Below are 72089 nucleotides of genomic sequence, written 5' to 3' on the forward strand. Positions count from 1 at the left end.
TAGCTGTCCCAAGCCTTCTTGCTTCTTCTTAAACCTCCTATGGACACCTTTACATCCACTTTCCATTTCACTGAAAAAAAATTGAAGTAATTCATCAAAAGTTTCCTCTTTCCTTTTGCTCCTCATTTTACATTATTTGGTATCATTCACCACTATCTCCTCTCCTTCCTTACTCTGGCCTAAGTGAAGAGGTAGCCTTTTCCTTGTCCTCTACACCATCCCTACCAACTCTTCCATCAGAATGTCCCCATTATCATCCCTATTCTTTATTATCTTCATTCTATATGAATGTATTGTGCCCTTCCTTGTTGCGTATAAACATGTACAAATTTCCCCTATCCTGATTTTTGCTATTGCTTCCCTCTTAAAGTCCAAATTCTTTGAGAAAACTATACACACCGGTTACTTCCACTTCTCCTCTCACTCTTTTTGTAATTTGTCTATCATTCATTCTGAGGCAATGTAAAGAACTCTGAATTAAGAGTGGGAATTCCAAGTCTTTGTTATGCTGTTTATTATATATATTAAGTAAAGTCACCAAACAATTTTAAAGTATTTACTTAGTGTTAGGCACTATGCTAAATACTGAGATTACAAATACAAGGAGAAAGAAAGATAGTGACTGCCCTAGAGTATCTTATATTCTAATGAGGGAAGCATACATGGAGAAGGAAACTGAAAGGAAGGTGAAAGGGATGGAGATAGCTTCATTTAATATGATGGACTGAGAAGCTTAGAGAGTCAAGAGTGGAGGTGGGAGAGGAGTGAGTTGAACATGATAGGCCTGGACATTTTCTTTCTTTTTTTTTTCTTTTATTTTTGGTCATTGATCCATTTTGATCTTATTTTGGTAAATGGCATAAGATGTTGGTATATACCCAGTTTATGCCAAATAGCTTTCTAGGTTTCCTAACAAGTTTTACCAAATAGTGAATCCTTAGGCCAGAATCTTGGGTCTTTACTTTTGTCAAACATAGATGTCTTCTTAAAACACAGGTTCCAGAAGGAAATGATCAATCAGAGGAAGTAGCTGCAAAGGTAGAGGTAATCATCCAGGATAAGAACAATACTGGGGAAAAGTTGAGAAAGAAGTTAGTGAATCAGGAATGGATCTGGGAGAGGAATGAAAGAGGGAAAATATGGAAAGCCTGAATATTTTCTTTAAAATGGAGGAAGCAGAGTAACCTTCCATGTTAAGAAGACCCTCAAAAAAAAGTGAGGTCATTGAGTCTTATTTGAAAAAAACAGTAGAATAAAGAGAAGATCCTGGAGAGACATAAATAAATAAACATATATTATTTCATTTTACTTGTTGGGGGTGTATTCATGTGCAGAATGAGAAACAGATTTTAGATTTAGATTTAGATTTTAGAGAACCAGAAGTGGCCAATATGTAATTTTTTTGTTTAATTGTTCTTATAGAATACAAGAGTTTTGAATTTCTTTCTTTCCATATTTTTATCAGTGAGTAGTAAAAGCATAAAGAAGAAAAAAGATAAATGCTTGAAAATTTAAAAATATTTTCCAATTATCATTGGGTTTTTAATTACCATTTATTTTTATTATTTATATATAACAACATAATATGTAGCATAACAATAACATGGTACAAAGTGTTATATTAATAAATTATGATACATACTGTAACATGGAAAATGGCAGGGTGGAATTCCTACAAGATACAGGGTCAAGCCTCACCCAGAATTCCAGGGGACCCCCTCCCCAGAGAACTCTGGGTGAGGGGACAGTTTGAAAGCAGTTAGACAGTTGGTTCTTGGGGGTTGAGGCAAGTAGATCTCTCTGCTTGCTGTTCCTGGTTTTGGATTTGCTTTGGAGGCCATTTTGGGGCAAAAGCCATTTTGGTTCTGCTCAGCAGTTTGCCTGTTTAGCTGAACTAGACCTTTCCAGCAACAGCACAATTGTTATTTAGTTTTTTAGATATTAGAAGTGATAATTATAAACTTTGAGGGCAAGCTAGATATAAAGTCTGCCACTCCCTTCTGAGGGGAGGAAGGGCTGTTTCTAACTAACAGTTCAGGGCTTCCCAGATCTTATCCTAATCCCTGAAAAACCTCCCTGCCTTCCCTTCCTCTTTTATCAGCAAAAATTCATCTTTTAGTACCTGTGCCTGGCTATTATTTTGGGCATACTCACAGCCTCCATAAAGCTTGGTTCCTTTCAGTTGCCAGCCCAAGAAGTCAGGTCTTCATTCTGTCCCTGATACCTATAAGACATCAAGCTTCTCCTATTATCCCTTAGTCAAACCTGTGGGGAAATAAATTGAGAAAGTGAACATCTTGAGGGGATTAGTTTTGTTCATCCAAGCCAGTGTATCTGACCATCTTCCATTTTCAACTGATTCCAACTGCTTGGTGGGAGGGGTGAGAGTAAGGAGTACCTACCCCTCCTTACTCACTCAAGCCCATGTGTGTGTGGGGAAGGAGTGAGTCCTCTAGGTTTCTAGTTTCAGGCCATCTCTTCAGCTTCCCAAATATCTCTGTTAAGATCAACATAACAATATGCTTGTTCAAAAGAAATAAATTCTTACATTAGCTATACCCAAAAATCTATTTCATTCTTTCCCCTGTCCCTTTCATCCTTCACCCTGTCCCTCCCACCCTCCCGATCCCCAAGAAATCAGGTAATATGATATAGACTGTACATATATTAAAATATAATACATATTTCCACATTAGTTATGTAACATGGCACATATTGCTTACACTAGAGAAAAATTCATGGAAGAAATAAAATAAAGAATTGTATGTTTCTATCTGCATTCAGACTCTGTTCCTTTTATGATAATCAATATCCTTTTTCATCAACAGCCCTTTGGAGTTGTCCTAGATCCTTGTCTTTTGTTAATAGTTAAGCCATTCACCATTGATCATCATACATTATTGTTCTTATTGTGCACAACATTTTCTGGGCTCTGTTGACTTTATGTTGTATCACTTTATATGTGTTTCTAGGAGGTTTTTTTGTGATCATCTTGTTTTTTTTATATCACAATAATATCCCATCACAATCATATACCACAAGTTTTTGAGCCATTCCCCAATTGATAGACATCTTTTCAACTTTCATTTCTTTGTCACCACAAAAAGAGATACTATCAATTCTTTAGAACATGTAGTTTATTTTCCTTTTTCCTTAATCACCTTAGGAAATAATTCTAATAGTAATATTACTGGATCAAAAGGTATACACAGTTTTGTAAATCTTTGAGAATGATTCCATATAGCTCTCTAAAATGGTTGGATGGACAGTTTACACTTCTACCAAAAATGTATTAATGTCTTTTTTATCCATATCCCCTCTAACATCTGTTTTGTGTGTATGTGTGAAAATTAATTTTTATTCCAAATTTTACAAAACCAAATAAAACAAGCATATTTATATACAATGAAAAAGGAGATAGTACACAAATTAAATCACAAATTTCCTATATGTACAGCTTAATTTTCTTTATATCTACATAATAAATCACATCCACAAGTATCCCAACCTCTACCCACCCTCTGCACATCACAGAGGATATTGTCAGGAAGACCAGCATGTACATATGAATTAAATCTTTCATGTTTTACCTTTATGTTCATTTCCTGGAGCTAATACTCACAGCTTATTCTTCCAGCAATATTTATGTGGCTGTGTATCGTGTTCTTCTGGTTCTACTTATTTCACTGTTCCTTATCTCATACAGTCCTTTCCAAGTATTTTAATCACTCTGTTCATCATTTCTTATGGCACAGTAGTAGTCCATCACAATCATAAACCACAATTTGTTTAGCCATTCCTCAATTTCTTTCAATTTCCAATTATCTGCCACCACAAAGAGAGATGTTATAAATATTTTGAACCACATGGGTTCAGAACTAGCAGTAGAATTGTGGGGGATAAGAGTACACATAGTTTTATAACTCTCTGAATGCAATATCAAATTGTTCTCTGAAATGGTTGGATCAGTTCACAGCTCTACCAATAGTGTATTAGTATCCCCCTCTACCAATAGTGTATTAGTATCCCCATTTTTCCACATCCCCTCCAACATTTATCATTTTGCCATTTTGTCATTTTATGGTATGGGGTGATATCTCAGAGTTGTTTTGATTTGTATTTCTCTAATCAGTAGTGATTTAGAGCTTTTTCATATATTTATATATGGTTTTCCTCTATTCATTCAAAAATTGTCTGATCATACCTTTTGCCTATTTATCAATTGGGGAGACCTCTATCTGAGAAGCTGTCATTAAAAATTTACTCCTGATTTTCTGCTTTCTTCTTAATCTTGGCAGCATTTGTTTTATTTGTACATTAAAATTTCAATTTAATATATTCAAAATTATCAATTTTACATTTCACAACCTTCTCCATCTTTTGGTAACTCATATATTACTCTCCTATCCATAAATCTGATAGTTAGAATCTTCCTTGTTCTTCTAATTTACTTATTATAATCCCGTTTTATGTCTAGAGCATGTATCCATTTTGATCTTATCTTAGTAAATGGTGTAAGATATTGGTCTGTACCTAGTTTCTGCCAAACTAGCTTCTAGTTGTCCCAGCAACATTTACCAAATAGTAAATTTTTTATCCCTAAAATTTGGATCTATGATTTTCTCAAATTAAAATTATTAGACTCTTTTCCTATTGTCATTATATGTCTGTTCTGTTCCACTGTTCTATTATTCTGTTTCTTAGCCAGTACCAGATAGTTCTGATTATTACTCCTTTATAATACAACTCAAAATATGGTATTGCTAGACTTCGTTCCTTTACATTTTTAAAATTATTTTTATATTCTTGATCTTTTATTCTTTCAATGAATTTTGTATTTTTTCTAACTCAACAAAATAATTTTTGGTCATTAATTGGGATGGAATTAAATAAGTCTATTAGTCTAGGTAGGATTGTCATTTTAATTATTTTTTGCTCTGTCTATCCATAAATAATCATTATATTTATCTAATTATTTCTATCTGATTTTATTTGCATAAAATATTTTATAATTATGTTCATATAGATTCAAAATTTGCCATTTAGCCTTTATTGTTTTAGCTAATTTCATAATTGTGAGATATATCAGTTGTTTTGATTCATATTTCTCTAATCAATAATGATTTAGAATGTTTTTTTCATAGTTGTATATAGCTTTGATTTCTTAATCTAAAAGCTGTCTATTCATAGCTGTTGAGAGGATTGAGTGAGATTATGTATTTGATTTTTTATGCAAACTAAAATATGCTAGATAGACCTTATTAATTATTACTATTAATCATTTCCTGGGGCTAATCTATCTGTCTAAATATTTAAAATATATCTCATTCTCATTATGGTTATTTTCAGTCTGGAGTTGGGAAAGCCTGGGTCTGCTACTATGAGAAGTAAGTACAATAGCAAATAACTTTTGGAATTTTGTTTTGTTTTCAAAAACTCTTACCTTACTGGAATCAATACTAAGTATAAGTTTTAAGGCAAAAGAAAGGTAATGACTAAATAACTGTTGTTAATTAACTTGCTCAGGGTCACATAGCTAGGAATTTTCTGGGATCAGATTTGAACCCAAGACCTCATGTGATGCTCATTATCCACTGAGCCACCTTGCTGCAGGTAGGAAATAGTCTCCAATTCCATCTATATCAGAGATCTATCCTTAGAACTACATTGCTTACTATGTTTTTATTTTTTTATTTTTTTTTTTTCTAAAACCCTTACCTTCCGTCTTGGAGTCAATACTGTGTATTGGCTCCAAGGCAGAAGAGACTATGTTTTTATAAATGAAATATCAATGGCAAACTTATAAACCTGAAGATGAAACAAATTTTGCAAAGGATATATGTTGCATAACTGATTTAGGATAGCAAAAGATCTCAATAAACTATAATGTTGGGCTGAATATAATGAAAAGCAATTCAGTGGAGATAAATGTCAAATCATACACCTGGGCTAAAATCAACCTACCAAGCACAAATACAATAGGCAAAACTGGCCAGAGAGAAGTTTGTCTGAAAAAAGAGCTGGGTTTATTGAAAGCTACTTCTGAGTGAGTGATATGATATACAACTCAGTCATTCATGTAGGATTTAAATTAATTTCTTACATTCCAAGAATTATATTTTTATGAAGTTTATTAACAAATACTTGAAGTAGAAGGAATAAAAGGAAATAGAAACAAAAAATGACTTAACAAAATTAAGTCCACGTGACTAAGTTCTCCTTGCCTGTTTAAAAAGCTCGCTCCACCAAAGGTGTGACAGGAAGAGAAGAGAATGAGAGGCAGGGCTACACCAAAGTTATATCCTCTTTAAGTCAGTATGTAAGGTGAGGAGAGTGAGTTGCTGGGAATTGTAGTTTTTAGGGTAACAGATTCTAATTACATACTCAGTCAATCACCATGCATCTTTAACATGCTTAAAATATGCCAGACACTGTGCTAAACATTGAGAATAAAAAGAAATGAAATACAAAGAAAAGAATACAAAGAAATACAAAAAAGCATGCAAAAAGTATGTATAAATAAGATGGAAAAAGGATAAATTGGAAATGGTTACTGAGGGAAGACAATAGTATTAAGAGATTCACAAAAATCTTCTTGTAGATGGTAGGTTTTTAGCTAGTACTTGAAAGAAAACAAGGAAGCCAGGAGCTAGAGTTTAGGAGGGAGAGAACTTCAGCCCAGGGAGGGGGGCAACTTGTAAAGAAAGTTAACGTGTAATATGGCCTTCAAGTCTGGACTTTGACCTGATAGGACCATATCTGGAGTATTATATTCAATTTCACATTTAGAAAGGACTAGTTGGATCAGTGGGCTGAGAAACAGGCTAGATATAGGAGGATCTACATTAAAATCTGACCTCAGACTACTACTAGCTGTGTGACTCAAGTTACTTAATCTTCATTGCCTAGCCTTTACCACTTCTTTGGAACTGATAGTACTGATTCTAAGACAAGAGAAAAGAAAAGAAAAGAAAAGAAAAGAAAAGAAAAGAAAAGAAAAGAAAAGAAAAGAAAAGATAAGATATTGGTAACATAGAAAATATACAGATCATAGATCACAGTGACCAAGATGGGGAAGGATCCTGAGATTTTGCCATAAGAAATGTTGAAGGAATTAAGGTTATTTAACATGGAAACAAGAAGAGCTAGAGGGTAGGAAGCTGGGGAAGGGTATTTGTTTTCAGATATTTGAAAGGTTAGTATGTACATGAGGTATCTGATTTATTTTTCTAGGCTTTAGAAGGCAGAATGAAAAGAAATGAGTATTAATTGAGGAGAGGCAGACTTAAGTTCTGTAGGACATCCTTTTTTTTATGGTGTCAATCATCTACCTTTATTTTTTTTATTTCTTTATTTCTTTTTTTTCTTTAGAATATTTCCCCAAAGTTACATGATTCATGACCCCCTCCCTTTAACTCCCCTCTCACAGAGCTGACAAGCCGTTCCATTGGGTTATACATGTATCATGGTTCAAAACTTATTTCCATGTTATTCATATTTGCAGTAGAGTGATCTTTTAACATCAAAACCCCAATATTATGCCTAACACACTACATGATCAATCATGTTTTTCTTCTGTGTTTTTGCTCCCACACTTCTTTCTCTGGATGTAGATAGTGTTCTTTCTCAAAAGTTCCTTAGAATTGTCCTGGGTCATTGCATTGCTGATAGTAGAAAAGTCTATTAAAATCAAATGTGCCACAATGTGTATCAGTCTCTGTGTACAGTGTTCTCCTGGCTCTGCTACTTTCCCTCTGCATCCTGGAGGTCTTTCCAGTTCACATGGAATTCATCCAGTTCATTATTTCTTTCAGCACAATAATATTCCATCACCATTAGATACCACAATTTGTTCAGCCATTCCCCAATCAAAGGGCATCCCCTCATTTTCCAATTTTTTGTCACCACAAAGAGCACAGCTATGAATATTTTTGAACAAGTCTTTTTCCATATTACCTCTTTTGGGTAAAAACCCAGCAGTGGTATGGCTAGATCAAAAGGCAGATAGTTTTTTAAAGCCCTTTGGGCATAGTTCCAAATTACCTTCCAGAATGGTTGAACCAATTCACAACTCTAGCAATTTTTGTGAAATAGAGAGTTCTTGTCCCAAAAAAATGGGGTCTTTGCGTTTATTGAATACTAGTTTGCTGAGGTCATTTACCCCAAGTCTATTCCATTGATCCACTCTTCTGTCTCTTAGCCAGTACCGTATTATTTTGATTCTTATTGCTTTATATTACAGTTAAGATCTGATACTGCTAGGCCACCTTCCTTCACATTTTTTTCATTAATTTCTTTGATACACTTGATCTTTTATTCTTCCAAATGAACTTTGTTATAATTTTTTTCTAATTCCATAAAAAAAGTTTTTTTTGATAGTTTGATAGATATGGCACTGATTAAGTAGATTAATTTGGGTAGGTTTGTCATTTTTATTATATTAGCTCATCCTACCCAGGAGCAATTAATGTTTTTCCAATTGGTTAGATCTAGTTTTAATTGTATGAAAAGTGTTTTATAGTTGTGTTCATATAATTCCTGTGTTTGTCTTTGCAGATAGATTCCTAAGTATTTTATATTGTCTAGGGAGATTTTAAATGGTATTTCTCTTTCTAACTCTTGCTGATGAGTTTTGTTGGAAATATTTAGAAATGCTAATGATTTATATGGGTTTATCTTATAACCTGCAACTTTACTAACATTGTTAATCATTTCCACTAGTCTTTTAGTTGATTTTCTGGGGTTCTCTAAGTAAACTATCATATCATCTGCAAAGAGTGATAGTTTAGTTTCCTCGCTGCCAACTTTAATCCCTTCAGAAGGACATCCTTCTTTTTTTGTAAAATATTTTATTTTTTTAGAAAAATTTTTCCATAGTTACATGATTCTTGTTTTTACTTTCCCCTTCGCACCCCTTCACCCCCCCATATCCAACGCGCATTCCCACTGGTTTTAACATGTGTGATCAATCAAGACTTATTTACATATTATTGATAGTTGCATTTGTGTGGTCGTTTAGTGTCACATCCCCAACTATGAGAAGGACATCTTTCTTAACAGAGCTAGCTAGGTAAAGGGAGATGTAGTAGGTTCCCCTACATTGAAGTTCTTTTTTAAAAAAAAAACCTTTCCTTCTGTCTTAGTATCAGTTCCAAGGCAGAAGAGCTTAAGGGCCATGCAATTGTGGTTAAGTGACTTGCCCAGGGTCACACAGTTAGGAAATATCAGAGGTCAAATTTGAACCCAAGTCCTCCTGTCTCTAGGCCTGGTGGAGACATCTGAGTCATCTAGTCACTCATATATTGAAATTCTTAAAGCAAATACTGGATCGCCACTTATCAGATATGAATTGGAAAAGACAATCTCGAAGGTCCTTTCTACCCTTCCAGTTGTGTAAAGCCATGGTTCATATGCAGACTCTTAATCTCCCAAACCAGGAAATCTAAGCCATCAATATGTATGGCAAAGTTTGCATAGCACTAACATGGTAATTAGTATATCTGGGCTCTTGGTTTCTATGCCTCCTCTATTCCTACACATCTCCTTGTATATAGTTCTTAGGAAATATGAGATTAAAATTAACTCCAAATATTATATTTTCTAAGATTTCTTAATAATCACTTGAAGTAGAGGAAATAGAAAAGAGTAAAGCCTGAGAAAAGAACAGTTTTTCCCTACTGAATTCCTGGGAGAAGAAAGTGAAGAGGAGTGGAGTTACAGAACATTTATCTCCAAAACATAAAGACATAATGTAAGGATGAAAGTCAGATTCTAGGAAATGGAGTCCTGGGGTATAAAATTCTAATTACACAATAATACTAAATTATATTAAACTGAATGAATGCATGAATCACAGAATCTCTCCAAAACTCAGTCACTTTGAAAGCAACCAAGAAATCAGAGGTTTGGTCTCAAAGCCCATCATACTCTAGGATTCTAATAAAATTATAAAAAATAATTCTGCCATTTTTCCCAATATGCAAGTTAGACCCTGAAAGTCAAATGGCTCTTTCAGGACACTAAGAAACAAGGCAACATTTTAAGGAGGAAAGGATAAAGGTCATTGATAGAGCTTTACTTAGTTAGGACTTTTTCAATCATTAATGTTAAAAATTAAAAGGGAAGATTAATTAAAACCATTTGTAGTTATTTGTGATGTTTTTTTCATCACTGTGGCATTTTTCATTAAAATGAAAAATAACTACATTAACATTCATCTCCCATCAAATGTTGAGGTTTGTCTTTTGTGGCTGTTGCTTACCTCAGTATTAAGACTACTTCATGATTAAGTTCCGAGACACATGACTTACAATCTGTGGGGTACAGTACATTAAGTTCTTCAGGTCCCTAATACCATCTAGCAATGGAATGATGAAAGTCCTAGGAGTAACATAAAATGAATTAATGAAAAATATTTCTTCAATATTTTGGTATGAAATGCTTTCTAAAGCAATAACTGAAATGTAATAGAAAGTGCCACATCGAATATGAGTGATATGCATAAAGATACAAAATTAGTCATCTTAAGAAATGTATTTGCTTGAAATATGCTAGGTCTTTCAAAAGGAGTATTAGAAAAATGTTTGCTCCTACTAATTAGCAATACATTTAATTTAATTTTTACTTTAGGTTGCGAAAGTCTCTGTGTGTTTTTATGTGTGTGTTTTAAGACATTGGAAAAGGGATATGGATGAATCAAGGTGTGATTGCTTAAGAATAATAGATTAATATAAGATTGTGCTATTTAGGCATGTAATATTAAGAGAGCCAGTACCCAAATGTTATGATTGAAGGGAGAGAGAGTAGTAGAACTTATACTAAGAGAAAAAACTACAATGGAGATGCAATAGTAGTTTGGTTTTCAGAGTTAAATTTGAAGCAGTTTCAAGATAGAAGGTTATTTAGGACCTTGGGCAGACTTATTTACAATGTAAAAGAAGGCCAGGTCATGCTGAGTAGTGTCCATAGAGCATAAACCCTTTGGGGTCAGGAACTCTTTCATTTTTGTCTTTATAACCCTAATACCTAATAGAATACCTTGAACATAGTAGGTGCTGGGGACAGGTAGGTGGCTACGTGGATTGAGAGCCAGGAGGCACTGGGTTCAAATTTGAATCAGACATTTCTTAGCTGTGTTACCCTGGGCAAGTCATTTAACCCCTCATTGTCTACCCTTTCCCATTCTTCTGCCTTGGAACCAATATACAGTACTGATTCTAAGGCAGAAGGTAAGGACTTTTAAACAAACTAGAAAGGAACCTTAATGAATGCCTATTGATTGATTGATCTTAGAACAAATTAGACATGATGTTATACCTTAAACCAAGAAAAATGAGAAAAAATAGCCCCAATAATCCATGAAGGCATTTACTGGATCAAAGGTCAGTGAACCTAAGTGCAGTGAGTGAAACAAAAAAAGTTTTAGAGTCTTGGAAAAAGAAATCATAATATAAGCTGTTTCTGATTGGTGCTGCACCTGCAAAGGGAGACTCTAGAAAAAAAGGAATGTTCTCCCCTGGTAAGGAGTCTGCAAAGGCAAATAGCATCTCCTGCATCTTAAGAGGGATATGTGCCCATTGTCCTCGGAGAGGAGCCTGAGTTACTTCAGTTCCTTTGCTTACCATGCTGTCAGTCTGGCTGGGGCAGAGAAGAGGGAGGGAGCACCTGTGTGCAATTCTGGAAACATCTTTCAGTAAAAGACTTGCCATTTCATCTCATCACAAGACTGGTATCCCACTGGCTGAGCTGTGGCTGAGATGCCTTTGTATGAGAAATATGAAAAGATTTTATTTTATTTACCCTGCTAAACTATGATTATACCATCATGCAGTATATTATCTCTGGTTTCTAAGGATCCATGATAAATGTATCCTACAATGAGGGTGATAAAAATAATAATTCTTCATAATAATGCCTTTTAATCTAAATGAACCAGAGTTAAAAGTCAAAATTCTTCAAGTTGTTGAAAGCTCTCAATAATTTGTCTCTAAATTACTTCATCAAACATTCTCCGGCCTCAGCCACTTCCCAGCTGTGTGACCCTGGGCAAGTCACTTGACTCCCATTGCCTACCCTTACCACTCTTCCCCCTAGGAGCCAATACACGGAAGTTAAGGGTTTAAAAAACAAAACAAACAAACAAAAAATGTTCTCCTATTCTCTTGTGAAAGCCTTACAATTCAACCAAGTCAGGTCAGGCTCTTTTCTTCCCTGGGACTTATCTTACTGATTCCCTTTTCTAGACCTTCATTTCTGCTGTTCCTTATTCCTGGAAGAGATCTTTCTTAGTCAATCAAGTGGGTAAGCAAGCAACAAACATTTTTTAACACTTACTATGTGCTAGGGATTGTGCTAAGCACTGGAGATTCAGAAATTGAAAGAAATATATACTTTTTTTTAGTAATATAATGAAACAAATAATCCCTCCTGACTTCTAGTAATTTACCTTTTAAAAGAGGAGATATGTATTAATAATAATAATAATAACAATAATACTACTACTACTAATAATAATAATGAAATGTAGCCCATCTTCCTTTATCCTTTTAAAAAATAAAAGTAACCCTTACCTTCTGCTTAGAATCAATATTAAGTATCCATTTTAAGGCAGAAGGGGGCTAAAAGCTGAACAATTGGGGTTAAATAACTTGCCCAAGGTCATATATTAGGAAGTGTCTGAAGCGCTATTTGAACCCAGAACCTCCTATCTCCAGGTCTCCAGGCCTGATTCTTTACCCTCTGTGCTCCCCTTTTTGCCTTTATCCTTGACCCTGTTGGGGAAGCTAAACATAAATATACATATATGCACATTTTGGTGTGTTTATATACTATATATATAGTTGTGTGTATACATGCAGGCATTGCATATATTACATATGTGTAAGTAAACATGTATATACATATGCACTTGGTATATTGGGTGCCTATACATATGCATGTGCACATGTATGTGTATTGCTAAAGTTAGCTCAAACCAGCTCATGAGAAGTAATTTTCAGCATGAGCATTTGTACTTAAGACATTGTCAACCACTCAAAATCAAGGTTTGATTTACTGAATTTTCTTGTCTAAGTCTTAAAAAAAGTGATGGAGAAAGTCTTCATAATGCAGATTGAACTTTAAAAAATGTCCTATTTATACTTTTTCAGAGAGTCAATTAAATATTTAATACCAGACACACACATGTGCATATGCATATGTACATACATACATACAGTTTCATGTGTGGCATGTGTGTACTACGCATATACATATGTGTAGGCATATTTACGCATGTGCACATGCATGAACATTCTGAATTTTCTACATGAATCTATGTCTGTACATTATAAATACATATATATTCTCTATTAATAATTGTCTGTCTATTCCTCATTCTTTCTACGTATCCAAATCTAGGGCTAAATACTTCATATCTCAAATACCATCTTCTTCTGAGAGTCTTCCCTGACTATATGGTATAGGTATGTCCCCACTTTAAATTCCTGTGGAACTTATAGTCTAACCAACCTATTTTGCCACTTATCTTATTGTAGTTGAGTGATTTGTCACATATAAGCCAAGTTGCCCTCATCATCTCCAAATAGCAAGAAATGTGCCAAATAAAACAACACTAAAGTAAGAGGAGAGGAAAGAAATCTCTAAAAGAAAAACTTCATAGAAAAATCAGTAGAAAAATGGAAGAACAGGGTAAACAATGAGATGAAAGAAGAAAATGGAAGCTATCAAGTACCATCTGAAAAAAAAACACTTCAAATCACTCATATGAGAAATTCACATTGAAATAACTATGAGGTTTCCTCTCACATCAATCAGATTGGCAATGATGATAAAAGCTGAAAATGTATGAAAGCTTTCGGAAGCTGGATTCACTAATAGACTACTGCTAGTAGGGTGCATACACTTTTACCCAGTGATATGACTACTACTTCAAAGACAAAGTATCCCATATATATCCATCACTTCAAAAAAGGAAAAAAAAAGCAGTATATATTTGTAGAAACAAAAACCTGGAAAGAAAGCAAATGCCCACTGGTTAAGTAATGATTGAAGAAATTGTGATATATGAATGTAGTGGAATTTTATGCCACAGAATGAAATAGCAAACATGAAGAAAACCCAACAAAATAAGGAAGGTCAGGAGAACTATTTGCATAGTGAGCACAGATACATAAAGGAAAACACTATTTGAATGACTTTAGAATTCCAGCCAAGCAATGAATATTGTAATTGCAAAGGGCTGAAGAAGTATTCTTCTTACCTCTTACATGTGGAAAATTAGGCATACATTTTAGCCATAGTCCAGTATTTATTTGTTTTATTCAAATGAATTTATTCGTTATTAGGGGATGGGAAGAGGAGGGAAGGAGTTCATGTCTTTCAGTATAAATACTCTGAAGGCTATTTATGGCCCAAATAACAATATTGTGTCTTCACTATTCAGCATGAATGGAGCCACAGTGAACAGGGATAAGCAGAGGGGATGAACATTTCCATAAGGTTCTCAACAGAGCATCATTGATCAATGCTGAACCATTGACCATTTATCTCAAGTTGAAGTCAGTCTCTCTCTCTAACAAAACTTCCAACTAAAGAAGTTTTGAATGTCATTTTACTTCTTTCATACATGCCAAACTACTTTATGTTGATGCCATTAGAGTAGAGATTTACAAGATAAGGGATCCCCAATTCATACAAAAGCTGACTGAAAATTTTCAGGTTAAAGGGCAAAAGAAGATTGTGGTACAGGAGTTCAAGGATGCCCCCATTGTCCACCTGGCCATTCTTAGGCACTTTATGAAGCCAGACTGGTCCATAGGCTAGTGACAATCTCCCAGGTTCTCCACCAGCCTGCACTGCACTATCCAAACATAGATCCATTAGTTACAGAAAAAGGAGAAATCTCCAATGCTGTGGATAATTTCACATACCATAGCAAGTATACTTTCCAGGAATGTCTGCATAGATCATGAAGTGAATGCATGCATTGCCAGAGGTAGCTCATTGTTTAGAAGGCTACAAGAAAAATGTAGTAGAGAAGAGGTATTGGGTTGTCTATAGAACTGAACATCTATAAATCCACTGTGCTGACCTTGTTGTATGCTTATGAAACCTGAACATTATGCCAGTTGCTATGTGTAACAGGGAAAAATTAGATATTATATAGATATATATTAAGGTGTGGTCGCCAGGAATCAATCAGATCTAGATTGATTCCATAATTAAAATAGACCCAAGTCAGGATGAGTTTTATGGCAGTTTATTTACAATTAGGAAGGTTGAAGGTAAGAAAAGAGAGAGAGAGAAACTCTTGTCTGGACCAGCAGAGGTCTGGACCAAGTGAGAATTAAAAGAATAATTAAATTAGGCTACTAGCCACAAGGCCTTAGAAATTAGAGAGGCAAGAAACCTACTTGAGGTAGAGAGTCTGGAAACACCAAGGTAGGCCAAGGAAGTCAGCCTAACTTACCCACGTGACAATTCAGAGTAGAAGCAGCCTGAGGTCTCAGCAGAGATCCTTCAGCACCAAGTTCAAAGCGCCAACTGCCTCCACAGGAAGTTACCATCATACTTGAAGGATAGCATCTTTTGTCATTTCCTGGAGGTCCATCTCTAATTCAAGTGGAAAAATGGCAGCCTCTACACTGTTTTGGACTGCCCAAAAGACAGTCCCTTGTTCTTGATTTGATACTTATTGTCACGTGTGGGTAACTCATCTCCCCTCCCCACTAAGGGGATGACATTATCTCTGGTGGCTAGAGTTTTAACTATGAATGGGGGTGAGCTAATTCGATTTACACATATGCTACTGATAGATAGGAATTTGGGAAGAAAATAATAAATCAGGGTGAAGATACAGAAGTTGATGGAATGAAAGAAACCAAGAAATACAGAGTAAGTTCTCAGAATCCTGGGTTAGGATTCTGGAGAAGGTAAATGTCATAGGGGAGTTGGGTTTGGACTCTGGAGAAGTAAACACCTCCTAAACCAAGTTCTCTCCTCTTATTGAACTTCAACCTGTTCCTGTGAGAAACCAGCGAGTTCCTGATATCCATCTTTGGTCCCAAACTCTGATATAACATCTATTGAAGTTTCAAGAGGAAATCACCAGCAACAGTCACCTGAACTGCTTAGTTGCCTTGGTGGGCATTGACTACACTTAGGTGACCAAGTCACGCCTGACACCAGCTTCCGACTCCACAACGATCTATGTCTTTCCTTAGAGACTATAATCAATGTGGGCTTAGTTTAGGAAAATTAGATTAGGACTGGGAATTGAGACAGAGAGGGAATAAGAATAGCCTCAGCTTTGCTGAGGGCTGAAGCAACCCTCTGCAGGGTCAGTGGTGGTAGTAAGATAGTATTTAATAATAATGGAGAATGCCTAGACCACATACCTTACATTACCTTAATTAACAACTTTTAATAAATATGTTACTATTTTAATAAGAGTCAAGAGTGCTTGTCTGCTGGCCTTGGACAGAGAGTAGCCATTTTGCTCTATGAGCCTGAGAAGATCATCACCAACCTAGAATGGGTTCAGTCAAACCCCCATCACCCAATTAAATGACCTTTTAACATTAGGAACTAAATTGCTTCTTCTTGAATTGTCTTAGGAAGATTCTGAAGATTACCTGGCAAGATAAGATATTAGACACTAAGGTCCTTTCACAAGCTGAATTGCCAAGCATTCAGATTCTATAGCAGAGAGCATAATTCCAATGAGCCATGTTATTCAAATGCCAAACATACATTTGCTCAAAAGACAATTTTATAGAGTATTCACACGAGGCAAGTACTCACATTGAGTCAAAAGAATCAATACAAGGGGACATTCAGAGTGTAGAGAACTTTAGTACTGATTATGGGACATGGAGATTATCACAGAACTGTTCTCTTTGGTGGGCCCACTTTAAAGAAGTCACTGTGCTCTATGAGCAAAGCAGAATTGTGATAGTTCAAAAGAAATGTGAGATGTGCTAATTCAGAGACATCTCTGTCCCAAATGTTCATATGGGCCTGATAAGTGGAAGTCTTCCAAGCTATTATTGGTCTGATTAGCCGCAGTCATTTTCATCCTCTTCAAGTACAAAGGACAACTAATAACCAACCATGTATATCAGTAATTAGGAAATGACAGTTATATTTTTAAAAAATAACTTCAATAAATGTTTTTTAAAAAGAATTCATGAACAATTTCCAAGGGACAGATATACCAAACCTATCCTTAATAGGTTATAATGTTAAAAGATTGTAATCAATAAAGAAAATTTACTAGCACACCACTGCTTATGTTTATATCCTTTCCATTCCCATAGTCACCATCCTACTTCAGAAGCACAACACCTTTCACTCTTACAATTAAATTATCCTACCACATGAACATTCAATGTCTCTCTCCTTCAATCCCATCTCTACTTAGCTGCCAAATTATTTTCTAGATTTTATAAAAGTTAGCCAAAACTTTCAGGATGTTTCATTGCTTTCACAGACCCTTCCCTGTGCCTGGAATGCATTTTTCCCCATATAGATAACTCTTGCATTCCTTAGCACCTCCAAAACTCAAAAAATATACCACCTCTAAAAAGCCCTTTCTTGATTCCCCTATTTTGTGCTCCCCATCTCCTCTCTGAAATGGCTTTTTTAACTTATTTTGCATATATCTTATATATATATATAATCTCCTCCTCCTCGTGGTAAAATGTAAATTCCTTAAGGATAGAGTCTGATTTATTTCTGTCATCATATGACCAGATTCTAGTTCTAACACATGATAAACACTTAAAAAAGACTTTTTTGAATGAATGTGGACTAACACTACCTTTAGAGGAAAATATATGTTTGTTATCACAAGAGGAAAAAATATAAAAAGCTAACAATTGGAGTATGTGATTGGAAAAGCCAGAAAACAAATAAATTAATGCTCCTAAAACAAGCACAAAAGAAAAGAATTTGAAAATCAGTGAAGAGAAAGAAAATTGAAATATGAAACTATTCAAGGACAGATTAAGCCTTGAAATAAACATAATTGACTAATGAGATCTATTAGTGTCTAGTTATTTTGATGAATCAAAATAACAGTATTTGACACTTTTTAGTACTTTCAGGTTTATAAATATTTCATATTATCTCATTTTATCCTCATAACTACTTTAGGAGGAAGGTGTGATCATTATACTGACTTTACAGGTAAGGAAGCAAAGCATGAGATGCTAAATAAAATGTGTGGGGTCACTTAGAAAGTGTCTAAAGTAGGATCAGGTCTTCTTGACTGTTAAACTATACTGATCACATTATTCACCTCAAAAATAAATAAATAAAAAGAGCCATTTATTACAAATGGAGGAGAAAGAAAGAAAAGTATCAATAACTACTATTCCTAACTATGGGGCTCAAGTCTTGAACACTTAAATGAAAGTAATAATATCTTCAAAAATACAAAACATTCACATGAACAAAACAGAATATGAGACTATTTAAATCTTAAAAGTAAAGCTATATGTCACAGACATATAAAAATAACCTTCCATCCATTTTCTTCTGCTTATCCTCCCACTCTCTCCATCTCAATTTTTTTAATATTATATTTTTTAGAAAAATTTCCCATGGTAACATGATTCATGTTGTTACTTTCCCCTTCACCCCCCTTTACCCTCCCCCAATAGCCAACACATATTTTGACTGGTTTTAACATGTGTCATCAACCAAAACTTATTTCCATATTATTGATAGTTGTATTGGTGTGGTCCTTTTGACTCTACATCCCCAATCATGTCTGCATCAAACTGTGTCTTCAAGCAGTTGTTTTTCTTCTGTGTTTCTATTCCTGTAGCTCTTCCTCTGAATGTGGGTAGCACTCTTTTCCATAAATCCCTCAGAATTGTCCTGAGTAATTGCATTGCTGCTAGTATAGAAGGCCATTACATTCAATTTTACCACAGTGTACCAGTCTCTGTGTACAATGTTCTTCTGAATCTGCTCTTTTCACTCTGAATCAATTCCTGGAGGTCAATCCCGTTCACATGGAATTCCTCCAGTTTATTATTCCTTTGAGGATAATAGTATTCCATCACCAGCAGATACCACAATTTGTTCAGCCATTCCCCAATCGAAGGGCATACCTTTGTTTTCTAGATTTTTGCCACCACAAAAAGTGCGGCTATAAATATTTTTGTACAAGTCTGTTTATCTATGATCTCTTCCGGGGGACAAACCCAGAAATGGTATGGCTGGATTGAAGGGCAGGCAGTCTTTTAGAGCTCTTTGGGCATAGTTCTAAATTTCTATTCAGAATGGTTGGAACAGTTCACAACTCCACCAGAAATGCATTAATATCCCAATTTTGCCACATTCCCTCCAACATTTATTGCTCTCCCCAGCTATCATTTTAGCCAATCTGCTAGGTGTGAGTTGGTATCTCAGAGTTGTTTTGATTTGCATTTCCATTATCTGAAAATTGTCCCTTGCCCATTTATCAATTGGGGAATGGCTTGATTTTTTTATACAATTGATTTAGCTCCTTGTATATTTGAGTAATTAGACCTCTGTCAGAGTTTTTGGTTATAAAGATTTTTTCCCAGTTTGTTGTTTCCCTTCTGATTTTGGTGTCATTGTTTTTGTATGTACAAAACATTTTTAATTTAATATAATCAAAATTATTTATTTTACATTTTGCAATTTTTTCTAACTCTTGCTCGGTTTCAAAATTTTCCCTTTCCCATAGATCTGACAAGTATACTATTCTGTGTTCACTTAATTTACTTATAGTTTCCTTCTTTATATTTAAGTCATTCACCCATTATGAATTTATCTTGGTGTAGGGTGTGAGATGTAGATCTAAACCTAATCTCTCCCATATTGTTTTCCAATTTTCCCAACAGTTTTTGTCAAGTAGTGGATTTTTGTCCCAAAAGTTTGGCTCTTTGGGTTTATCATACACTGTCTTGCTGATGTCACTTGCCCCAAATCTATTCGACTGATCCTCCCTTCTGTCTCTTAGCCAGTACCATATTGTTTTGATGACTGCTGCTTTATAGTATAGTTTAATATCTGGTACTGCTAGGCCACCTTACTTCAGGGTTTCTTTTTCATTATTTCCCTTGATATTCTTGATCATTTGTTATTCCAGAAGAACTTTGTTATAGTTTTTTTTTCTAATTCAGTAAAAAAGTTTCTTGGTAGTTCAATAGGTATGGCACTAAATAGGTAAATTTAATTTGAGTATAATGGCCATTTTTATTATGTTAGCTCATCCTACCCATGAATAATCCATGCTTTTCCAATTGTTTAGATGTAGTTTTAATTGTTTGGAAAGTCTTTTGTAGTTTTGTTCATATAATTCCTATGTTTGTTTTGGTGGATAGATTCCTAAGTAATTTATATTGTCTAAGATGATTTTAAATGGTGTTTCTCTTTCTACCTCTTGCTGCTGTGATGTGTTGGAAATATATAGAAATGCTGATCATTTATGTGTATTTATTTTGTATCCTGCAAGTTTGCTAAAGTTGTTGATTATTTCTACTAGCTTTTTAGTTGATTCGCTAGGATTTTTAAGTAGAGTATCATATCATCTGCAAAGAGTGATAGCTTAGTCTCCTCATTGCCTACTTTATTCCCTTCGGTTACTTTTTCTTCTCTAATTGCTACTGCTAGTGTTTCTAGTATAAAGGTAAATAATAGAAGTGATACTGGGCATCCTTGTTTCATTCCTGATCTTATTGGAAAGGCTTCTAATTTATCCCCATTGCATACAAAGCTTATTGATGGTTTTAGATATATACTGTTTATTATTTTTATGAAAGGTCCTTCTATTCCTATACATTCTATTGTTTTCAATATGAATGGGTGTTGTATTTTGTCAAAGACTTTTTCAGCATTTTTTGAGATAATCATATGGTTTTTGTTGGTTTGCTTGTTGATATGGTCAATTATGTGAATGGTTTTCCTGATGCTGAACCATCCTTGCATTGCTGGTATAAATCCCACCTGATCATAATGAATAACCCTTGTGATCATTTGCTGGAGTCTTTTTGCTAGTGTTCTGTTTAAGGTTTCTGCATCTATGTTCATTATGGAGATTGGTCTGTAGTTTTCTTTCTCTGTTTTTGATCTCCCTGGCTTTGGAATCAGTACCATATTTGTATCATAAAAGGAATTTGGTAGAACTCCTTCTTTGTTTATTATGTTAAATAGTTTGTATAGTATTGGAATTAGTTGTTCTTTGAAAGTTTGATAGAATTCACTTGTGAATACATCTGGTCCTGAGGATTTTTTCTTAGGGAGTTCTTTGATGCCTTGTTCAATTTTTTTTTCTGATATGGGATTATTTAGGTATTCTATTTCTTCTATTTTTAATCTAGGCAATTTATATATTTGTAAATATTCATCCATCTCCCCTAGGTTGCTATATTTATTGCCATATAATTGGGCAAAATAGTTTTTAATGATTGCTGTGATTTCCTCTTTGTTAGAGATGAGGTCTCCCTTTTCATCTTTAATACTGATGATTTGGTTTTCTTCCTTCCTTTTTTCAATTAGATTGACCAGTACTTTGTCAATTTTATTTGTTTTTTCAAAGTACCAGCTTCTAGTCTTATTTATTAATTCAATAGTCCTTTTACTTTCAATTTTGTTGATTTCTCCTTTAATTTTTATAATCTCTAATTTGGTCTTTAACTGGTGATTTTTAATTTTTTCCCTTTCTAGTTTTTTGATTTTCATGCCCAGTACATTGATCTTTGCCCCCTCTAATTTGTTAATACATGCACTAAAGGATATAAATTTCCCCTTGAGTACTGCCTTAGCTGCATCCCACAGAGTTTGGTAGGAAGTCTCATCATTGTCATTCTCTTCATTGAAATTAATGATTGTTTCTATGATTTCTTATTTAACTAACTACTTTTGGAGAATCATATTATTTAATTTCTAATTAGTTTTTGATTTGCCTGTCCATGTGCCCTTACTAATTATTATTTTTATTGCATTATGTTATGTAAAGATGGCTGCATGGAATCCCTGCAAAATTCAGGGACAGCCTCACCCAGACAGGGGACCCCCCTGGAGAACTTTGGGTGAGGGGGCATTTGAGAAGGGTTGAGGCAGTTGCTTTCTGGGGGTTGAGGTGAGCAGATCACTGCTTATTGCTCCTGACTTGGGGGGTTCATTTGAGTGTCCATTGTGGCATAAGCCATTGTGGTTTCTACTCAGGGGTTAGCTGGCTTTGTAGGGTTAATCCTTGTCAATATCAATATAACAATCATTTAGTGATTTAGTGATTAGATATATTCACTCTTAGCAAGAGAGCCAGTTTAGTTAAGTGCCCTTCACCTGCTCCTGTTGGAGGGGAAGGGCAGCTTCAACCTAACAGATCAGGGTCACCTTTTTTCCTTATTTAAACCCTTATTATTACCACCTCTAGCTTTCCTTTTACTTCTTAATATAAGTTTTACCTACAATATCTGTGCCTGGAAATTATTTGGGGGATACTCGCTGCTCAAGTCTGGTCATCTAGCTTGAATCCTGTCAGCTGCCAGATTTAAAAAGAGAATCTATCTCAGTCCTTCAGAATTTAGATAACTAGCTTCTATTTATTCCTCTTTCAGACCTGTGAGGAATATAAGTTAAAGAAAAGAGGAACATCATTAAAGTTTAGCCTCAACAGAAACTTACCAGAAGTACCTCAGTCAGTCTCCATTTTTTCCAACTGAAACCTCAACTGCTTGATGGGAGGGGTTTGAGAGCCAGGAGTGTCTAACCCCCTCCTTTCTCACTGAAACCTGTCAGTCAGTGTCTGTGAGAAGAAGTGACTTGAAGGTTACTGGCCCTGGCATAATTATCTGCTTCTCCAAAATATCTGTTATTTATGAACATAACAATTATGATCTGAAAAGGTTACATTTATTATTTCTACTCTTTTGCATTTGTTAGCAATGTTTCTATGCCCTATTACATAGTCAATCTTTGTGAATGTACCATGTGCAGCTGAAAAGAAGGTATATTCCTTTTTGTGCCCATTTATTTTTCTTCACATATCTATAAAATCTAATTTTCTAGGATTGTGTTCACCTCTCTTATCTCTTTCTTATTTATTTTTTTGGTTTCATTTATCTACATCTGAAAGAGAAATATTTAGATCTCCCTCTAGTATAGTTGTACTATCTATTTTCTTCTTGAGCTCTGCCAATTTATCCTTTAGGAATTTGGATTCTATACCATTTGGTGCATATATGTTGAACTGTTATTTCCTCATTGTCTATACTGCCTTTTATCAGGATGTAATTACTTTCCCTGTCTCTTTTAATCTGATCTATTTTTACTTTGCCTTTGTCAGAAATCATGATGGCCACTCCTGCCTTCTTTTTCTCAGTTGAAGCCCAAATGATTTTGCTCCAGCCCTTGACTTTAAACCTGTGTATGTCCACCCACTTCATATGTGTGTCTTGTAGACAACATATGTTAAGATTTTTGTTTTTAATCCACTCTGCTATTTGCTTTCATTTTATGGGCAAGTTCATCTCATTCACATTCAGAGTTATAATTATCAGTTGTGTATTTGCCAACATTTTGGTATCCTCTCCTAGTTTTACCCTTTCTTCTTAGGCTATTTCCTTTTAAACCAGAGGTTTCTTTTAAACCAATCCCCCTTGTCCCCTCCCTTGGTTTACTTCCCTTTCCACCCCCTCCCTTATTATTCCCCTCTTTATTTTTAAGACCTAATGAATTCCCTGCCCCCTCTCCTCTCCTCCCTTTTTATCCTCCCTCTCCCCTACTCCCTTGATTTATCCTTTCTGACTTTCTCAGTAGGGTTAGATAGAATTCTATATCCCAATGGATATATTACTCTTCCCTCTCAGGGTTAATTCCATTGAGAGTAAGGTTTAAATATTAATTCTATCTCTTAATTCTATCTTCCTCTCCTTCTTATAAAATATTCATCTCTTCCCCTTCCTATGCCCTCTTTGTGTGGTATAGAATATCCTATTTTTCTTATTCATTCAAGTTTCTCTTGGTGCCATCTACTATTCACCCCCACCCTTTTCCCCCCCATATCATCTCAGACCATTTAGTACTCCAACCTCTCCCTATGAATAAGTCTTCTTATTACTATAAGAGTGAATACAGTTTTTGAAAATTACACAACATTTCTCCATATAGGTATACAAATAATTTGATCTTATTGAAGCCCTTTATGAAGCAAATTTAAAAATAAGATTTTTCTTTCTTTCCCCTCTGTTTCTTATTTAACTTTTCATGTTTCTCTTGGTTTTTGTGGTTGGATGTCAAACTTTCCATTTAGTCCTGGTCTTTTCTGTGCAAATACTCAGAAATCTTCTATCTTTTTGAATGTCCATACTTTCCTCTGGAAGTATATAGTCAGTTGTGATGGGTAGGTTATCCTTCATTGTAGACCCAGTTCTCTTGCCTTTCTGAATATCATATTCCAAACTTTGAGGTCTTTTAGTGTGGAGGCTGCCATATCCTGTGTGATCCTGATTGGTGCTCCTTGATATCTGAATTGTCTCTTTCTGGCCTCTTGTAATTTTTCCCTTTTACTTGGAAGCTCTTGAATTTGGCTATTATATTCCTGGGGGTTGTCTTTTGCAGGTCTCTGACTACAGGTTCTGCTGGAGAACAATACATCTCATAAAGAATATTTAACAATGTCTTAATGAAATACTTTGACAGTGATGAGTCCTCTTTCATTTGCTAGGCTCAAGCATCATCTTTCTTCAAATCTGAATATCCACTGGTGTGAGTATTGACTAATTGGTTTGGTTTTCTCTGAATTTTACATGTAGTTCTGATGTCCTCATCTATTTGCTGCATAGAATTAAAATCAATGGTATAAACTTAACCTAAGATGGACAAATTTATCTCATTCTAACCAATCTGATCCAGCTATCAATCCTGCTCTAGGGATACCAAGACCCCTTTCATCTCATACTGCCAGATATCACTATCAGTGTTTTGGGCATTTCCCTTCTTTAGTATGGTATCAACAGCAAAAATTTCTTCTTTTGGTAAACAAGGTATTTAATTTTTTTTCTTTCATTGTGACCAGTATGAAGAAACAGTAACAGAAAAGGTTCTGCTTACTTTATATATATTTCAGAGAAATAGGCTGTTATAGAGTCTTCTATATGACAAATATCCATTGATAGATGGTTCTCAGAAGAGCCTTCTTGAATCATTAATGAAAGGTTAAGATGGACTTATTCTGGTTTGTCTCAAATCTGCTTTATTTCATTTTTGAATTTCTTTCAATTCTTTCTTTTCTTTCAACATTGGCAAGTGATGTGAAATATGTTTTTATTGATGTTATACTGGTATTATATTTTGACAAATTTTGAAACTGGTAGGTCCAGAGGACAGTTCAGAAGGCAGAATTATAAGTAATTGAAAGTTGATGAGAGATTGGTTTCGACTAAATAAAAAGATCTTTCCAACAGTTGGAGCTAGCTAACAATGTTAACTATTACTTCATGCCTTAGCATTGTCAGTCAATTAACATATAGAGAATACCTATTATGTGCTAAGAACTGGGCTAAGATCTTTATAAATATTATCTCCTTTGACCTTCACAACAACTGTGAGAAATAGGTGCTATTTTTATCCTCAATTTATAGTGAGAAACTGAGACAAATGGATTAAGTAAAGAGCTCAAAGTCACGTCTAGCAAATATCTGAGGTAAGATTCTAACTCAAATTTTTCTAATTCTAGGACCTTTGCTCTATCCACTGTACCACTGAACTGCAGGAAAATTGGTCCCTGCTCTCAAAACCAGCCCAATAGGGGAGAAAATATGCAAGCTATGTACAAAGAAAATATGTACAAGATAAACTGAAAATTATCTGGAATTATTTTTGTCTTTCCTTGAGTGTTTCATTTGTTTATTTGCTTGTTTTGGTAACTGTATGCATGATTGTTTAACAGATAGGAAGCCCCTAAAGTAGTCAGGAATAGTGACTTCCTCAAGGATGGTATGATTACTTAAAGACCAAAGAACTGATGAGATCTTGTTTTTCTGTGTTATGGTTAAGCCTCTGAAGAGTTTCTTCCAGATGCTGCCTGCCAGGATCTGGCCTGGCAGAGGGAAAAACGATCCATTTTCACTAGAGAGTTCTTTAAAAAGTCATCAAAATTTGGAACTCTACTGAAAACATCCTAATCCTTGAGACTATGAGACCAAAGTACTGGGAACAGGTGTTTATAACTTCTCTTATGATTCTGTTTTTGCTATAGAATGGTACCCAAATTACCTGATACACATTCATAAGGAAACATTTGTAAGGTTACAAAATCATACAGATGTTCAACAAAGATATTAAGCACATTTACTGCTGTATATTTTGGTGTTTTTCCCTCACATATAAATAATACCTTTAATTCTTTCCTGGGAAATATCAACAGATTAAAGACATTTAGATAGACAATACCTTGTCTATCTACAACAAAGATTCATTGAGTCCCCTGAGAAAAAGTGAAGATGCATCAGTCTCAAACTAATTCAACACTTTTATCTAAACACCCTGTTACTGACCAATGACTAACAACAAATGGTTTAAGTAAACTGAATGAGATAGTTACTCCACTTCATAGGGGAAACAAAGCCCTAATATTCAAACCGGAAATTCCATTTGTGTTTACAGAATTGATTTCAGTGTTTTTACATAATAAAACACAGCCAATGAACAAAGTCTATTAAAAGAGGGGGAAAATGAAATTGAAGTACTGAGATCACACTGCCTTCTTTATACAGCAATAGTTAATTAGTTAGATAGATAGATAGATAGATAGATAGATAGATAGATAGATAGATAGATAGATAGATAGATAGATAAAAAGATTGGAGGGGATGTGAATTGTGCCCCCACCCCAAAGTGTGAACTATGTCCTCATCCCAAGCCCAGACTTGGATTCCTGGCTTTGCTCTGGGCCCACATGGATCAGTCCATTTTAGCCCAGACTGCCCTGGGTTGGAACTCTGGACTTCTCGACAGATTTGAAATTTCAAGGGGCGTGGGTTGGCTTATAACACTCTTTGCCCAGGCAGGATCTTAGGGTATGAATGTTACTTGGACTTAGGTTCTGAACCTGGGACAGCAGACATGGGGAGGGGGTGTGTGGCTTGCTCTTGGCTTGCTCTCCATCCTTGCCATAGCCTCTTGAAAGAGATTGCTTCAGCAATTATTGTTTTTCCAATTGTTTAGATACAGTTTTCTTTTTGTGAAAAGTGTTTTGAAAATGTGTTCATATAATTCCTGTGTTTGTCTTGGCAGAAAGGATTCCCAAATGTTTTATGTTGTCTACTGTGATTTTAAAGGAAGTTTCTCTTTCTAACATGTTCTGCTGACTTTGGTTGGAAATATATATATGGAAATGTATGATTTATGTGAGTTTATTTTGTATCCAACAACTTTGCTAAGGTTATGAATTATTTCAACTAGTTTTTAATTGATTTTCTAGGATTCTCAACGTCTACCATCGTATCATCTGCAAAGAATGACAGTTTTGTTTCCTTATTCCCTAATTTGCTAAAGCTAGCATTTCTGGTACAATATTAAATAATAGTGGGGACTCAAGGCATCCTTGCTTCACTCCTGATCTTATTGGGAAGGCTTCTAACCATTGCAGATGAACTTGCTGGTGGTTTTAAATAAATACTAATTATTATTTTAAGGAAAGGCCCTTTTATTCCTTGCTTTCAAGTGTTTTCAGTATGAATTCGTGTTGTATTTTGTCAAAGGTTTTGTCAGCATCTATTGAAATAATCATATGATTTCTTTTATTTTGATTATTGATGTGGTCAACTATGCATATGATTTCCTGGTATTAAATCAGTCTTGCATTCCTATATAAATCCAATCTGGCCATACTTAATATGTGATATATTACTGTAGTCCCTTTGCTAGTATTTTATTTAAGATTTTAGCATCAATGTTCATTAAAGCAATTGGTCTGTAATTTTCTTTCTTTGTTTTTGGCCTACCTGGATTAAGTATCAGCACCATATTTGTGTCATAAAAAAATTGGTAAGACTTCTTGTTTGTTTATTTTGCCAAATACTATGTATAGTATTGGGATTAATCTTTAAAGGCCTGATAGAATTCACATGGAGAGTTCATTGATGGCTTGTTTATTTTCACTTTCTGAGATGGGATTATTTAAGTATTTTATTTTTTCTTTTGTTAATCTAGGCAATTTATATTTTTGTAAATATTTATCCATTTCACCTAGACTATCAGATTTATTTTTATATAATTGTTAAATACCTCCTAATAATTGCTTTAGTTTCCTCTTTACCAGAATTTTAAAAAAAGAAAACCTTTCATTTTTGATACTAGTAATTTGATTCTCTTCTTTCTTTTTTTAAGTCAAAATAACCAATGCTCTTTCTATTGTATTTGTTTTATTCAGAAAAAACAACTCCTAGTCTTATTTATTAGTTCAATGGTTCTTTCAATTCCAATTTTATTAATTTCTCCTTTGATTTTTAGTATTTCCAATTTAGTCTTTTTCTGGGGATATTTCATTTTTTCATTTTTCTAGTTGTTTTAGTTGCATGCCAAATTCATTGATGTATTTTTTCTATATTTTATTGATATAAGTACACAAGGATATAAATTTTCCCCTGAGTACTGCTTTGCCTCTATCCCATAAATTTTGATATGTTGTTTACTCATTGTCATTCTGTTCAATGAAATCAGTGACAGTTTATATGATTTGTTCTTTGACTCACCCATTTTGAAGAATTTAGATTATTTAGTTTCTAATTAATTTTTAATTTTCCTTTCCATGAACTCCTATTTATTATTATAATGGGGAAATGTTGCACTTATTATTTCTACTTTTCTTCATTTGGTTGGGAAGTCTTTATGCTCTAGTACAGTGATGGGTAAACTTTTTAAAGAGGGGGCCAAAGGAAAGGTCTGTTTCTAAGGCAACTCTTTTGAAGTTTCATCATATTGTATCCTACTCATTGTATTCATAAGATTAGGAATAATGTCACACAGCTGGATAAAACATTTTAGGGGGCCGCATCTGGCCCATGGGCCATAGTTTGCTCATCACTGCTCTAGTACATGGTCAATTTCTGTATATGTACAAAGTGTTGCTCAAAAGAAGGTATTTTCCCTTTTAACTTTTCAATTTTTGCCAGATATTTATTAAATCTAACTTTTTTAAAATTTTATTCACTTCCTTTACTTCTTTCTTATTTTTTTTTTGGTTAGGTTTATCTAGTTCTGACTGGAGAAGGTTGAGGTCCACCCTAGTACAGTTTTACTGTTTATTTCCTCCTGAAGTATCTTTAGTTTCTCCTTTAAAAATCAGGACACTATTCCATTTTGTGAACATATGTTAACTACTAATATTTCTTCATTGTCTATACTATATTTTATCAAGATGTAATTATATTCCTTTTCTCTTTTAATCAGATCTATTTTTGCTTTAGCTTCATCTGAGATCATGATTATTACTACTGTTTTCTGTCTCATTTGAAACTGAATAGATTCTGCTCCATCTTCTTACCTATACTCTGTGTCTACCTGCCTCAAATGTGTTTCTTGTAAACCACATATGGTAGGATTCTTGTTTTTAATTCAGTCCACTATCTGCCTCCATTTTATTGGTGAGTTCATCCCATTTATATTCCCAATTATAATTATTATCTGTGTATTTTCCTCCACTTGATTTCTTCTTTTATCCCTTTTCTTTCTCCTTTTACTCTTTCCCACCATACCAGTGTTTTGCTTTTAATCACTTCCCAACCTTTTCTGCTTTTATATTACTCCCTTCCCCACCACCACCCTTCTTATTCCACTCCTACTTCCTTATATGGTCTTTTAATCACACCCACGACTTCTCCCTCCCTTATATAGTTCCCTTCGCCACCTCCCTTTTTCTTCTTTCCCTTCTACTTCTGTATAGGGTAAATTAGAATTCAATACTTCAATGAATCTGGCTGTTCTTCCCTCTCTGAGCTATGTGAATATGTTTTAATATTATTACCATCCTCCCCTCAACTGTAATAGTTATTTCCCCCCCCCACTACACATCTTTATGTGATGTAATTTACCACATTTTACTTCTTTTTTTTCCATTTTTCTTAGTATAATACCTTTTCAGGGCAGCTGGGTAGCTCAGTGGATTGAGAGTCAGGCCTAGAGACGGGAGGTCCTAGGTTCAAAGCTGGCCTCAGACACTTCCCAGATGTGTGACCCTGGGCAACTCACTTGACCCCCATTGCCCACCCTTACCACTCTTCCACCTATGAGCCGAAATACAGAAGTTAAGGGATTAAAAAAATAAAATATAATACCTTTTCACCCCTAGATTTTTAAATTTATCATCCTACACCAATTACTTCCACATCCTCTCTTTATGTATACTCCTTCTGACTACTATCATAATGATAACTTTTAAGAGTTAAAGACATCATATTTCCATATAGGAATATAAACAATTTGACCTTAATTAAGCCCTTTGATTTTTTTCTCTTTCTTATTTACCTTTTATGCTTCTCTTAATTTTTATATTTGGACATCACATTTTCTGGTTGTCTGGTCTTTTCTTTAGGAATGTTTGGAAAACTTTACTTTATTACATGCCCATATTTCCCCCTAATAGAATATAGTCACTTTTGATGGGTAGGTGATTCTTGGTTGTAAACCAAGTTCCCTTGCCTTCATAAACCAAGCCTTCTATGCAGAATCTGCCAGATCCTGTGTAATCCTGATTGGGACTCCATGGTATCTGAATTGTTTCTTTTTGGATGTTTGTAGTATTTTTGCCTTGATCTGGGAAATCTTAAACTTGACTATAACATTCCTGGGAGTTGTCATTTGGGGATTTATTGCAGAAGGTGATTTGTGGATTCTTTAAATTTCTCTTACCCTCTTGTTTAAGATTATCAGAGCAGTTTTCTTGGATAATCTCTTGTAATATAAAGTCTAGGCATCTTTTTTGGTTATGACTTTCAGGTAGTCAGATAATTCTTAAGTTGTCTCTCCTGGATCTATTTTCCAGATCACTTTTTAAAAAATTTTTCCTTTTATTTTTCTGTCTTAGAAAGTTTATTGAGGAATAAATTCATAAACTATAAATCTTAAATGCTATATTATTCTCATTCACCTCATCCTTTGGGAAAATTGTCATTAGTTTGTGGATTTTAGAAAGTTTCTAGTATTTATTAATTTGTTTATTTATTTATTTTTAATGAGATATTTCACATTTTCTCCTATTTTTTTCACTTTTTGGATTTTTTTTTATTGTTTCTTGATATCTTATATAGCCATTAGCTTCTATTTGCCAATTCTAACTTTTAAAAGACTAAATTTTTTTCAATGATCTTTTCATCTTCCTTTTCCATTCTAATTTTCATGACACTTTTCTTCATTAAATTTTTTGCCTCTTTTTCCAATTGAATAATTTTGCTTTTTAAGTTCTTATTTTCTTTTCGTATTACTTTCATTTCTTTTTCCCATATTCCTTCAATTATTCTTATTTGATTTTTAAATTCTTTTTTGAATTCTTCCAGCACTTAAGACTGTTTTCCATTTTTCTTTTAAGTTTTACATATGGTTGCTTGGATCATATTGGCACCTATTGATTTTGTGCTTTGCTCTTTGTCATCATAGAAATTTTTTAGGATTAAGTGGAGTTGTTTTGCTGTTTTCTCATTTTCCCAGCCTTTTGTTTGCCTGTGGATTCTGAACCCTCTGATTCTGTCTCCTCTGCTGCTGCCTTGCAGGACTTGACACTGTGAACTATTTTCCCCTAGCTGCTGCTCTTCACCAGAGCAATGCAGGTTTGAAAGGGCTAAGAGCTATAGGCTTCTGTGTCTCTTTGTGGGCTGGTGCCAGGGCCTGGGATTTCAAGGAGTAGATCTGAGGTTCTCTTTTGTTTGTGTAGCACTGGTCACAAGATCCTAAATTTGGCCTATGACCAGGTTCTGAATCTGGAGCAGTGTGTGGGTGATGGTGGGGGTCGGGGTGGGGTCACCCAGTACTCCTATGGGTGGAGTTTTGTTTCTGGTTCCCTCTTATCCAATGAAAATCATTTCTCTCTGCCTACTTTTCAAGTTGTGTTTATCAAGAGAGCCCCTCACTGTCTTGCTGTTGGTTTGGAAGAATTATCAGAATGGTTTTAACTTCTGTTGCTGCTAAGCCACCAATTTGGCTCTGCCCCCTCTAAGCACTTTTAAATATAATTTCCCAAGCTGCATAAGCTAATGACTACAGAGTTTTCTGAAACTTGAAGATGAATATATATGTATATATATATATATGTATGTGTGTATATTTATATATATACATATGTATGTATGAATGAATGAAAAATCAGCAATTACAAACATTCTCATAAAAAATTGACTCCTCCATCATGATATGACTCATCATTTTAGGATCAATATCTTTCTACAGGCAATAGCAGTGTGGACACTTTAAAACTTTCTTGAATTTCAAAATTAAAGCCCTAGTTTTCATGTTGCACTCATAAATACCGTACTTGAAATCTGAGCTTGAAAAATAAATATTTATGAGCAAAATCCCTTCTGTCTTTTAAAATATGCTAAGAATATGTCTTTATTTTTTAATTTGGCTGAGTATTCTTTAATTCCAATCATATTGTAAACCTTGAGAGTTATTAAGAGGAAATTTAAATAAAGAAGTTTAACTGTACTATCCATTCTTAAAATGCAGTTTAATAATTTGAGTGCTTTTCAGAGCTAAAAATATAATGTTTTGAGATTAGCCAGTGCTAAATATTACGAAACTCTGGGATCAAGAGGACAAAGTTCAATGTAATTAGGACTTCAACCCTATCAAGTGAGGAGAGAAACAAACTGTTTACAGCCTTCCTGCTTGTGTCTAGTCACAGAGGGGATTCAGTTGAAAATTGTTAGCCAGATTTTATATGGTGTTAATCCCTTTCTCATGACCCCAATTAATAGCTAATTTAATATTTTCATGAAAGGGACAAAATTACCATTTGGTAAAGATGGTATCCCAAATATATCTCCCTCCTCTTATAAAAAAAAGGAGAGGTGAAATTTGGCTCTTGTATAGTACACTCACACACACACACACACACACACATACACAGTCATGGGTTCTAAGTAATTTTATGAAAGAAGAGACACTTTATCATATAGAGAAATAGATGATGAAGTGTCTAGGAATCAGAAATTTAGTTCTGTTCTAAATTAGATAGCTGTGTGATCATTAACAAGTCACTCAAATTTTCCAGCCTTGTTATTTCACTGATAAAATGAGGAGTTTGAAAAATATAATTTCTACTGATCTTTCCAAATACAACATTATATGAGTCTAAGATGATGGACTGATAGTTTTGGTGAAGTAATTTGAATACAGTCATATTGGCATAGGGAATTAAATAAGTGACCTTGGAACTATTTAAATTCCAAAGAAGGTTGAAAGTACAGAAGGGAGGGGACAGCAGAGCTATGTCCACTCCCTAGCATATCATTTTCCATTTTCAGCATTGCTTATCATATGGTAGTATCTGTCACTGTAGGTTTTCACTATATGTTAACATATGCTTTTAAAAATATATTTTAAATTTTTCCTCAATTACATGAAAAAAATTTTAATCTTCATTTTTTAAAGTTTGAGTCAAATTGTCCCCTACTTCCCTCGTGCCTCACCCCTGAGATGGTATATAATTTGATATATATTTTAATTATGCAATAATATAAAATATTTTCCATATTAATCATTTTATAGAAAAGAATTCATACAAACAAAAAATAAAGAAAGTGAAATGTATCTCAGATTGTATTCAAAATCCATTAGTTCTTTCTCTGGAGGTAGATGGCATTTTTTCATCATGAGTCCTTAAAGATTGTTTTGAATTATTGTACTACTAATAATAGCAAAGACATTCACAATTATTCCTCAGATAATATTGTTCTCCTGGTTCTCCCTCTATTCTGCATCAGTTCATGTAGGTGTTTCAAGGTTTTCTGAAATCTTCCTCATAATTTCTTTTTTTTTTTTTTAAACCCTTACCTTCCATCTTGGAGTCAATACTGCGTATTGGCTCCAAGGTAGAAGCGTGGTAACGGTAGGCAATGGGGGTCAGGTGACTTGCCCAGGGTCACACAGCTAGCCTCATAATTTCTTATTGCATAATAATATTCCTTTATAATCATATGCCACAGCTTTTCAGCTATTCCCCAAGACCTCTCTGTTTCTAATTCTTTGCCAACACAAAATAGCTGATATATATATATATATATATATATATATATATATATACATATATATATATATGTACAAATAGGTCTTCCACTCCTTTATCTCTTTGGGATACTGAACTAATTGTATTATTGTATCAAAGGGCATACACAGTTTTTTAAAGCCATTTGGGCATGGTTCCTTATCACTCTCCAAAATGGTTTGATCAATTCATAAATCCCCCAATATTGCATTAATGTACCAATTTTCAGATACTCCCTGCAATAATTATCTTCCTTTTTTGCCATATTAACCAATCTAATAGGTGTGAGATGCTACATGGTACCTCAGAGTTGTTTTAATTTGTATTTCTCTAATCAAGAGTGATTTAGAGCAGTTTTTCATGTGGTTATATATAGCTTTGATTTCTTCTTCTGAAAAATGAGTACCCATATCCTATGACCACTTACCATTTAGGAAATAACTTATATTCTCATAAATTTGACTCAATTCTCAATATATTTGAGAAATAAGGCCTTTATCAGAGGTACTTGCTGCAAGATTTCCCCCAGTTATTTGTTTCCCTTCTAATCTTGGTTGCATATTTGTGCACAATTAAAAATTTTAATATAATTAAAATTATTCATTTTGCATTCTATATTGCTCTCTGTCTCTTGTTGGGTCATAAATTCTTTCCCTAGACATAGATCTGATAGGCAAGAGGAGAATCTATTTGAGTTATGGAATTCAGGAGGTAAGAGCTTGAACCCAAATGATTTTGTAATCACTACACGCTTGTCTAAAAAGGGCTACGACAAATGGGAAAAAAAGATTAAGCAAAATAGTAAAATGGAGATATATCCCAAGGTTATTGTCTGCATAGACCTGAATGCACTCTGTAAATAACTACAATTAGGTTTTATTTTCTAATTTGCTCTTCCCTTATACTGAGACCTTTAAAGATAGGACACATTGTAAGTAGAATATTTAATTAATTCTATATTAAGTCAGGACAGAAATTTCTTTATTTAACAGAAAGAATACAGCCACAGGAACAGAAAGTTATGTGACTCGTTGGAATACAGAATTGAAGCTTCATGGAATTTTATTTTATTCATTAGGAACAAATATATTCCTGGACTTTCAGTATCTGTAGCACTGAACAAACAAATTTGGTGGCTGTTGTCAGTGTCCCTCAGGCCTTAGCCTTTTCAGAGGCCCTAACAGAGAATTATAGGATTTACAAAAGTAACTTTTTTTAAATGAACTCATGTTGAGAGAAATGGAATCAGAACTGAAGAAGGACATTTGGAAATATGTGAATGCATGCATAGCATCCAAGGAGATTGGAGATAAAGAGGAAGAAGTAGAAGCTAAGATTTATTTCTCTTCCTTTTCTTTTGGCTTCATGTAATTTTTTTACTGTCATTTATTACTCCTACCATCCAATTTTCTTCTTTTCTTTCTTTCAATTTTCATCAGGTTTGAACTCAGATCAAGGCTTCTTAAATAAGGAGCTGTGGATAATGATTATGATGATGATGATAGAGATAATAAATAAATATAATTTAAAGTTTGTAAAGCAGATAGATTTTGGGGGGGGTCTTGGACTTAGGGTGAAGTATATCTTCATCTTCACTAACATAATTGAAATTTAGCATTTCCTTTAATCATTAAAACATTCTAAGAACAGATAAATAGGCTTCATTGCACTATTAATAGTATCCATAACACAAAAAAAATATACCAATACAGGTGGGAATCTTCTCAGCAGCACAGATAGCAGGAGTAGTCCAATGGCCTATCCCTAGACTTTTGAGCTAGTGAACATACATTCTTCACTATATAATTGAACATTACATAATATATCATTATATATTGTCCTTATATTAGCCTTTGTTGTTCTTTTTTTTATGAAGTCACCTTACTCCACCAACTATAATCTAAGCCCAAAGGGCTATAAAACTGTTCATTACCTTTGATCTGATAATACTGTATCCCAGAAAATATTTTTAAAAAGAAGTAGAGGATCTATTTGTAGAAAAATATTTATAGCACTTCTTTCTGTGGTGGCAAAGAATTGGAAGTTAAAGGAATATCTATTAATTGGAGAATGTAGGAACAAGTTTTGGTATATAATGTTAATAGAATACTATTACACCATAAAAAATGATGAGCAGGAGGATTTCAGAAAAAAAAAACATGGAAAGACTTACATTAACTGATACAGAATAAAATGATCCCAGGAAACTATTGTATATAGAACAATAATATTATATGAGGAACAACTGTGAATGACTTAGAAATTCTCAGCAATACAATGATTCAAGACAATCCCAAAAGATTCTTGATGAGAAATTCCATTCACCTACAGATAAAGATGGAGTCTGAATGCAGATTAAAATTTAGCATATTTCACTTTTTCTACATTTTTTTCAGTTTCATTTTTCTTCCACAAAATGACTAATATGGGAAAATGTTTTGTATGATTTCACATGTAAAATCTATATCAAATTGCTTACTGTTTAAGGAGTGGGGGAGGACAGAATTTGAAACTCAAAATAAAAAATTATTTTACATTTAATTGAGGAAAAATAAAATATTTTCAAAACAAAGAAAGGGCCAGTATAATTTGCTTATGTCTTCTACTTCACTCAACACAGACCAGTGGTGGCCAGCAAACAAATGCTAAATAAAGAGTTGGAAAGGACTTTAAAGATGATCTAATGATAATTCTTTCATTGTAATAATTAGAAAACTAAGAAGCAGAAGATGTGAAGGGATGTGCTCAAAATATTACATGTTGATGGATAGATTGATATGAACTATCTCCCTACGTCCAGTATAAAAAACCAACAATAACTGTAATAGCAATCAATTTACGTAGCACTTTAAGGTTTTCAAAGAATTTTCAACCCAATAATCCTGTGAAATGATCAGTACAAGTATTTTACTTTGAAGGAAACCAAGGTTCTTTCACATATACCTACATAGATAATAAATGGCTAAAATACAAGCCCCAAACAGCCTCATTTCAAACTACTCATATTTGTATTTTAAAGATTATGGTAAAAAAAGAGATATATCAAACTATTGAATATTATCAGAAAATTAAGACATAACCTTCTGTTTGGGTAGATGAAAAGAGGACTTAAAAACAGAATCTGGGACTTGGATTTAGAAACTTGGTTTTCAATCTCCATAACTGAGAGAGTGTGGGGTGAGGCATGAGACCTGACATTATTCATTGTGGAGAAGAAGAGACATAAAGAGCATCATTGAAAGCGAGTAATCTGTCATAATGTTTCTCATCTGCCTTAGTTGCCCTCCTGAGCTAGGGCATAGATGGTATGTATAGTTAAGATGTTCTCTTCAACCAACGGGGGTTCTGATCTGAGGAAATGCTTTGGTTGCCATAGTAACCCACTGTAAATGTTGACTTCTGAGGATGATCATTAAAACCACAATCACAAAGTGGAAACGTGAGCCTCTGTGTTCTACTGACAAAGAATCTGGAATTTGTAATGGAAAATTGCCAAAACCATGAACAGTCCAGTGAATTTCATACTTCTTAAAGGTGCATTCATTTAATATTTTTACTCCACAGGATTATAATTTTATTTTAATGATTAATTTAATACATTAAATATCATCCTATCATTTCTTTTTCAAACTGAAAAAAGGGCAATTGGCTCACACTTTTGATTAGCTTAACTTCTAAGAGGTAAACAAGTTTCTTCTTTGGTATTTGTAGCATTGTGGTCATTGATATATTTTTGAGCTCTGATGGAATTCACCTTTTCACTTGATTGCCCCTAGAAATCTAATTAGAGTCCTTGATATAGAACTGTAAAGGTAATTCTAATAAGTTTCTGCAGAGCTATTGTTCTGCTTTGGGTCATTTCCATTTTTCACATGTAATTAGACAATATTTAATGAAGTGAAGGGTTTTTTTTTCCACTTGAGATACAGCCATCTCTGCTGTACAATCTGGATAATCAAGTCTCCTGCTTTTAGTTGATCGATGGGATCTATCTGTCTGGATATACTTGCATAGTCTCAGGTCAATGCTTCAGGCCAGATGAGCATAGAATTTAGAGGGGGAAGAGATCTTATACTTCATCTAGTATGAACCATTTATTTAACCAGCAGGAAAATTGAGGTCCAGAGAGATAAACTGACTTTGCCCAAGTTCACATCAGGAATTTGTATCAGAGTCTAGATTTAAATACAAGTTCTTTGATTTTAAAGATTCAGTTAATTTCCAATTGAAATTTTCTCACATGCTAATGCAATGAGTAGGTAAACAAAATAGCCATCAAAAAAACTAATAATAATAATAATAATAATAATAATAATAATAATAATAATAATAAACTCTTATCTTTAGAATAGTAGTAGAGTCTTCAAAGTCTGTAAGGAAGTCACAAGAATTTTGATGAAGGCTGCAAAGATCTCTAGAAACTAGAAAAGGTTATAACAATTGTGGTTCCAACAGGATCCTGGGAAATTCTGTTCCTTTTTTCATCTAAGGCTACTGGGGGGCTTACCTTACTGGCTTACTTTTGCTAGCCTAGTAAGGAAGGTAGTGTTTGAAAGTCCCTTGAGAGTGATTGACAAGAAAATTTCACTGCCATTTGTTCTTCTGGGAAGGGAAAGATAAGAAGATAATCTAAATGTTTTTGCAATCCAGGAGCTTCTCTTTATGATTGTTCTCCATTCCTAAAATCAACCAACATACTGATTAATAAATAATTATTAAGGCCTTGCTTCATGTCAGACACTGTTTTAAAGATTAAGGGTACAAAAAAAGACAAAATAAATCTTTGCTCTCTAGGAGTTTAATAAGGGACACACATTTATTTTCTACATATATATATATATGATATCAATAAAAAACATAGAAGGTAATCTGATAGAGGAAGGCACAAACTATTGGGGGAACAAGAAATGTCTCTTATAAAAGATGTTTGACTTGAGTCATAAAAGAAGCTGAGGAGACTAAAAGACAGAGGAGAGAAGGGAGTGCATCCTAGGTCTGGAAGTTAGCTAATGTAAAGACTTAGAAATACATGAAAAACAGCAAAAAGGCCAATGCAATTTGACTATAAAGAACAAGATATGGAGGAATACTGGAAAGTTAAGATGGGTTAAGTTGTGAAAAGACTTAAATACTAAAAAACAGAGTTAACATTTGATACTAGAGGTAATGGAGAACCACTAGAATTCATTGAGCAATACTGGGCCAGGAACATGTTACCACATTCAGACATTTGTGCTCTACAAAAATCATATTGACAGTTTTGTGGAAATTTGAAGACAGAAAAGAACTTGAGGCATGGAAGTGAATAAAGATGATTTTAAAATAGTCTGCCTCATAAAAACACTACAAAGTTCTGAAATAGTATGGTGGCTGTGTGAATGGAAAAAGAAGGAAAATATATGGAAATTGTTATAAATATGCAAATGATCTGGCAAGAGTTTTAACATATGAATTGAATGAGAATACACCAAAATTTCAAAAAGTGGTGACCAGAGGGACCGTGCTGCTTTTGACCATGATGGAAAAGTTTAGAAAAGGGATAAGTTAAAGTGGCATACATGAGTTCTGCTTTGGGTATATTAAAATTAACATTTTTATGAGATATAAAATTCAAAATACCCAAAAGAATGTTGATTACATAAACTGCAACATAAGAGACATTTTGGATTTTTTATATAGATATTGAGGTTGTCTACATAGAAAGGAATTCATGATTAGAAAGCCAAGAAAGAGTATAAAGGTAAAAAAGAGGAGGGCACAGGATAGGGCCTGATAGTAAACCTAGGTTTAGTGGATTTGACATGGATCAAGATCCAATAAAAAAGACTAAGAAGGACTGATCAGAGAGGTAGGAGGAGAATTAGAAAAGAAGAGTGTCATGAAAATTGAAAAGGAAAGAGTGTCCAGAAGAAGGTGGTCCTGAGTTCCATATACTGCAGAGAAGTGAAGAAGGATGAGGACTGAGAAAAGGTCATTAAATTTGGTATTTAAGTATATCATTGGTTTCTTTAGAGAACAATTTCAATTGAATGAGTGCAAAAGCCAGAAGACAGAGCTTAGAAGAAAGTGAAAGTGGAGGAACTGAGTGTAGATGTCTTTTAAGTATAGCAGAGATATAAAATTTTAGTAGGCCTGATAGGATCTAGTATATTTTATAATCAGATAGATAGATGTGTTGGTAGGTAGCAGTTAAGGAACCTGAGAGATGGAAGTTTAGAGAGAAAGAGAAAGAAGCATATTGGTAGTGGAGAAGAGGCAAGGGAATCAGAGTTATTGTGAGGATCAAATGAGATAAAATGTGTAAAGAAATTAGTAGAGTGCATGGCATATAGTAGGTGCTTAATAAATATATGTTTTATCCCCTCTCATGATTATGTCAAAAGCTTTATAGAAATGGCAGGATGAAAGGAAGCAGAAAAAAAAAGAGGAGAAATGGGAGGGGAAAGAATGGGTAAAAGTTAAGGGATTTGAATGACTAAAGAAAATCAAATGAAACTTCATGAAAGCCTAGCAGTTATATAAAGATACTAGAGTTAATTATAACTCTTACTTCTATTCATTTTTCATAAGTATTTGAGTTAGATTTTTTTTGTTTGTTTTATTTGGTGGGGTAAATTGAAACATGCTCATAGGATCCATGGTAATCTACTATATGCTCTATTACAGGGCCTCTAAAATGACCCTAATGACCTTCTAAAAATTCTTCTCTACTCACTGATTGATTATACATTTTATAATGAGAATTTTTGCATGGTCTGAATAGATTTTTGCCAGTATGATTATTTCTGAAAGTGGATGTAAGACTGCATTGTAATATATTTCTACTCTACTGACAACTACTATTCATAAACTTCTATTATTCTTGACAGGCAGATTTTCTTTTCTCATGGGTTCAAATTTAAGTTAGAAAAAACAAGCTTTTATTTCTTTTTGGGATCTACAAAAGTTTGCTTTACCTTAAAATATTTGAAATTAATACTTAAGGTGTTTAAATTTTTTATAAATCTTACATTTTTCCAGATTCCCTGTTAATATAATACAATTTCTTAATCATTTTCTGATATTTTGCATCCATGTCTTTCTCCCTATCACTCCTTCCCCCTCTTCAAGAAGGCAGGTAATATGATATATGTGGAATATATATTATCATACAGTACTCATTGCCATGTTCATCTTGTTGCAAAAGTTTAGAATGTTTACACCAGACAAAAATTAATGGCGGAAATTAAGCAAAGAATATGCTTCGATTTGCATTCAGACTCTATATGTTCCTTCTATGGTGATAAATATCCTTTTTTTTGGACATAAATCTCTTGGAGTTATCCTGGATCCTTGCCTTGTTGATAATAGTTAAGCCATTCACAGATGATTATTTTACATTATTGTTGTTACTGTGTACACTGCTCTCCAGGTTCTGCTCACTCTATTGTTAGGTTTGCAACAATTACCAATAAATATTTTAGATTAAACCATTAGAACTATTTAAAAATTCATGATAGTTAAACAAATAATTATATTGATTGAGTACTAATGAATTCTTGGCATTATGGAAATACAAAAAAAAACATGAAGATCCTTATCCCTATGGAAATACAACTGACTTAATTAATGCATGGATAAAAAATAATTTAAAAACTAGGAGCAGGGGCAGCTGGGCGGCTCAGTGGATTGAGAGCCAGGCCTAGAGATAGGAGGTTCTAGGTTCAAATCTAGTTTCAGACACGTCCTAGCTGTGTGACCCTGGAAAGTCACTTAACCCCCATTGCTTAGCCCTTACCATTCTTCTGCCTTAGAACCAGTAGACAGTATTGATTCTAAAGAGGGAGGTAAGGGTTAAAAAAACAAAAAAACAAGGAACTATAATATATGACAAAATATGACAAGAGACATACAAAAATCTGAAGGAATTCATTGGAGGAAGAAAATATTTCTTCTTTCAATGTTTGAGAAAAGCATTATAGAGGAAGAAGCTTGTGGGTTAGGTTCCAGAGAATTTCTAGATAGATTTCAAGAAGGAAGTCAATGTGATCCAGAGGAAAGTACTTGAAGAAGAGTTGGGAAAACATGGGTTTAAATTCTGCCTCTGACCTTTAGGAAGCTAAGTTTAGCAAATATGGTCAGTGATAAGACCTCTATATAGATACATAGCTGCAATGAACCTTTGAGGACAACTAGTCCAATTCCCCTCATTTTACAAATAAAGTAGGTCCAAAGAGAGACTAAGAGACTGGTCTGATATCACACACATAATGACAAAAGGATGGATTTTTAATTCGTAGGGTAGACAGGAGGAGGGAGAGCCTGAAAGGGAGAGAATTAATATATAGAGTTTGTTTGGGAGACTCTTATTTTATTCTACATGTGAATAATGATGAATCATATTAGAGTCATGGACATAGGGATAGAATATTATGGATTTCAAAGTAAAATAGATTCCTAGTGATAAATTTGCCTAATCCTCAATAAGTATTCAGAAAAAATTACTGTATTTAAGTGTAATTTGATTCCTCTTAACTGAATCAAGAAGCTGCTTACAATTCATCCAAATAATAATTATTTTCAGATTAAGTAGGTAAACAGAATTTTTAAAAAGATATTTCCCTTCAGATTCTTTCATACCGAGTAAGAACGTCTATTAAGACTTATTAAATAAAACATTTTGATCAAATATTGTTTTGTTGCCCATTTACATAGCAGCAAAAACAATACAAAAATTTTTCAAAACCCAATATATCCATTTTGGATGAAAGTCTATACTTTTAAATATGATTGTATGCTCCATCTTCTCTCTCTCTCTCTTCCATTTTCCATATTGAGTTAGTTTCTTTGTCTTATGGAGTCTATTCTACAATGTCTCTCCCATCTATCCATTCCTTTCTATTTATACAGGCACTAATCCAGTTCAGAATCCTATTACTTCTTATCTGTAGGTCAGGTGATGTCTTGTTCCTCCTTGCAATAACTTCCAATTGGACATGACTTCTCATCTCTGCCTTCACACATACCTTCTTTGATCAACTAACTCCCTGCAATCAACTCATACTTACAGTTATTCATTTTTAAGAAAATCAGTGACATCCACAGGATGATGTCTTGACTTGTACTTGATTTGGATTTGAGGAGAGTTGTACAAATTGTCAGGCTAACTGTCTCTTTCAGAGTTATTGGAGCCCAAGAGCAAACGTGGCTTTTTCCATGTCTGACCAAGCTTTAGGCACTTCATGCTTCAGTTGCCTTCATGGCCTTTGAAACAACTTATTCTCACCTGATCCCTCTTCCAGGGGAAGTCTTTACATGCTTGGGATAGATAAACCTCTAAATCGCTTGTCACTGTCTGATTTGAAACCTGTCATGCTGTGCATGCTACAGGTTCTTGGAGCCACAGGTGAGAGAAAGGAAGGCACCAAAGGTGGATGAACAGCCCTGAAAAAAGCTTAGCAAGGTCGCAAAGCAGGGGTGCTAGTCCTCCCTGAACACCCCATATTTCCTATACACCTCATCATACTATAACAGCCTCCTAATTCAGTTCTCAGATTTCTTACTCTTTCCAATTTATCCTCCAAACAGATGCAAAAAAAATCTTGCTAAAGCATGTGACCTTGTCATATTATGATGCTTAAAAATATTCAGTAGCTTCTTAATGACTCAAGGATAATATACAAACTCCTCAAGTTGGCCCTAAAAACCCTTTACAATCTGACTCCAACCTACCCTTATAGGCTTATTGCTCTGACTCCCCTTACCACACTCTACATTCTAGCCAAACAGGCTCATGAGAAGTTCTCTGAACTTGGTACTCCATTTCCTCCTTCAGTGTCTTCATGTACTTTGTTCATCATATGCTCCCTTTTTTTCTCCACCTCTTAGGATTGCTATTTTCCCTCAGAAGTGTAGCTCCTGTGTCATCTCCTTTGGAAGCCTTTCCTGATACCTTTAGTTGTTAATGCTTTTTCCTTCTTCATCAAATGATCATGTCCTCATTTTGTTACATAGCGAAGGCAAGATTCTATAAGTCAAGGTTTGCTTTGCATTTTTCCTTTGTACCCAGTACCTTGGCTCAGTACCTTGAACAGACACTTAAGAAATATTATTAGATGCTGAACATTAAAAAAAAAACTGAAAACATTAGTGTGTTTTTGTTTTTCTGCAAGGAAATAACCAGAGATGACAATTGAAGTATGAAATACCAATTTGCTCCAATTTTTGTTTTAGTTAAACATTAGAATTCATTTAACAGCCCACTGGGCTTTGATGAACTTGACCTCACTGGGAAATATTAGTGTGGGCACTCACTAACCTACTACAACAAAGGGCTAATCTGATACATCAAGGAGGTTGTAATACACTGATTTAAATCTGAATGTTTCAGAATTTTAGGCATTAGAGTCCATGGGCTACAGGAATGATACTAATTTCATGTCACTATCTCAATGTTGATAAGTCTTTGAAATATCTCTTCTTTCACCTTAAATTCCAATAAAGCCTTGGAAAGAGCATACACATAGCAATGTCTTTCTTCAAATAAGGATGAAATTTCTTTCTTCTTTAGAGGCAGCTAGATGGAACAGTAGCTAGATTGTTACTGGACCTAGAGTCAAGGAGACCTGAGTTTAAATCTGACTTCAGCCAACTGTGCTGACTTTGGGCAAAACACTTAATCTTTATTTCCCTCAGTTTCCTCATCTGTAAAATGGGAGGTAATAATAACACCTATGTGCCAGGGTTGTGGTGAAGATGGAATATGATAATATTTGCATAGTATTTTGCAAATCTTAAAGCAAGTATTAGTTAAAGGAACTAATTGTATTTTTGTTTTCTATAAAATTTTTTAGAGTGATAACAGGCCATAGTGGATGGAAAGCCCTTCTCAAGTCAGGAGAACCTACATTCAGTTCTCACCTCTAACTGGTGAACCTTATATGGATCTATGTGTTACCCTGGACAAGTCATTTACATACACAGTGGCCCCAGGCAATTATATAAGACCATTAGGTTGCAAAGCACTCATTGATCTGCATAAGTAGAGAGAGTTTCCTCACTGGGAATGTAAAGAAAATCATAATTCCGTTCCACATCAATTTTTCAGAGCTCCCAGACAAGTATATAGAATAAAACTGCATTTCCCCAGTAACTTTCTCCCTTTAGCTGTACTTCTGTCCACCTGTGTGATTTTTCTAACAGAGGCAAAGGATCTCTAAGTCCCTTCTAGAAAAGTAGAACATCTTTTTTCTGTCTCAGAATTCTCTGCATGATTCAAGGACTATAGCTCAATCAATCAGTTTTCCAGAACAAAAGAGCCAAGTACTACATTGTCAGCATCTTTTGTTCATCCTTTTCTCGCCCATAGTTCCCAATATTATTTTGCTGTAAGGAGGTGTCCAGAAAAAACATATCACCATCCTAGAAAATGGAACAAGACTCCAAGGGAAAATGAACGCAATGAATAATAGGTTCCAGACTCAAAAGGAACTTTGCAGGCAAGAATATTGAATAGAATCTAAGAGAATGAATTCCATTAGAGATAACTGTAAAGTCTTATACTTGGACTCTAGAAAGAGGCTTGAATGTTTATATATAACACCATCTTTAAAGCTCTACTGTCAAAAAGCTCTTAATACTATGTGGAAGATGACCAAAGATCTATTTGACTATAATAACAAGAGTCCAAGAGTCTTTTCTAAACATTTGACCTAGGAACAAAGAAGGTAACCTTGTAAATGTGTAAGTAAGTAGTTCTGATATATTTACTAGTGGGTTGAATTGTCCTTGTTTCCTAAGATATGGCAATAGTAAACTACATAATTGCTCCCACTTATTCAAATAATTCCATATTCATTAGAATATTTTCTCATTTTAGCCATTAGATGGCGAAAGTGAGCTCTCTCACCAGTTTCAGAAGCATCCCTTTAGCTTGATGGAACTACCTGGCACTGAAAACTCTTTTTATACTTAGACGGCTTCTTTAGAATGATCATATGACTTAATTTAAAGTTGATTCTTTCATTAGTGTGTACAAAGATGCAGAGGCTTCTCTTCTAATTAGAGAACTGAGCCTAAAAAAAGTGCAGTGTTTTCTCCTTATAGTCAAAAAGTTAAAAGGTTCCAGAAGTTGACTACAGAAATGGATCTCTCCTTTTTCCAAGTCTAGAACTTTCATTCCACCACAGATCTGGCTGCCAACTCCCTTCTCCCCTTTTCTATCTCTTTTGAAGGCTCAGCTCAAATGCCTTCTCCTACATGAAGTCTTTCCTGATTCCCTCCCACCAATTGTCAATTCTCTCTGTAAGAAATTTCTTGGTATTTGCTTTGAATATGTTTTAGATTTTTGAAATGGAGGACTGACTCAGTCCTTAGAGCATGCATTGTATTTTCTGTCTGGTTTTAATCTAATACATGGGACTTGGAAAGTCTTTGTTGGCCATGAGTTACAGAAGACTTGATGATTTGTGGTAACAAGGACTTTTCTTGTTGGTTTTGGAGCCAGAAGTAATGATGAAGAAGCCAGAAGTGAGTTGACATATAAAAAATTCTATGAATTTCTTTTACCTGATAGCTTTCATGTGAGAAAAAATTATAAACATCTAGAGTGATGGGAGAAGTGGCAGAAGCTGTCTTATCTCCTATCATTGTCCCCGAGTGCATGGTGTCTGCTTCTTTTGTGTTTTTTTTCCTTTCACAATCTTAGACAAATAAGTATCTGTTGACAGAACTGATCAGTGCACTAATTAATGTGCTTTAAAAAGTCAAAAGTATCAACAGCAGTCAATAACAGAGACCACCAGGACTAATAGCAACATTAGCTGAGCCTAGAAAGAAACCTGTGCTGAGAAGCAACCTGTTTGACCCTTCTCAGCAGTGGATTGATCCAGAGAACAGAAACATCAAGGAGATAGCCTAGTTTAACAAGGCATAGTGAAGTAAACCTGATGTGGTAAAAGGAGAAAAGGACTACCAAGGTTGGCAGCCAAAAGTTTCCCTTGGCCCAATGAGTTCACAGGATTTGTATCTTTATTCTTTAATTTTGAACTCCCTCTTCCTAGAAGAGTGTGTAGATAAGAAAGTATTCCTCACTGTAGGAGGTTTTGGTAACTTTTGTTCTTGGTATAACATTTAAGTAAATATCCCTTCATAAAAGCTAATTGATATCAACTAGTTAATTAATATTTGGAAAAGTATGCCAGGAGGCCTTATGAGCATCAGAAACTTCTGTCCTTCAGTGTAACCCCTAAAGCTCTGAGGGGAGGAGAAGTTAGCCACTTTCTGCTAGTCTAAGTTTAAACTGGAAGAGTGAGCCCAGAACAGTGAATATATTTATTTCTATATGTATATATTAGTATTTTTAATAAAATGTAAGTTTCTTAAGGGAAGGAATTGTTTATATTTTTTCCTTATATCTCTGGTACCTAGAAAATAATAATGCTTCTTGACTGAAGCTTTGAGAAACTCAGAAATATTCATTTTAATTGTACTTCTAAAAATTTTCACTACCAACAGATAATTATGTGAAAAATTATTCTGTAAGACTTTTTGATATAGCAGTTCATTAAAGAATTTCACTGAGAAGCCTTTTTCTTTTTATGTTGAATAGATCCTTAGACATGACATAGACCAATCTCACATCCTATAGACAAAAACAACACAAGACATAGGATATTAAATTAATTGCCTACTTTGGAACATTTAAAGTCAACTATGCATTGTAATGCAATAATAGATCTGACATCTTAATTCTTACCTCTTTTTGTTATAAACTCTTTTCAGGTAACACCAAAAGCATAAATTCAATGTGTAATGTTGGTTCCTGTGAGTTTTACTCTATGTAATGAATTATCTATTACTAATCCTTCTTCTCAGTTCCCTTGTCAGTGAAGTGTAAGGTTATCCCATCATCTCCCATGAATTATCTCTTACCTATATGAATGAATGCAAAATCTACCCAACCAACACTAATATCTCTCCAGAGCTACAGACCAACCTCACCAAATGTTTATTTGACATTCATAAGGGGAAGTCCCTTAACTTTTTCAAGCTCTACTTCTTCAAACCAAAATTCAATATTTTTCCTCTAAACCCTCCTCTTTTCCCACATTCCCAATTTCTGTCAAAGATACCACTGCCATTCCACTGACCCAGATTAACAGTGTCCTGCTCTCTGTGTTTGATGCTAGTGATAAAAAATTAAAACGAACCAGTTCTTGGCCTCAATGAAGTTAATAAATACTTGAATTGGTGTTTTATTTCAAGAAATAGGATCCTTGCTCTTTCCTCAGTACCTCTAAACTCAAATTATTCTACACTAAGTGAAATAGCTTTATTCTATGTTTAGTAAATCAGTGACTTCTTTATTTTTTCTACTGCTTCAAACTTTAACAGACATCAAGGCTACTCAAAGAATCTCTCTCTCTCTCTCTCTCTCTCTCTCTCTCTCTCTCTCTCTCTTTCTCTCTTTCTCTCTCTCTCTCTCTGTCTATCTCTCTGTCTGTCATCAGAGAGCTCTGGGAAAAAGTTGTCTGAGGAGACAAAAGTCTAAGGATGTATAATTATAAGTACAAACAAATATAGATAGGATAAATTAGAGATAATCAATAGAGAGAAGACATTAGCATTAAGGGAAGATCGTGAAAAGCTTCTTGTCAAAGATGAGATTTTATTTGGGACCTGAACAAAGTCAGAAAAACCATGAGACAAAAAAAAAAGAGGTAGAGAATTCTATAACGGGATACAGGCAGTAAAAATGGTCTGGTTTGGGAGATGAGGTGTCACATGCAGGAACAGAAGAAGGCCAGTGTCACTGGATCACAGAGAGCATGAAGGAAAATGAAAGTATAAGAAGAAAACTAAAAAAACATGAAGGGACCAAGTTAGGAAGAGTATTAAATAACAGAGGATTTTGTATTTGATCCTGGAGATAATATGAAGTCACTGTAGATTATTAAGTGGGAAACTGATAAGGTCAGATCTTGATTTATGAAAATAAATTTGATTACTGAGGACTGCAGTGGCCTTTAGCAAGGAGATCAACCCAATGATCAGATAAATGCTACCGTCCAGTTGTAAAGTGATGAGGGCTTGTACCAGAGTGGCAGTAGTGTTTTAGGAGAATAGGGTATGCATATGAGAGACATGTTAAAAATAGAATCAATTGACAATTGATGAATATATATGTAGGGAATAAGAGAGAGGAAGGAGTCAAAGTTGTCATCTAGATTGTGAGCCTGGGTGTCTGAGAGGATGGTAGGACCCTCAAGAAAGTGGAGAAGAAGGAAAATTGGAAGGGGTGATGATTCCATTTTTGTATACATTAAGTTTAATTTGACAGTGGGATATCTAACTCAAGATATTTAATAAGAAATTGAATATACAGGATTAGAGGTGAAGCATGCAGTGAGTGATGGACAAATAAATCTGAGAATCATAATTATATTATAAATGAAAGAAGAAAACCTAGGAAAGAGACTTGGGTCACACTTAACATGTGGAAAAGAGAGCTCTCAAGGATACTTTATTGGTTTGAATAAGTCACTTTCTTTAAATACATATATATATATATATATATATATATATATACTTACATACACCATTATTTATTTTATTATTCCCTAATTGCATATACATTTTTTTTTACCCCTTGTACTTTCGGTGTATTGTCTCATAGGCGGAAGAGTGGTAAGGGTGGGCAATGGGGGTCAAGTGACTTGCCCAGGGTCACACAGCTGGGAAGTGGTTGAGGCCGGGTTTGAACCTAGGACCTCCTGTCTCTAGGCCTGACTCTCACTCCACTGAGCTACCCAGCTGCCCATTGCATATACATTTTAATATTCATTTTCTAGATTTTTTAATTCAAAATTCTCTCACTTCTTCCCCTTCAGTATGTGAAGATATGCAAAATACTTCTATATCAGCCATGTTACAAAAGAAAACACACAAATACTCTTCAAAAAACCTCAAGAAAAATAAAATTAAAAAACATCTTCAATCAGAATTCTCTTTCTGAAGGCAGACAGCATTTTTCATTATGGATCCTTTGGAACTGTCTTGGATCATTATCTTGATCAGAGCATCAGTCTTTCACAATCGACAATATTGCTCTTACTTACAGGACAAGTTGTCCTGGTACTGCTCACTTCACTTTGCATGAGTTCCTACATCATCCAATGTTTTGCTTAATATATCATCCTTTCATAATGTTTTTCTTAAAAATTAATTTGTTTATTTATTATATTAAAATACCCAGTTCACTCCATTTCTCCACTCCCGCCATTAGAGAAGGCAACATTTGACATTTTTGGACAAAAAGACATTTGGGATGGGGGGCAGCTTGTTGGCTGAGAGGATTGAGAGCCAGGCTTGGAGTCAGAAGGTCCTGGTTTCAAATCTGGTCTCAGATAATTAGTAGATATGTAACCCTGGGCAAGGCATTTAACCCTCATTTTCTAGCCCTTACCACTTTTCAGCCTTGGAAATAATGTGCAATATTGATTCTAAAACAAGGTAAAGGTTTTAAAAATATATATACGTATGTATAAAACTATGCCTTATTTATATTTATCAATTCTATCTCCGGAGGTGGACATACACAAGTCATTCTTCAACTGATATTTCTGTTGCTGTATATAATGATCTCTTGGTTCTATTTGTTTCACTCTTCATAATTTCATGAAAGTCTTTCTGTTTCCCCAAAATTAACCTGTTCATCATTTCCTGTGGTGCAGTAGTATTCCATTACAATCTTATGCCACATTTTTTCTAGCCATTCATCAATTGATGGTAATCCCTACTATTGCTAATTCTTTGCCACCCCAAAGAGATCTGCTATAAATATTTTAGAAGATATAGGTTCTTTTTGTTTTTTTCTGATCATTTTAGGAAACAAACCCAATAGTGTTATTTTATACACCATTTTATAACTCTTTGCTGGGCATCATGTCTTATAGCATTATAATATTCCATCACAATCCTATGCCACAATATTTTTAGGCATTCCCCAATTAATGCACTCTCTTCAATTTCTTTTTTGTCATGACAAAAAAGCTACACTTTTGTACAAATATTTTATACAAATAGGTCCTTTTCCCTTTTTTTGAAGGTAATGGGTCTCCTTTGCACCATATGGAAATGAACCTTGTCAAATCAATGTTTTAACTTGTATAGAAGTAGGATCTGGTCCATCATGAGGGGCCTCTACTTTTCAAGGGCTAGATTTTTATGCCCTACATAATCAGGAAAGCCTAATTCCCTTAAACAATCATATCTCAAATACAACTTCCCTGATTTCTTCATGAAAACAAGCCTGATATATGTGTCAGAAACACTAGTAGATGCTATTCTAATCACAGTAACACTATACTAAGATGAAACAGAAAAAAGGTGGTGGATTTGCTATTCTGTACCTTATCAGGCAGCTAGGTAGCACTGTGGATAGAACACTGGGCTTGGAATCAGAAAGACTCATTTTCATGAGTTCAAATCTGTCCTCAGATACATATTAGCTATGTGACCCTGGGCAACTTACTTAGCTCTGTTTGCCTCAGTTTCTCATCTGTAAAATGAGTTGCAGGAAGAAATGGCAAACTCCTCCAACAGTTCTGCCAAGAAAACCCATATGGGATCAAGAAGAGATGGACATGCCTGAACAATAACAACACACATCACCAAGTAATGGTGGATCCCAACTCCAAGCAATTCTAGCAATCTATGTAAAAAAACACATTCACATTGTCTGAAAGAAAACTCCAAATGGGGTCACAAAGAATTGGACATGACTGAAAAATACTGAACACTCTTTGTCTGACCTAATGATCTAACCAGAAGTGCCTTTGTAAGGTCTCAGTTTTGCCTCTAGTATTTAAAGAGTACAACATCTTTGGTGAGTATGAATTCATCTTCAAACTGCCTCTCTGTTTTCTTCTCTTTCAAAGGAAAAAAAATCCCTATAACAGGTTTTAATTAAGGACTATTCCCAAGTGAATATCTGTGGCTTAGAAACAGAATAATTCCTCTGGAGGGAAATAACTGTACGTAACTTAGAGTTGAGACAAACTGGTTATTCATTTTTAATGGAATATTAATAAGACTTCTTTCAAAGGGAGATTGGGGTAGTTGAGCTCAATGAGCCTTTCTGTACCTTTTTTCCCCAGAGTGTCCTTGTTCCTAGCACCCAGTTATTTGGAGAAACAGAGAGGAGGTTAAGAGAAGGAGAGAACTCTATTGTGAGAAGCACCAACAAGATCTGCCATGAGACTCAATTCTAAAAAAAACATTCTGCCATAGCCTCTATCCCCAGAGGCCATATCTGTCGATCATTTCCAGCCTAGCTCAATTAAATCCTGTTACAGAGAAGTCAGTCATGACAACCTTTTACAAAATGAAATAGAGCCTCTTCTGTCCCCCCATCTTTTCTTCTTTCTACTCTTCTTATTTCTCCTGTTCCATATTCTCATCCTACTCTTTCCATATTTTTTAACCTTTCTGCCTTCACATTTTTTTAGCATATAACCCCACAAAAAGGGAAGGAGGAAAGATAAACCAAGAAAACAAGGAAGGTGGCAGCTCTTTCCACTAAACCTAATGAGAACATCAACTCCTTCCTTCTCTGAAGTTGTCCATAGACATTACATGAAGACAATAGAGGAGAGCACAGGTCTCTGCACTGATAAAACTAAACTCGTCCTCATAGTATGGCTATACAACAGGTCTCTGCACTGATAAAACTAAACTCGTCCTCATAGTATGGCTATACAATTGGTTGTATTTAGATGAGAGGTAAAAAGAACAAGTAGGATCTACTTTGTATGATGCAATGATTCTCTGGCAAGTCTGGTTACTTAAGTGGCTTTTCCTCCGTGTCTGCGTTTGTCCTCCTTTGCGCATTGTATGTTCTTGGGGTAGAAAAAGTCTTATGCATTTGGTTATGCTAGAAACTTTTAAAGTTAAGCAAAGTATCTCAAAACACTGAGCAGTAATGATTGTATCCCAAAGTGATCCACAAGTACAGCTCTTCTTGCCCTAGGGCCATGCTGATTCATAAGAGAGTTCAATATCTAGCAATCCCTTAGCCATCTGACCTTGTTTTATTACTTGTTTCAACATCCTGCCGTCACGTCCTTCCTACCTTCCCTCTTCCAACCTCAATCCCACTGGAAAGGAGATGTCCATCAATTATCCTATGGCTCCATTCACTTTCCCTGACATTCCTCCATTCACTTGCCACTATTACTCTATATGAGTTGTTTCCCCTTTTAAAAAGTAAATTCTTGAAGACTAAGGACTATCTCTCTTTCATAATTGTATATTCAGATTGGTTTTTGGTTCATTGTAAGTTATATTCTCAAGCTTAAAGATTACTTCAGATGGCAACTACTACCATGAAAGTAAATGATGCATGTTTCTTAGAAGGAAAGCTATGGAAAATCTGGGCAGCATATTAAAAAGGCAAGACATCACTTTGCTAATAAAAGATCCATTTAGGCAAAGCTATAGTTTTTCCAATAACAATGAGTTGCTTTGAGAATTAAGGAAATTTGAGAATTTGAGAAATAAGGAAATCTGAGCACTACAGAATCCACACTTTTGATTTCTGGTTCTTGAGAAGACTTTTGAGAGTCGCTTGTACAGCAAGAAGATCAAATCAGTCAATAACTAAAGAAATTAATTCAACTCTTCACTGGAAGGTCAAATACTGAAACTGAAATTTAAATAATTTGGCTACATAATAAGATGAAACGTATTGGGAAAAAGCCTGATGTGAAAGATTAAAGGAAAAAGAAAAGAGGATGGCAGAGGATGAGATGGATAGATGGTATCATGGAAGCAACCAAAATGAATTTGGACAAACTTCAAGAGATACTAGAGGATAGAAGGGCCTGGCATGCTATGGTCCATATGGTTACAAATAATTAGACACAACTGAATAATTGAACAATTACCACCACCACCACAACAACAATCACAACAACAAGCCCTTAGTGAATTTTTTTTCATATATGTGGGTAAACATGCATTCATTTATCTCTGAAAGTGGTCTTCCCCTTCCATCTTGAAAACCATTCCTAGGGCATGGAAGAGGTGAGCAGCACTGGACTGAGAATTGGGAAGACCTGGGCTCAAATCTAGCCACAGACACTTACTAGATGGGCAAGTCAATCAATTAGTGCCTCAGTTTCCTCATATGTAATAAAGGAATTCTATTTAGCCTCTAAGGTAACATCAATATCTTCAGCCTATTATAACCACCACTGAGTCTTTTTATCTCAGACATGCCTATGTCACAGATTATGAGATCAGGACAGCCAGGCACAAACACATCTAGGTTTTCATTAGCATTCTCACAGCACTTTCTATGCAAACAAGCAAAACAAAACAAACAAAAAAAAAAAACATTTGGGGACCTTTTTAACTCAGGTATGTCATAGAAAATAGGCAACTATAGATATCTCAGAAACATCAAGGTTGTGAAGTAGTGACATTACAGTGCAGGAAGCTTGTTTCTTCACTGCCTTCTCACATCTCTCTATCCCCTTCCTCTTGAAAAAGAACACAGATATATTTAATTCAACTCATGTTTATTAAGAACCCACTGTGGACCAGGAACTATCCTAGACCCTTGGGATAGAAAGGTAAAATAATAAAAACTACTCTATTGTATAGTAGTTGAAAATGTAATGGCAGGTATGATGTTCATGAGGGAGGAAAAGAAGGGTTGGGAACAAGGTGAGTTAGATTTAATATATCTCTCATTTAAATTTTATTTTCTTCCTTGACCATCTCAATCTGGAGCATTCTCTTCTTCTGAAATCCTATTTGTTGTTGATCAGTCATTTTCAGTCATGTCTGACTCTTCATGACCCCATTTTTCTTGGCAAAGATATTGGAGTGGTTTGCCATCTCCTTCTCCAGCTCATTTTACAGATAATGAAACCAAACAAATATAGTTAAGTGACTTTCCCAGAGTCACACAACAAAGAAGTTGTCTGAAGTCAGACTTGAATTCCTGGAAATAAGTTTTCCTGCTTTCAAGCCCCAAGCTCTATCTACTGTACCACCTGTATGAATCCTATACAAATGATTGATTTTATGATTAATTTGACTGTCACACACATACTATTTAATTATGTAATATTGATTTTTCTAATTATCTAATTCTTTTATAATTATTTAGCCTTTCACAGGTTTGGACTTTATTTTTCTAAGGAAAAAAATTATATTTATGTAGTACCTTTTGGCTTCCTATTTTTTTAATAGTATCTCTGTGAGATTCAGGCTTAGAGAAGCTTGGCAAAGTTGCTGGAGTCTTGAATTCTGAAATCAGAAGTCTCAAGTTCAAATTCTTATTCTAATTCTAAATGTGCCACCAAGCAACTTATATAATCTCTCTGAGCTTTAGTTTTCTCATCTATAAAAGTAGAGGGATGAATGAAATAAGCTCTAAGTTCCCTTTTAACTCTAAATTTAAATGTAGCTTCTGTCTCACCACCTCAAATGAGATAATATGATTAAAGTACTTTGAAAACTTAAAAACTCTATTTAATGCCAGCTAATATGTGTATTTAAATTGCTAATAAATGTCAGAGCAGGAACTCTAGCCTAGCTCTGATGTCAATCTTACACTTTTGTAACCATCACAATATGTTGCTTTCAGTAGGCACAAAATAATTACTTGTTGACTTATTTTGATGTTTTGATCTTAATTTTCATATAATTAGATACCACATATTCCAATCATTTTGTACCATAAAATGTTTATAGGGCAAACTTTTGTATGTATGGAAGATCAAGTTTGATGTTGCTTTAGCTTAGCCATGTCTGACTCTATAACCCTGTTTGTTTTTTAAAATGATACTGGAGTGGTTTGCTATTTCTTCCTCCGGGTCATTTTATAGATGATGAAATTCAGGTAAATAAGGTTAAGTGAATTGCCCAGGGTCACACAGGTAGTAAGTGTCTGAGGGCAGATTTGAACTCAGATTATCCTGTTTCCAGGACCAACACTCTATCTACTGCTCAATGCTCTACTACTATTCATTTCAAGATCATTAGTCTTCAGGTCAAGTCCAAGGCCACCTGCTAGCAGACAGCTTTCTGGACCCCTGACATTCATGACCAAACTTACCTGGATCCATCCCAAGAGGGTGACATGACTAATAGCAACTATTGTATATTTAAAAGAGTGATGTAATGCAGATATGCCCCCTATTCTAGGCAGGAAAGGCTTCCCTTTGGCTAATGATGTCAGCCTTTCTCTGAAGAGCCCGCCTTTGTTTGATCACTCTGGTCCCTAGGAACATAAGGCCACCATTCTGGAAGAGAACAATCAATGTCCTCTTTAGCTCTGTATGCCATCCCTGGCAATAGTATCCACTGATGTCTTACATTAAATCAAGCATGGTCATCCTACATGAAATTGTTTTTAAAAGACTCAAAGGGAGCTTTCTAGTTGCAGGATCATGGGATTTCAAAGGACGATAGAATTTTTATAATAGATTGTGCATTGACTTTGAAGTGAAAAGGGCTGATTTGACCCCTGCTCCTGCCAATACTTCCTTTATTTTTTTAACCTCAGAAAAATTAATTCTCTTCTCTGGGTCCTAGCTTCCTCATTTATAAAATGAAAGGTTTGTATTAGATATAGTCTATGGTCTTTCTCAGTGTTAAGTCTGAATAAAGGGGAAAAAAAACCTCTTTGTCTTAGATCTGACAAACTTTAGTAAAAAAAATACAAACAAACCTTGGAGTTTCTCCTGCCTGAAATAGACTAAACCTGCTAAACTCTCTCTAGCATGGGATTGGTCCAATTCAAGACCAATCCCACATCAGGAAGTAAGGGGGATGGACCCCTAGGGCACCTGGGGGATGTAGTTTCCCTGGCCACAATATTTTAAAACCCATAAGTCTATGAACCTATGATTTCTGATTTCATTTACATATAAGAAAATTGAAATTCAAAGAGGGCAAGTAATTTATTCAAGGCCAGTAAGTAGCTTGGCTGGGTTCTGACCAAGTTGATTGCAAACATCAGTTTTATTCACTCAGATAGTAGCTATTAAGTATCCACTGTGTATTAGGGAACAGATATACAAAGAAAAAAATGAAATAGTATCTGCCCTCAAGGAGCTTACATTATATTGCTGCACAGGGGGAGGCTGGATAACAATATAAATATATATACTTATATTAAAGATATATACAAAATAGATTTAAAGTAGTTTCCAAGGTGTAAAGCATTATCACTTACTTGATGCAGAATAAGTATCCTGTAGGAGATAGCACTTCAACTGATTTGGGGGATTTTATAAGACAGAGATAAGTAGCAAGTACGCTCTAGGGATGGGGAGAACAACCTGTGCAACATAATAGAAATTTAAGATGAAATATAGGGCACAGGGAATAAATAGAGAAGGTTGGCTGGAAAGCAGAAAATGTGAGGGAGAGTAATATACAAGTAATCAAGGAAAGTTGCCTGGAGAATTGTAAAGGATTTTAAAAGTGAATTAGGGGGCAGCTAGGTGGCTCAGTGGAAAGAGAGTGAAGCCTAGAGATATGTGGTCCTAGGTTCAAATTTGAACTCCAGGCACTTCTGGCTATGTGACCCTGGGCAAGTCACTTAACACCAGTTGCCTATCCCTTACCATTCTTATACCTGAGAATAGACACTTAGTATTGATTCTAAGACAGAAGGTAAGGTTTGTTTTTTGTTGTTGTTGTTGATTTTTAGTATGCTAGAAGTTTCAGTTTTATCCTGTAGAGAAGAGGGAGGCACAGGATTTTTTTCAGCAGAAGAGTGCCATGGTCAGGCTTGTATTTTAGGAATATACTTTTGATAGCTATATGAAGGATAAAGTGTAAAGAGCAAGATTATAGGTACCAATCAAGATAGATCCATTAGGAGATCTTTGCAGTTGTCTAAGCAATAAGAGGTGATAACCATGTGAGTGAAGAGGAAAGAGATGCTAGGGATATTGTAGAGGTTGAAATGACAAATCATAGGAACTGATTTCTTCATGTGAGGTGGAGGACAAGGAAAAATAGAAGCTGCAAAAAAGAAATAGGTAAGTTAACAAGATAAGCGATGGTGGGGCAGGAATTTAGAGAAATAATGAGTTCTGTTCTGGATATAGTGAAAGTGAGATGGATGTGGGACATCTATTTAGAAATGTCCAAAAGAAGCAGCTGATGATGTGGAACTAATGTCTTAAGGAGAGAGAAACACAGTCCAACATGAAAGTGTGAAATGGAGTGAATTAGTCTATATCCTTCCTATCCATATTTATCATGATTTCATAGACATTAGCCACATCTCCTCTCCAACTTCATTTTACTAAACGAAGGGCTCCAGAAGTTTTAACCCATTCTTAAATAATTCTTTTTATTCCTTTGGTCTCTTTCATTGCCTTTTTCTAGCTTCATTATGTCATTCTCAAGATACAGCTCCTATACTATAGATTTCTAGTATTGCTTTCTTTCCCATACTGTTTTGCTGACATCTAGATGACTATCCATGCTAGCATGGATGATGCAAGAATTTTGGGGTCAGGGGACACCTGGATGGCTCAGTGGATTGAGAGCCAGGCCTAGAGACAGGAGGTCCTAGTTTCAAATCTGGCCTCAGATAATTCCTAGCTGTGTGACCCTGGGCAAGTCACTTAACCCCCCTTGCCTAGCCCTGTAACAAATATAATTAATATAGAAGGATATATATAAAAGATATTATGGTTTAAAAAAACAAGAATTTTGGGGTCTTTAGAATGCCTATGGAACATCTTAAGACACAAGAAAACAAATATAGAACAAATTAAGGTACATAATTTGATATCGTAATGAAACTAGTGGGAGGGGCACCACCAAAAATGCTTGTTTCATTGATTTTTCAACATTATTTGAAACTTCTTTTCCCTCTCAGGCTGTTTCCCTTTTGTTCTTTCATTTCTGTCCAAAGGCTTGCTTCAAGCTACATAGGACCTCACAGATCATCTATTTCTATTCTTGTTTCTTACAAATGGGAAAATCAAGGCCCTGACATTTGCACAAAAGGACACATAGGGAGAACGAGTATCAATTTTTAGATTTGAACCCAATTTTTTAAAAATCTAGAACCAGTATTTTTTCCCATCTACCAAACTAATTTCTCATGCCTGTAACACTCCATCTCAGAGACTACTACCTAAGACTGCCTATGAACTTCTGGTTTGTGTAAATCCTGGCTCTGGGCCACAATATACTATTTGTGCTGAGTTGTAATGTTCTTGCCCACAGCAAGAGAACCTCTAACTAAGCAGGTCACTGGTAAAGAATGAACAGATCAAAATATGCTAAAGGAGCCTGAACCCATTTCTAGCATCCAAATCATTCCTGGGTCAGGTGTTTTCAGAGTCAATAAATAGACTATTATGTAAATTTAAAAATTTGTTCTAATCCAGGATCCCAAATAACAGCACTTATTGCTTTCAAGAATACAATAGTAAAAAGTTAGGGAATTTAGTGAATTCTTTCATTAATAGGATAAGGAAAGAATGCAACATCCTATATTCTAGAAGCCTATCATGATAAGATGAATGACCTCATTTTAATCATAGTAATTTCATTTCCATTTCTTTCTATCTAATTCTGTTAGAAGACTAAATGCTGATTAGCTGTTATTATTCCTCATCTTGTCATTCAGGTCTTTATGATTTTGAAGGGCTATGGTAAGTTGTGAGACCTCTTTAGTCCTTTCTTTCCCTATTCAATGCAGTTTTTTACATCTCTCAACAAAGATTAATTAACCAAAAATGACAATGAAGGAGAGACAATGACAGGTCATTGGTAGTAGGATTGTTCCAAATTCTGGCAGTTGGGAGCTCCAGCTATAATAGAGCTCAGTCATACAAGTCGTATAGGGAGCTCCTTTTGTCATTAGCATTGGTTGCTATTTCATGTACCATGTTAACCATAGTATAGCTCTGAAGAAATTAGGCTGTTTATTCTACTAATTACTCCAATGGAGCACTTTGTCACATTCAGCCAAAAAGTAAATGAGTGTAAGGAAAAAGGAACTGCAGCTCAGTCTCTAACAAATAAAAAATAAGTTTTTGACAAGTCATCTAGACTCCTTGGCTCCAAGTAGAACAGATGGTTAATTCCCAGTTTGCCCAGGTAATAATTTTATCCTTCAGAAAGAAGGAGAAATTAGAAGAAGAAAAGATTCTAGACTTTGACATCATACTTTTTGGTTCTTTGAAAAAATATAGATATCTTTTGTGTACTTTTATTTTTGCATGTAACATTTTAATGCATTATCCTAAGTTTATTTCCTATAAAGATGTACTTAAAAATATAATATTGTTATACAAATTAAGGTTGAAAATTTTGACCATTAATTAACAACTGATTGCAAAAGTAGGAATTTAGGAATCTTGGGAAGATCTAGTCTTGTATCTTACCAATCATAATAAATAGGGAAGCAATAGGCAGAAAACATCTGTTGCATATCATAGGTTTTAGGAGATAAAAGATTTCCAAGAATTTGGGGAAAAGACAGCATTTTATGACCTGGTATTCTGAAAGAAGTCTGTTCAAGAGAGATGAAAGGCTTGCATGGACAAAATTCAGACAAAGAAGAAAAAAGTGGTTAGGAAAAATCTAAAGAGACTGATTTAACTGCACGGAGGGTTTATTGATCAGCATGGAAATAGAAAGGACATGTAAAAAATGTGAATGCAGCAGTAGGTATCTAAGAGCAAATTTTTAAAAAAAAAGATAATATGGTTCTATGAAAATAGTGTCAAGAAGACAAACTGAGGCTCTTGATAAATATTGAAGACAATAAAAAAGAACTTTAGAAAATGAAATTCTGATGAATATAACAGGTGAAACATGGAAAGTAAAATTTACTTAGTGCTGATGAAAAATAATAATATGATCAGGGGAAGGCAATATTATTACTCAACTTTATTTTGTCTCAGATGAAAATAAATATAAAAAAATGGTTAATGGTAAACTGAATAACAATATAATGAAATTAAAATAAGATAGCTGTTTTCAAAGAGTCCTAATGAATGAAAGAGATTGGAATGATTTGGGTATGTGATTAGCAAACTACCATATATGATCTTTAAAGAGTGGTGGAGAGTGAGAAATATGCTGTATTAACTACATACCACAAACATGCCAACTGAGGAAAAAAAAACATAATGTGAAAACTTCAAAATATATCAAATGAAATTGTTATTGATTCACAGGAGAATTCTAGAACCAATTATCAAAGGGATTTTTTCACATAAAAGAAAAATCATGACCACTGCAAGCCAACAGAGGTAGATTAAGAAAAAGTTTCTCAATATTTCTCAAACTCAACATATCCAAAGCTAAATGTTTCATCTTCATTTTCAAAATATACATATTCTCTCTAACTTTTCTTCTTCTACTTGATGGTAAAACCATTCTCTAATTACTCAGTTCAGAAGTATAATCACATCATTCCTATGTCCAGAAATAATTGAAGCATTCTTGTGTAATGGAAAAGGATAGAAGCTACTTTTCTCGATTTGAAGGACTTTGACAATCTAGTTCAAAATTAACTTTCCAGCTTTATGTCTCAACACATTCTTTTAATAAACTCTTATCTATATCCAGAAAAATTGCATTACTCACTTTCCCTCATTCTTTCTCTGTCCTCTTCACATCTCTGTGCCTTTTCTTTTGCCATTCACCATGACTGAAGTGACCCTCCTTTCCACCGCAATCTTCTTATTGAAATCCTTCCATAACTTCAGTGCCAATCTTCAGCACTACCTCTGAAGATTTCCTTTATCTTCTCTTCCTCATCAAGGCAAATCAGCAAGTCTCATTAAGTTTAAATTTCTACTGTGTTCCAGATAATATGCTAATACTAGGGATATTTAAAAAAAAAGAAAAAAAGAAAAAAAGTAATTCCTGACTTTAAAAAGGGAGACAACAACAAACAACTACATACAAACAAGATAAACAGCATAACAAACATAGGAAAGGGTTCTTACAGAAGTGAGTTTTGTTTTTGTTTTTGTTTTTGCTATGATTTGAAGGAAGCCAAGTATGCCAGGAGCCAAAGATGAAAAGAGAGAAGTTTTGGTAAACAAAACAAGAGATTTGTAAGAGAAAGGAAGGGAAATTTTGCTTAGTCACAAACTCTCATGTTACCTCAGGTCTTGATGAAAATGTTTTTGTCCTCCTGTAATTTTTACGGCACTATCTGAACCTTTTATTTGCAGTCACTATCTTCTCCTTTGTAGTATGTGCATGAGAAGTTAGGTGTTACAGTAGATAAAGTGCCCAGTCTCATCTTCCTGAGTTCAAATCTGTCCTCTGATCCTTACCAGCTGTTTAACCCTGAGCAAGTCACTTAATCCCATTTGCTTCAGTTTCCTCATCTGTAAAATGAACTAGAGGAGAAAATAGCAAACCATTCCAGTATCCTTTGCCAAGAAAACTCCAAATGTGATCATGAAGAGCCAGGCACAACTGAAAATGACTGAACAACAAATGTGCATAGCTTAACCCTATTAGATTGTGAACAGGAACTAGATTTTATTTCCTTATTATGTCTCTAGCACCTGGCATATTGTCTTGCTCAATGTATATATTAAAGAGTCTTGGAATTGAATTGAAATCATGTTGGATTATTATACATTCCCTTCTTTAAAACATTACTAAACTAAAATATCAGGAAAAACATATCTAAGAAGGCAGAATGGTTTAGCAGAAAAGACACCAAATTTGTAAGTAATGGTTGTGATTTTAAATCCTGGCTCTGCCACTAACTGTGTAGCCTTGGGCAAATCATATAGTCTCTCTGGGCCTCAGGGTTCCTATTTATAAAATAAGCAAGTAGAACCAGATACCATCTAATTTCCATTTGACCTCTAACTCTCTGAGCCTATGAATAGGGTTATAGTTCTGACCTCTAAAAAAACATTGCAAGGTAAACAGGATTTAGAGAAGGAGAAAGATTTGAATTGATAAGAAGAAGGAAACTATAAAATCAAAAGTAGTTTCAAAAAGGACAGAAATTGAATTTGTTAAAGGGAGAAGATATTTAAGTGGACTTGAAGAAAAGTTGAATGAGGAAAAAGGGTGAAGAGAAGAAGTAGGACTAGAGAGGAAGGAGATGGCTGTTAGTCTGGCACATTAAGTAAACAATAGTAAATAAGACAATTTAGTAAATAATAAAAAGTGAGAGAGGAAAAGGAAAATTGGGTTTGGTCATCAAGCTACTAAAAGGAAGTTGGGTGTATTTTCAAACTGTTAAAATGATAAAACATTGTAAAGTTATTAAGGAGGTGCATAGGTGAATTATAGACACATAATCAGTTTGAATAGCTAAGATGAGAATCTCAATGAATATGAAAATCAAGAAGACATTTTCCAGGTTGTGCACATTTTGCCACAGCTAAGTTACCAATATAAATGCTCCAAATACAGACTGATAATTGTAAGGAATAAAATTTAGGTATTATAGATATATATTAAAATATGTGGCCGCCAGGAATCAACAATTAAGGTTGATTCCGTAATTAAATCAGACCCAAGTCAGCATCGGGTTGAAGAGTTTATTTACAATCGGTAGGTAAAAGTAGGAATAAAGAGAAAAGTAGAGGCTAGTCCAGCCTGGACAGAGAGAGAAGAAGGTTATAAAGCTTAATAACGAAGCTGTAAGCCACAGGGCCCAATAGCCAGATAGGCAGAGTTTAGAATTGGCCCAGCTAGGCCAAGGAAGTCAGCCTAACTTACCCACGTGACAATATAGAGTGTAAGCTGTCTGTGGTCTCAGGAGATGCTTCTTCTTCCAGTTCGAGACGGCAACTGCCCCCATAGGAAGTTCACTAACTTACTTAAAGAGATAGTGTCTTTCATCACTTCCTGTGGTCCACCTCTAATTCAAATGGACAAATGGCAGTTTCTACATTGATTTAGACTGCCCAAAGGGCAGTCCCTTATTCTTGATTTGTTACTTATTGTCACGTGTGGGTAACTTGTCTCCCCTCCCCACTAAGGGAGCTGAGAGTGACATCATTAGCACGCCTGGGTTGAGTAGATTTTTGACTATTAATGGGATCGAGCTAATTCTATTTACACATATCTCACCTAAAAGAAGGTAAAGGGGTTTAAGGAACATCCATTCATCCTGCAGATAATCAGGGATAATCGTGTCCCCTGCCACTCTTTACACACACACCGACCCCACCACCACTACTCCAAATGTATCGAGTTTCAGTGAAGAATAAAACAAATAATGAAAAAGCATCTGAAATTGTTGTGGAGGGGCTTAAGGTGAGCCCCTGGGGTTCAGGATGGGTATCCTTTACAAAAATGCAAGACTCCAAAATTTAACTTAAAAATAAATAGAGAAATTTATTAATTTAGAGGGTAATGTTGAAAACCCAGGAGACAGGTTCAGGTGTGTACACTGCTTCCTTGAGGGGATGGATACTGGGTCTTTTTATACTCTATTGACAGCAGGTGCTACATGACCAGGGAAAGGTATGAATTCAGGCAAAAGAGGTGGTGGTGGTTGGAGGGTGTTAGTCATCTGCTCAGGTCAGAGCTGTGTTTTATGTCCCAAAGACATAGGGTTTGGCTGGGCATAGCTTAGTGGACAAGTGGATGTCCTCGAATACAACCTGATGGTGTTGGGCCCAACCAGAATATGTATATCTGTGTCTATCTCAAAATCTAGGGGAAAATCCAAGGGGAATGTTTCTCTTAGAGGTCTTTCTTATCATGAATCTTTGATGTCCAGGGTCTCATTGTGAGTCTCTGATGTCCAGGGTATGCAAGAAAAGAAAGGAATTTTCCTGCATATAGTTTGACCTGAAGTACTTTTATAACTTGGGGTATACAAAGGTAAACCCATGCCAAATGATAGAAAGGAAACCTGTTCTGTGTCAGGAAGCGGGAAAGCATAGAGCTATTATGGAAAGGAAGAAGGAAGGAAGGGCTACCACATAACTAAAAGCTAAAAAATACAAATTTGAGAATCTTCATAAAAAGAAGGGACTAATATGTAAAACACATAATCTTCATTGATGAGGGAACTGGGTAGACTGAGAAGGAGACAATTGATTGTTTCCTTTTTTTAATTTTTAAATTTAAGTATTTTCCACATTTCCATGATTTATGTTCTTTCTCTCTCCTTTTTCTCTACCCCCTCCTAGAGCCTACCAGCAATTCCACTGGGTTATAAATATATTATCACTCAATACCTAGTTCCATATTATTCATTTTTATAATAATCAAACAACCAAAACCCCAAATCCAATAGCAATATAAACAAGTAAAAAAATAAAATGTTTTCCTTCTGCATCTCTGCTCCCATAGTTCTTTCTCTCTACAGGGATACCATTCTTTCTCATAAGTCCCTCAGGATTGTTCTGGATTATTGCATTGCTGTAGCAAAGTTGATTACATATGATCATCCCATAATGTTTCAGTCTCTATGTACATTGTTCTCTTGGTTCTGCTCATTTTACTATGCATCAGTTCATGGAGGTCTTTCCAGATCCTCTGTAAATCAAACAGTTTTTTCGTTCTTTATTGCACAGTAGTATTCCATCACCATCACATACCCCAATTTGATCAGCCATTCTCCAATCAAGGGATACCCTCTCATCTTCCAATTTTTTGCCACCACAAAAAGCAAAGCTATGAATATTTTTGTGCTAACATTTTTTATTATTATCTCTTTGGGGGTACAAACCTAGTAGTGGTATTGCAGGATCAAAGAGTATGCATTATTTTAAAGTCCTTTGGCCATAATTCCAAATTGCCTTCCAGAATGGTTAGATCAATTCACAACTCCACCAGCAGTGTATTAGTGTCCCAATTTTGCCACATCCCCTCCAAAATTTATTGTTTTCCTTTACTTTCATATTGACCAGTTTGCTAGGTGTGAGGTGGTACCTCAGAGTTGTTTTGATTTGTATTTTTCTAATTAGGAGAGACTTGGAACTCTTTTTCATGTGATTATTGATAGTTTTGATTTCTTCATCTGAAAACTGCCTATTCATATCCTTTGACCATTTATCAATTAGGCAATGGCTTGATTTCTTGTACTTGGGAAATTAGACCTTTGTCAGAGAATTTTGTTATGAAATTTTTTAGCCAGTTTGTTGTTTCCCTTCTAATTTTGGTTCCACTGTTTTGTTTGTATAAAACCTTTTAAATTTAGTATAATCAAAATTATTCATTTTACATTTTGTAATGTTATCTATCTCTTGCTTGTTCTTAAATTTCTTCTTTTCCCATAGATCTATGTGAGTGAAAAATCCCCTAACCCTCTTTATGATGTTTAGATTTTAAATGTTAGCAGTAGTATTGAGTTAATCATAATTGTATTTCTATGATAGTTAAGTAAAGTTAGCATAAGTGATAGACTTTTTGTGATTATTTTGGTATAAGTTCTAAGGTTTTATAATTAAATAGATAACTACTTTAGCATAGTTAATCATTGTTAGGCCTCAGTTTAGGGCCTTAGCTATAAATTGCTATATTATGCACCCTCAGCAATTATGGTTTTGAACTTGTGATCTAATCACCAGGGTTGACCTTGGCTTCAAAGCCTGATATCCCCCAGCACCACTCATTCATCATCATTTACATCTTCAGGCATAGAAGATAGGGTTCAGACTCCCTTGTTCCCCTTTTCCAAAGAAGTGACTCCAATAAGAGAGACTCACCATTTGAGGTGCTTTTTGGGCATCCCTCCATACAGGCTAAATCTTTTTCTCCTGCATACACATCATTACTGGGAGGTGGGAGGTTTGGGGGGAAGGGGACATTTCTATTGTTCCTTATATTCAGAATTTACAGGTCAAATTGCAAGAACCCCATGACCCTGGAGAAAGACAACCTACCTAGGAAGGTCCATTTCAAGTACTGTTAACCACTCCATAAGCTATCAAAATTGGAGAAAAGAACTTTTGTATTCATTGCTCACATGGGTACCTCGTATTGACACTGAATGTCTATATCTTGTCATATCTATTGTATTTGCTGATTGTTTGTTTTAAGATTTAATTTTGTTTTTAAGTTCATATATTAATCTAATCTATAACCTTCCATTATACTATGTCACTTTCAGTTACTGTGTTTTGGCTATTAGCTGTATGTTCTGTTACATTGTCTTTATTGGTACCCCTTTCCGATGACTGAACTGGGGATAATACCATTATAAAGGTCCATAGACAAGTTGGACAATCCCAGGTGGGTCAACACCCTCCTCATGGAGGATTATGTATTTATCCTAAAATCCAAGGTGCCACAAGGATGCCTGTGGAGACCACAACCTGCATCAAAAGATCCAGAATGAACTTTGTGATATAATGAACTGAACAGAAATAGGATGAACATACTTTTTCTGTATGTAAACCTTTATGCCAAAGGGGAATGCCCCCTAATTGGCATTTTGTCAATTCATCTATCAGCCATTTTTTTGTTTTCTTCCTCTTTTCTTTCCCTCTTATCCCCAAATTGTTGTAATTTGCCCTTTGTAAAGTGCAATAGGTTATACATCTCTAGTCAGAATCTTTAGAGGTATAAACTAATTATGTGAAATGATACACTGGGGAGACTAGGCATGCAAATGTGGGAGATTTAAACTTGCTCATCTCCCAATAGAATCACAGGGGGGATTTTGTAAGGGGAGTTTCATCCCCTCCCCCTCCTGGAATGCCAACCCTTTTCATCCCATTTTTTGCATGTCAGCCATGTGTCCATGAATGTAAATAAAAGGATGTGGGTGGACCCCACCTGTCTCTACCTCCCTGAGCCCAGCAGGTGAGGTGGTTGGAGAATCCTGCAAGATGAGCTATATGTGGTCAGACTTAGAATAGGAAAGAGACTTTAAATCTACACTTATCTGCTTTCTCTATTTCAAGTGATTATTAATAAACTTTATGGAAAATAAGAACTTAGAGATAATAATTTTAATCTAACATTATCCTCCCCTCTCCATAATGGTTTTTCATGCCTCTTTATATTATATAATATAGTCCATTCTATCTCTCCCTTTCCTTTTCTCTCATTGCAATCCTTTTTCATACATTGATTTTTATATCATATCATAGACATATATACTATATAATGCATATCATTTCATATCATCCCATTAAATACACATTATATCATTATCCATCATCATATACATCATATCATCATAATTAGTTTACTTCCCTACCCTCTTTCTAAGTATATTCCTTCTATCTGCTGTACCAGTAAGAATAGTTTTTGAGAATTTCAGATATCTTCTTTCCATATAGAGATTCATATAATTTGATGTTAGTGAGTCCCTTAAATTTCCTCTTCCTTAGTAACTTTTTAGGCTGTTCTTGGATCTCATATTTGGACTTCAAAATTTTTGTTTAGGTCTGCCTTATTCCTCTGGAATTCTCAGAAATCTCTATCTTATTGAATGTTGATTTTTCCCCCTTAAAGAATATATTCAGTTTTGCTGGATAGGTGACTCGAGGTTATAAACCTAGATCTTTCACCTTTCTGAATATCATATTCCATGCCTTCTGATCCTTTAATGTAGAAGTCATTAGGTCCTGTGTGATCCTAATTGTAGTTCCATGGTATTTGAATTGTCTAGCTGCTTGCAGTATTTTCTTCTTGATTTTGGGGCTCTTGAATTATATTCCTGGAAGTTGTGACTTGAGGATTTCTTTCTGAAGGTGATGTGTGAAATCTTTCCATTTCTATTTCTTTTTCTCATTTGAGACTATCTGGCTAGCTTTCTCTGATAATTTCTTGTATGGTAATGTCTAGGACTTTTTTTTATCATGGTTTTCAAGTAGTTGAATAATTCTTAAATTGTCACTCCTGGGTCTTTTTTCCAGGTCAGTTATTTTTTAAATATGCAACTTCATGTTTTCTTCTTTTTTGTTTTCATTCTTTTCATTTTGTTTTATTGGTTCTTGATTTCTTATGAAATCATTTGTTTCTAGCTGCTCGATTCTAATTTTTAAGGTCTGATTTTCCTCCATCAGCTTTTGGGTCTCCTTTTTCCTTTTTTCCATTTCTCTTCCCCATTTTTCCTTTGCCTTTCTTAATTAATTTTTTTAGTCTTTTTGAGCACCTCTAGAATCTATGTCCAATCCACATTTTTCTTTTGGACTTTGCATGTTTTTGCTTTGCTTTCACTGTCCCCTTCTGTGTCTGTACCTTGTTCTTTGCCTCCATAAAAATTCTTTAGAGTTAGGTCCTTTTTTGTTGTTTACTCATTTTTCCTACTTTTTTATAGGTAGGATCTGTTTTCTCAGTGGTTGGGGTACCCTCTTAAACTTCAGTTCTTCCTTAATGCTGTTCTTAGCTTATTATCTGGGTTTCTGCCAGTTTTCAGTCTTTGGAGATAGTATGATAGCCTGAGAGTTATGGTATGAAGACCTCTTGCCACTGGTAATTCAATTAATCCTTGAGATACAGATAGTTAAAGACTTGCCTCAGGCTTGGACTTCAGCTTTTGTTTTCACTCTGAACTTGATCAGGTCAGGGGGTCATTCAAATTCTAGCCCCAGGCTTAGGTGCAAGTTTTTGGTCTCACTGTATACTTGATCCAATCAGGCACAGAGTTGATTGCTCTGTCCTAGAGCTCTACCCTGAGTCCCTGACAAAAATATTTTGATCCTTGGGGTTAGCTGGGTAGCTCAGTGGATTGAGAACCAGGCCTAGAGACAGGAGGTCCTAGGTTCAAATCTGGCCTCAGACATTTCCCTGCTGTATAAACCTGGACAAGTCACTTGACCCCTATTGCCTACCCTTACTACTCTTCTGCCTTAGAGCCAATACACAGTATTGACTCTAAAATGGAACATAAGGGTTTTAAAAAAAAAATTTGATCCTTCTCTCGGGTAAACCAATTACCCCAAGCTGGGATCTATGTCCTCATCACAGGCCCAGGCTGGGAATCCTGATTTCCCCCTGCACCTACACAGATCAGCCCACTTCAGTATAGACTTCCCTGGGCTAGGAGTCCAGACATTATCATGGTATGGGTTGGCTTGGACCTCTATTTACCCAGGCAGTGTCTTGGGATCAGAATGTTGGCTTGGGATTATCTGGAAGAGCACATGCTGGGTAGGGATGTGTGACTTGCTCTTCACTCCTTGATATAGTCTTACTGTGTTCTCTTCTCACCCCAGTGCCACAGATGTTCTCTGTCTACCTTTTTTTTTAAGTCTTTTTTTTTCCTTGAAAGTTGTTTCTGTCTCCTTGTTGGTTCTCTTTATTTGTTTTGTGACATTATTTTAATATTAGTTGGAGAGGATTCTCATTGTGACCTTAAGCTTCTCTGCTCTTTGTCTCCTAATAAAGGATAAAGTGTAAACGTTCAGTTTTTTTCAGTTAGGTCTGACCATCTGTGGCCTCATTTGGGGTTTTCTTGGCAAAAATACTGGATTTTCCATTTCTTGTTCTAGCTAAGTTTACAAATGTGGAAGCTGAGGCTAACGAAGTTAAGTGACTTGTCCAGAGCCACATAGTGTGCATCTGAAGCTGGATTTGAACCCAAGTCTTTCTGAATCCAGGTCCATGACAGTAGCCAATGAACCAGCTAGCTGTATTAAGGATAAAGTAGGTGACCTCACATCTAGTATGAGTTAGAGGAAAAAGAGTAGAAGAGCAATAATTAGTGACTCCTTTATTCAAGAGTTCTGAAAAAGCTATCAATCAATCAGATAACAGTAATGTGTTCTATTATCTACTGGGGACATTTATGTAGGTTGTAATAGAGAAACTTTTAAGACCTTAAAACAGAAGAAGACTATCCACTTTCTAATCATACAAATGATTCTGACAAAATGAACCTAGAAACAGGGCAACTAAGTGGCTCAATGGAGAGAGAATCAGGAGGCCCCAGGTTCAAATCTAGCTTCAGATACTACCTAGTTTTATGATCCTGAGCAAGTCAATTAATCCCAGTTGCATAGTCCTCACCACTCTACTGTGCTGGAACCAATACTTAGTATTGATTCTAAAACAGAAGGAAAGAGTTTAAAAAATAAACGTAGAAAGCATATCCAAAGATCACAGACTAGGACAAGAAACTATAGATCATAGGGGCAAATGTGAAAGCAAAGTATCCTGAAGTGAAATGCTTATTTGGAAAATGAAACAGTTAAATTGGTTCTAACTGACTTTTTGTCCTCAGTTGGTATTTGCCTACTGATTATCTAATAGATTCCAGGCATCCCAATATATGAAACACAATAGCCACATGTAAATCATTTTATATGGCTTTACATTTTTAACCTTGGCGGGAGAGATTGGAACCTATCCTTAAGCTTCCCTCTGATCCTCCAAACTCATCTCATCTTCTGGTTGCAGGTTAGATCATCATACCTTCTCACATTCCTCTACATTGTTTACTCGATTTAAAACAACTTGGAAAATATTTGAAGAAATAAGCAAATATTCTAAGCCATTTCTAGTGAATTTATTGAATTCTTAATTATTTTTCTCTCTTTCAAGGCAATCATTTGGAGAGGCTTTCAATTATTTTTTTCCCCTCTGAGACAATTATTGGAAGGAAAGGTTCTCAGATCCTGTCTCTTCATGAATAAGGTACTGACAAATCACTTGGGAAAAAAAAAAAGTGTGTTCCTAACAATTATGAACCAGAGATCCTTTCTAGGAAGTAAAAAATGTATATTTGCATTTTAGTGGCTTTTATAGTTTTACAATGGTGCTCGTTCTATAAAGAGATATCTTTGATTTTCTATTACAATAAAGTAAGCTCCTTCAAGTCTTTAAAAGTAGATAAACAGATTCCCTCCTGTGTATTTTATCAATAAATGTTTTGTATGATTTTAAGTAAGGAACTTTGTATTTGTCTCTTTATATG

The sequence above is a fragment of the Gracilinanus agilis genome, chromosome 1 (assembly GCF_016433145.1).
Source record: "Gracilinanus agilis isolate LMUSP501 chromosome 1, AgileGrace, whole genome shotgun sequence".
NCBI lineage: Eukaryota > Metazoa > Chordata > Mammalia > Didelphimorphia > Didelphidae > Gracilinanus > Gracilinanus agilis.